This window comes from Eulemur rufifrons, chromosome 7 (genome assembly GCF_041146395.1).
Source record: "Eulemur rufifrons isolate Redbay chromosome 7, OSU_ERuf_1, whole genome shotgun sequence".
NCBI classification, from domain to species: domain Eukaryota; kingdom Metazoa; phylum Chordata; class Mammalia; order Primates; family Lemuridae; genus Eulemur; species Eulemur rufifrons.
Window position 1 is genome coordinate 283478435 of NC_090989.1, and position 61390 is coordinate 283539824.

The 61390-nt window shown below is 58.7% G+C and overlaps 1 protein-coding gene across 1 annotated transcript; it reads right to left on the minus strand.

The window, feature by feature from the left end:
• Window positions 1–24594: 24594 nt before the first annotated feature.
• On the minus strand, window positions 24595–51594 carry LOC138387655 (noelin). Its single transcript, XM_069474791.1, has 6 exons — window positions 51134–51594; window positions 48898–49047; window positions 44030–44185; window positions 41852–42071; window positions 34360–34466; window positions 24595–26271 (listed from the first exon to the last, which is right to left on the minus strand). The coding sequence occupies exons 1-6, from the start codon at window positions 51281–51283 to the stop codon at window positions 25597–25599; spliced, it is 1458 nt and encodes a 485-aa protein (XP_069330892.1). The 5' UTR covers window positions 51284–51594; the 3' UTR covers window positions 24595–25596.
• Window positions 51595–61390: the final 9796 nt, after the last annotated feature.

Here is a 61390-nt window from a genome sequence, read left to right on the forward strand (position 1 = left end):
CAAAAAGTCAGGAAGAAAAGGGAGGAAGGGAGGGAGGGGAAGAAGGAAGGGAAGGAGAAAGGGGGGAAGCAGTAAAATCTCTCTAACAGCGTAATTTGGGAGGAGGAGCTGTCATGACAACACTCCCACTCATCTCAAATCCTAAAATGGGCTGCAAAGAGGATTTGAGCTCTGCCCTATTAAGGAGCTCTTTCTAGAGTCTCCCCGTTTGAAAATGGAAACAAGGATAGGAGCCCAGGTCTCTCGGAGCCACCGCATGGCCGATGCATGTGTCTCTTCTCACCTGCCCCGCTCTTTGCAGACACCACTAATGGACTAGCGCACTCTCTCCCGTCTGGACTGGGCTCTGCCACTCAGGCCTTATCCACACAGAGTTCCAGGTCACTGCCACCATGGTGGCGGGGATGGGAAATTCTTGGCCTCTTGGACCTGAGACCTTGAGCCCGCTGCGGGGGTCAGCACCATGGACAGCTCCATCACGGGGACCCTCAGGTTTCAGGCGGCCTCGGGGTCTCCGCTGCTGTTGCCCCTTCAGAGGCCCAGCTGATACCGGAGGAGGCGAGTTCAGAGCTCTGCCTGGGGGTTGGAGAACTGCAGGAACCTTCCCAGGCCTCACGTGGTAGTGACAGCCAGGCTGCAAGACAGAGGTCAGAGAGGCAGCCCGTGGGGCAGGAAGTGCTGGATTTGCCGGGCAGCACTAGTGAAACCAGAGACCTTTCCAAAGCTTCTTACGACCTCAGCCCTACTTCTTTTAATCCAGTTTTCACTTCTCCAAGGCAGCCCGTGGAAGCCCAAAGTCGGGTTATTGTCAAGGAATCAATAGGTGCATATTTTTCCAAGTAGGTAAGTAAAGTCCCATCCAAAGCCCGAGGAGAAGATCAATTGTCCCTGGAGGTTCTGATGGCTGTGGGAGCCTCTGCAATGCCAGATTTATGCAACAAATAAATAACCACCAGCGATGACGTTAGCAATATGATGCCAGCCACAACTCGTCACGGCTATGGGACAGGCCCTGCGTCAAGTGCTGCACACGCATGACGTCACCGTCTACTCTCATGCCCTCCTTATGCTGTTGATGGAAACGTTCCAGAACATGAGTGGCTTCGTCACTGTGTCGCTAACAAGGGAGGAGCTTTGAGGAACTTAACAAGGCAGGCCTGGAACTGCTTCACCAGAAGGAAATGTCTGCATGTGAGCCGGACACGGACCCCGGTGGTCCGTGTTCTGTCCTGTACTGTGGGGATGAAGCTACCCTGTGGTAGGCACTGTGGTGTCCGCCCAATATCCACCCTCCTCCCTCCTTAGTTGCTGCTGTTTGTTTGCCGCCGCAGCATGCTTAGGGCTGGGTGTTTGCGTCTACATAGCCCAGAGGCCAGGGTTGCCCATGGACCCAGCTCTGGCCAAGGAGATGAAAGCAAAAGCCTACTGGGTGGGGCTCCTGGAAGCTCCTACTCTTCGCCCGTCTCCCTTCCTCCAGAGTAATGGGAACGAAGCCTGGGGTGATGCAGCCGTTTTGTGGCCATGAGGCTGAGTGTGGGAAGGTGAAGGAGCCTGGGACCCTGTTGTTATTGCACAGTTGCCACGGTGGTCCTGACTGTGCACCTCTGGACTTATGGCTCTGTGAAAAATAATCTGAATTTGGATGTCATCATGTTTAGGCTTCTGTGACATGCAGCTGACTTCTTTTTCTACCTGACCCCTCACAGCAGGAACCTTTAGTGCAAGAATACACTTGAACCACCCCTCTCGGTCCCGTGCATGACAAAGCCTGGGGAAATGATAGTTGGAACGGAACTGCTCCTCTTGACAACCGCTGGGGCCAGTTCTTTTTGTGGAAGGAAGGAAGGAAGGGTAAGAGACAGCCATGCTCAGCTCTGGGTGGCAGAATTTACTTTGGGACTTCGAGGGAACCCACTCCTCTTCACAGAGAAAAAGCAGACTCTGTTTTTGACCTTGAAGTTCATGACAAATATCCACATGTTGAACTTAGAACTACCTGTGTCAGGATCACCTGGGGAGGTTGAAACAGACTGCTGGGTCCTGCCTGACTCTCCTAATCAAAACTCCCGGAGGTAGAGGCGGGACTCCGCAGTCTCACCAAGCCCCACCCCTCCCCTAGGTGAGTCCTACCCCCTCCTCAGTCTAAGAGCCCCATGACCTGGTCCAGCCTCATTTCACACTTGGGAAACGTGGGTCCAGACTCCCCCTTAGCTGTGGGCGGCAAACCCGGCTCACAGCCCAGGTCCAGGACTTCTCCTGGCGTGGGATTCACTTGACCTTCCCAGGAAGAGGCCACTCGATTGGTCCTCTTCGCCATCGAGAACACTCAGCCCTAAACAAAGCCAGCAGTAAACTGCTGGAAAGAAAAGGCTGCCCCTGCGGTTCCAGGCAATGTGCAGCTGGGGACAGAGGCCCCTGTGTGTGGCCCGTCCATCTTCCCTCCCTGGGCCGCCACAGCTCCTAGAGCGGCAACCCCTGCCAGCTCCTTGACCTCACTCCACGCACCCCCCGTGCATCCTGTGTGTGCAGGTGTGTACCCGTGTGTGCACACAACTGCTCATGTGCAAGTGTGCATCTGTGTATATACACACATGTGTTTGCATGCTCATGCAAGCTCATGTGTGCATGTGTGTGAAACAGCACACTGGCTCCTCTCCAGGCCCTCTGCACATGCATGTGCGTACATGCATGTGTACATGCCTGTATGCATGCAGATGAGACAGCACACTAGCTCCTTTCCAGGCCCTCTGCACAGAAGCAGGGTGGTGAAGGCCAAATCGATTCAGGATATATTTCTATGGAGCAGTCAGCAATGTCATCCGCGGCCGGTTACTGCGTCTCTCTAGGCACTCAGCCCTGAGCTAGAAGTTTTATAGCCCTTGTCTCATGGAGGCCACACAAGAGCGGGGAGTGGCTGGCTCTGCCATCCCCACTTTACAGCAAAGGAGACAGAGGTTCACACTGGTCTTGCCCATGTCCCAGCTGGTGTGCAGAGGGGCAGTGATTGAACCCCCGATGCCCTCCTGTCCCTACAATCAGGGGATGGCCATGGCCTTGAGTATGAGCACCTCAACATGCCAGGCTCAGGGCTCCCCCCGTCCATGCATGTCCCCCAATCATCACAGCAACCTCACAGGCTCACTTGTTAGCCCATTTTACTGATTAGGAAACTGAGGCTCATTGAGGTGAGCTGACCGTCCCAGGCCACATGGCTGGACGCTGCAGAGCTGAGGCAGAGTCCTGGGTTTCTCGGGTCCAATTCTTTCCCTCCACCAGGCCGGCCACACTCCCCAGAGTTATGTGGCTGGGCCCCACCCTGCACGGGGCCCTGGGAACAAGGTGGTGACATGATATGGTCCCAGCACCGTGGAGTGGCTGTGGCAATCGTCATGAAGAGGGTGGGAAGGCTGGACTTGCAGAGGCAGGGGACAGAGGCAGGCTCTGAGGGAGGGACGGCACAGGCAGGCGTGGGGCAGGCGGGGGCCTGGGCAGGGGTGAGAGAGGCTGGGCGGCCCCAAGCTCCAGAAGGTCTCTTCAGTTGTGGTCCCAGCACTGGCCATGACACAGTGGCCATTGGGGTGCACTATCGTTGCTCCTGTGGCCTGCTTCTCAAGCCACCCACAGGAGCAGGGCACAGATGTGCTCAGGTCGGAGGTGAAGGGCAGAGTGGTCCGGTGGGAGTGTCAGGGTAAAGGAAATGGCAAGCTGAGGCCGGGCAGGCGTGATAGGTGAGTGGGGGGGTTTTGGGAAGACGGGGACAGAAGGGACTTGGGGAGGGCGGCCATAAGGCCCTGCTGATGACGGGCGTGCACGCCCCCTTCTCCCCGCCGGCACCTCTGGGAAGCCTTCCCACCACCGGCTGTCACGGAGGAAGCTGGGTGTGATCACACTCGAGGAACTGCTCCCTGAAACCCAGATGGAGGCCATCCGTGGCTTCCCAGGAGCCCCGCCTCCGAAGAACCACAGCACCGAGCTTCCCTGGGGAGACTCTTTATTAATTAACAGGCAATGAGCGCCTGCGCCCGGTCACTGCCCTGTGGTGTGTGGGGGGGGAGGGTCCCAGCTCCTGTCAGGGCCCTGCAAGTCCCGCAGGAGACGACACAGTGGCGTGGCCGAGCCGTGGCCTGGCTCCCGACACACCAGCAAGTAAGGCCTCGGCCGCCTCCTCCCCGGACTCCAACTCGAGGGGCAAACGCCAGACGGGAGGGCCGAGGTGGTGACGGGGAGAAGAGCCCACCCCACCTGGTCACAGGTAGACCAGCCCCTAGGCAGGGGGAGGGGACACATTAATGTGAAATCAATTTCTAACAGTTCAGTCAAATTTGGTGTTAAATCAATAATGTTTTTTACTTGGGACAAGACGTCCCACCTTCCAAGTTGAGGCTGTGGCTCTGGGCAAGGTGGGGAAGAGCGGGACTCGCTGTTACCTAAGAAAGGGGAAGTCCTACACTAGCCCGAGCCCCCGTCCAAGGCAGAAGGACATCCCCAACGAGTGCATTTTAAAGGGACAAAAATAAAGTTGTTTTCCCCATTACTCCCATGAGCCCTGTTTGTGCCGTGTCTGGGTTCTCCAGGCTGCAGGATTCCGCAGGCCTCCCACCCCACCCCGGCCCGCCGGGCTCCTGCCACAGTCTCCTCAGCGCCCCAGTGCCCGATACCCGCCCTCGGCTGCCCTGGCGCGGACGGCTGCCAGCCTGGTCCCCCTCCGGGCTTGCCCTCCCTCTGGCCTGCGGCGTCTGTCGATGAGCACGGGGCAAGCCTGGGTTCCCTCTCCAGTCTCCATGGCGCACCTCCCCTTCCAGCAGGCCCTGCTGGACTCCGAGCTGCTCTGGGCCCCTGGGGGCTGGGGGCACCTAGGGTTGCCCTGAAGGGGGAAGGGTCTTTCTTCCCAGTTTGCAGGCTGCCCTGTCCGGGAAGGCTTCCTGCATCTCGGCCTTCCTCCCCGTCCCCCGCCATCCTCACTCGTGCTGCAGGGGGAGGGAAGACGGCAGCACACGGCACAGCCCGCTGGGTGCCCGGTGTGCAGCCGGGGCAGCTGACCTCACCCCAGTCAGCTGCGCTTACCAGGAGCCAGCGTGGCCTCATAGGGCCACACTGGGGGAGGTGGACAATGTCCCCCACTTTGCTGAGGAGGTGGCCATGCTGAGTCCCCGAGCCTATGCACCTGTGCCAGGCAGACTGCAGCCTGGAGTCCCAGAGGAGCAGTTCACACCTGGGCTGGTTTAACTTCTCACCTTTGTCCCTCCTCTGGGGAATGAGGACAGCAGCCCCCACCTCGTGGGCACGTTCTGAAGACAAGGTGCGAACTGAGGTGGTGGGTTCTCAACAACGACCTCGTCGCTCTCCTTGCCACCCACTCCCAGGGCTGCCCCCAACACCTCGCCCTGCCTCCCACCATGCAGAGCCCCTGCCCTCCTCTGCCCGGCCAGAGGCCAGGTGGGCAGGTGAACACCTAAGGTGCCAGAGGGCCAGCTGGGGTGGGACCACTGGGAGCAGAGGAGGAGCCCGGGCACAGCACTGATTTACGGCCCTGCCTGTCCCAGGCTCCTGGCAGGTACCTGGGCACACCTGGCCAGGGAGGGTGCCGTGGATGGGGCTTCTCAGGTGAGCAGCCAGCTCCTCTTCCTCCTCTCTGACTACGAGAGGTGAATGTGTCTGTCCCCATTAATATTCGCAGGGGGAGCACGAGGGCTGCTGTAATTAAGCTGGTGTGTCTGGTTGCCATGGCGCTCCTGCCAGCTGGTGCCCGTCAGCCAGCAGAAGTGGGTCACACGCTCGCCTCCCCCTCGTTCCTGGACTTCTGTGAAGTGACGACGCCTCAGCCACTTCCGGAGCAGCCTGTTGCTGTAATGAGCCACCAGCCCGTGGGCGCTCTGTCCCCGGCTTGTCACCTCTGGGGGCCAATTTGTCCCTGGGCTCCAAGGCCTGCTTGCCATTCTGCAGGGGAGGACTGGGCACTCGCACACACAGTCATGGGAAGTCCTGCCGTACGTCTGACCTTCGTGCCTCCCTGTGCTGTCTGACGGGGGTCACGTGCGATGCACCCACTGGGGTCCCGTGCATCTTGCCGGTGGGTGAGGCTTGGTCCAGTCTGTAAACGTCCCCCGGCCGCGTCTCCCATGTGCCTGGGGCTGGGCACCCAGCGGGTCCCCCGCCCTCCACCCTGCCCAGGGCCCTACGGAGGAATCTGAGCACTTGCGGAGCATCTACCCGGGCCGGCCCGGAGCACACAGAGCAGGTAGACCCGCTGAAGTGGGCTGCACGGCCCCCCGGCAGCTGTGCACCCCCAGGGTCTGAATGTGACCTTACTTGGGAAGAGTCTGCAGAAGTAGTTAAGGATCTGGAGATGAGATCGTCCTCGACCAGGTGGGACCGAATCTCCCGGCAAGAGTCCTCATAAAAGCGGAGAAGGAGAGACGAGGAGAGCAGAGCCCGCATGACAGTGGAGGCAGAGGGAGGCGGACGTGGCCACAAGCCAAGGAGCCCGGGAGCCACGGGAGCTGGAAGAGCAGGAGGGGTCCCCCAGAGCCTCTGGAGGGAGTGGGGCCCTGGTGACCCTGGATTTCAGTCTTCCCGGCCCTGCAACTGCGAGGACAAACGTGTGTTGTTTTAAACCACCGAGTCTGTGATCCCTGGCTGTGGCGGCCACAGGAAATTGACACACACCCAGACACAGAACAGCGGGGCCCTCTCGGGGGCTCCCCGGCCCTGGAGGTGATCTGCAGGCAGAGGAAGGGGCAGCCGGAGCGCGGGAGGGGCGAGAGGTGCACTTGTGTGTCGTGTCTTCTGTGTTTCCCGGCAGCTCTGACCCCTGCAGGTTGAAATCGCTGGCCTGGGAATTCGGGAAGAATTCCGGGGCGCGGAGGCAGGGAAGGCCTGTGCCCCACATGGCCCTTGAAGGTGTGAGGAGTCCGAGGCCTCATGGCCCTGCCATGTCCTTCTCCTGGCTGTACCATCTTGGGGGACATTCAACAATGTCACAGGTTTATTGAAGGCCGGCGGGGACCAAACCGCCTGAGCACCAACAGTGCCTGGAAAAGCTCGGGTTCCAGTGGGGGAGGGGAAAGTCATGTAAGCGGGACAGCCGGGTAGGAGCCGGTGCTGTGTGGAGACCTGGGCAGGGCAGAGTAGGAAGGAGGCCGGGGAGAGCGGGGTCGGGGATACTCTCCTGGGGTGACATCAGCTGGGATCAGAGTGACAGGGAGGTCTGGAGAGCACATCCCAGGCAGGGGGCGTCCAGCTAGAACCCTAGGGCGGGAAAGAGCTTTGATGGACAGAAGCCCGCGAGGTGGACGGGCGTGGTGGCGGGGGCTGAAGCTGCCGGCTGCGCTGAGGAGGCGGGAGGTCGGCTGCGAGGGGCGGGGCCTCTGCGCTCTTGAGGAGCCAGGAGGGTGGCTGGGATGGAGTGATTTCGAGGAAGGTGGAATTAACAGAGGTCGGGCAACCTGGATGGGTCTGGAATGTGCTTTGGGAGCTGAGTCAACAACAGTTAACGTCCAGGTGGGTGTCGGATGAGGCAGACGGGACTCAGGGGCACCTTCTGGACTCTGGCCTGGGCATCTGGAGGAACCTGGTGGCCGGCCCGGAGTGAAGGGGGAGGCGTGGGGTGTCGGTGTGAGACCTCGCGGGTCCTGTCTGGACGCCCGACGGACCTTTCTACGAGGTGTCCACGCGCAGACGTCAAGTGGGCAGGTGAGGTGGAGTCTGGATGGGGAGAGGCTGGGGCTGCACATGACCTCCAGGTCCTTGGCGTGTAGAGGTGTTCGCCGCCACACGCCGGCAAGAACCCAGCCTGAGGGTGATCAGTAGCTGCAGGGCCTGTCTGTTCAGATTTTCCCCCCAGCCAGAGGGAGACGGGGTGGGCTGGAGGGCGTGTAGGTGGCAACTCCGGCTTAGAACAGCAGAGTCCCCCACTGAGAGCCCGCGGTCTGGGAAACACGCCAGCGGTTGCCAGAAGGCAGGCCCAGGAGGGGCCCTCGGCTGCCTCCCCGCAGTCCTGGCACAGTGTCCCCGGGGCCTGCCTCTGGGCCGGCCTGGAGTCTGGAGACCTGCTGTGGTTTTTCCATCCGGGCAGAAGGCGGGGAGGAGCCACGCCACCAGCCCTGCAGGCCTGGCAGCCCTCGGTGCTCTGGAGACAGGGAGTTGTATCAGCCTCGGGTCACACTCCGCCCCGAGTGTGCCCTGCACCCGCTGTTCTTGTCCTGGGGTCCCCAGCACAGGCGCTGCCCTCCCACCCTGCTCGCCAGCGAGGTTAGTCTTCTCACGTGTGACCTGGGCAGGCTGAGAGGGCCTGCAGAGCATCCTGGGGAAACAGAGACCTGTGGTTTCCAAATCAACGCCCAGCACACCCCGCCTGGGCTCGCAAGTGGGGGCAAGGCCGGCAGCCGTGCAAGGGGCCTCGTGCGTCTCCCTGCATTTCCTTCCTGGTCCCCAGGCAGGAAGCCTCCCCTGTGCTGAACAAAAGGGACTTTTATAGGCGCCTGAGCATGGATTTGGTGGAACAAAGAAACATCCAGCATATTCCAGTCACCGAGTGAGATTCATCCGACGCACTCCAGGTGCCCAAGTCCGTGCCGGACTCGGGGTGCAGAGGAAGTAGGACGGAACCCCGAGTCCCTACGTGGGGGGCTGAGGGAGCATCCACGTGATGCTCTGAACGTAATTTGGTGTCAGTCAAACCAGGACGAAGGGCGACATGGCAGGTCAGAAAGGGAGCGGGCAGGACAGTCAGCCTGGTGCGGGCTGAACTGTGTCCCCAAATCTGCATGTTGGAGTCCTGACCCCTGGAGCCTCAGAATGTGACCTTATTTGGAAATAGGGCTGTTGCACATGTACCCAGTCGAGACGAGGCCACTCGGAGGAGGGGGCCCTGACGCGACAGGACTGGGTCCCTGCAAGACGGGGAGCCTGGAGAGACGGACGTGTGCAGGGAGAGCCGCACGTGGAGATGCCGGAGGGGTCGGGTGCTGCTGCCACAAGCCGAGCAGGGACAGGAAGGCGGCCAGCACAGCCCCCGCAAGGGACCAACCCTGCAACACCCGGATCTTGGACTTTCGGTTCCAGGACTGTGAGAAAATAAATTCTTTTTTGTTCGTTGAAGTCCCAGTTTTTGGTACTTGGTGCGGCATTCCCAGCAAATGGATACAGAGCTGCTCACAAGGGAAGGGCCCTGAGCGGCTTAGAGGTTCTGACCGTGGACGTGTCCTGCACAACCCAGAGGACGTCACTTCCTCCTTCATGAATACGTGGGTGGAGCTGCTGTGATGGGCCAAGCCCCGTTTTCTACTCTGGGGAACTGGAACAAAACAACATTCCTCCCCAGAGCTTACGATCCGGTGAGCAGAGACAGCAAGTGAATAAGCAGGTTCTGTGTCTGGTGTGGAAATGAGCTGGGTGGAAGAATGAAGCAAGGCAAGGGGACAGAAAGGGCGGTGTCGTCTGGACAGGGGCCCGGAAGGGCTTTTCTCCCAGGGTGACGTGGGGCGCAGCCCTGGGAGTCAGCCTGCGCTGCGGCTCGGAGGAGAGTCTCGTGGTTCTTTCATCAGCTCACTCACCAATTCACATTTGACAGTGACCTATTCTGTTCCTACTAAACATTGGGGGCACTTTTTTAGGCCCTGAAGATGCATCAGCAAAAGTCTCAGCCGGAGGGGAGGGTGCAGACAGTGAGCAAGTGCATAGGTAAACGTCTGGAGTCCGTGCCGGGTGGTAGCAAGGCCGGTGAGCGGGGCCAGGGAGGGCCGGGAGCAAGCGATCCACTGAGTGGTCAGTGAGACCAGAGAGGTCTCACCAGAGAGGCTGCCACTCAACCACCCATCCGCCCGTCTGCCACCCCCGCATGTATGTACATCCCTCACACATACATCCATCTGTCTATCAATCTACCCATCCATCATCCCTCTGTCCATCCATCCATCCATCTATCATCCATCCATCCCTCCATCAATAGATCGATCCATCTATCCATCCGTTCATCCATCACATCAATGCATCCATCCATCAGTCCATCTGTGCCTCCCTCTATCCCCCCATTGTCCACCCATCTGTCCAGTAAACAGTGTTTCTGAGTCCTGTGCAGATGGTCCTGTGGGTGTGGAGGACACATCAGTGAGCAAGACAGAGCTGGTCCTGGAGCTGGATTCTGGTGGGAGAGGAGACAACGAAGCGATGAAACAATCACAAGTGGGAAGTCAGTGGCCCGGGACCATGTGGCGTCTAGCAGGGCGGCTTGATCACCAGCCCAGAACCCACTGGTCACTTGTCTGCCTCCATCCTGCAGACCAGGAGCTCCTGGAAGCCGGGGACCACGTTCTCTTCATCTCAGGACCCCTTCCCCGGCACCAGCCTTGCTGCCCCCCAGCCGGGCCCCCGGTGCACAGCTAATGTGCACAGCTGAGGCCTGGAAGGGGAACAAGATGGGGATGGACGGAGAAGCCAGGATGGGGAGGGGCATCCCGGCCGGGGGCTTCGGCCTGAGCAAAGGCAGGAGGGACAGGTAGTGTGCCCCCGTGTGCCCCCGTGTGCCCCTGTGTGCCGAGAGGTGGCTGCTGTGGGGAGAGGGGCTGGGCTGGGGTGGGGCCCGGCAGGCCTGGGCTTGCAGGCTGCAGGGGCAGGCAGTGAGAGCAAGCGCAGTGGGCACAGGGTGGGTGAAGGGGGTCCCCAGGCAGGACAAAGTGGGCAGAGAGGCACACAGGATGTCTCCGGGGAGAGAGGCCCCATCCCTCAGCAGTACCTGAGCGCCCTGGTGTCCCCATCGAAGCACAATAAGCTGCTCCCTTCCCAGAGACGCCGGCAGGTGCTTTACCTGCCTGGGGCCCCAGCCCCCTAGCTGACACTGGGCTTCTGAGAGGTGCCATATGCTGTACTCGTCTGTTCCCGAGATAAATGACCCCTGGTGACGGGACAGATATCCCCACGTGCCGCCTTCCTTTCCCTGCAGGAGCTGGGCCTGCTGAGCGGAGCAGGAGTGGGAGCGAGGGTGCGGCTGCTCTTAAGCCGCCATGGCAACTCCATTCCCGCACCCTCCCCATCTCTGACACCCCAACTTCCAGCTGGAATTGCCCTCAGTCCCTAAAACTCTTCCTGAGATGAAAGGGTAACTTACTGGAAGATCCATACCCATGGCGGGGGAAGGGTGGGAGTCACGTGTGTGTGACAACTCCCTCCTCCCCCGCCTGGCCACAGGCTCGTGCACCCACTTGCTGGGCCCTGCTCAGGGCATGAGCCTGTCCGACGATGAGCTAGGAGCCCTGACCGAGCGTGGGGCCTGGGAGGGCTGGGACAGGGAGAGCTGTTCGCTCTCATTCTCCCCCTTTCCCCACCCCCATTTCGGCGGGGTTCACGGTCCCCCAGTATAAGGACACATGTCTCAGCTCCCCAGCAGTAGTGGGAGTCGCGTGACTTGGAATTGCCCAGTGGAGCAAGCAGCAGTGTCGTATGAGAGACTCTAGGACCATCCTTACAAGGCAGCTGGAGAGTGCACCGCAACCCCTTTGTCTTTGTTCCGTCCTGCTGCCTGGAACAGAGATGTGATGGCTTCAGCTTCACCGCCACCCTGGGCCATGAAGACACAGGGCTCACACACCCGAGGGAGGGCAGAGTGGAGGCTGGCAAGCTCTGCGTCTTGGCAGCTGAGGGGCCGAACCAGCCCTGCTGACCACACCAAGCCCAATCCTCATGGAGGGAGTCTCTCCAGGGATGTGGCCCGGCACGGGAGACCTGGCAGATGAGGAAGGGTTGGGCGACTGGAGAGGAGACGGCGTGCTGGGGCATGGCTGAGCAAAGGCCTGGCATGGGCTGAGGATGGCCGGCGTGCGGGAAGAGGGGTGTGGAGGGAATGCGGCTGGGGGCTGTCGGCATATGGGGGGCAACGCACTCAGCGTCCTTGTGGTCCCGCCTGCCTCCCCCGTGCAACCCCACCCTCAGGAAAGCACCCCCTCCTGGGCCTCTGTACCTGCCTATAAGGTCAGCAGAAGTCCTGGAATGTCCCCCCACCCCAGAATGGAATAAGAGGTCCTGTCTCCTGGCGGGGGGGGGGGGGGGGAGCTTCAGACATCGCCAAAGAGAAGTCTTTGAGGTGGCAATGTCATCCTGCCCAAAACTGGCCAGGACCTGGGGAGCCCAGGGGTGAGACTGGGGTGGGGTCCCGGGTCCGGGTTCTCAGGGATGCTGAGAGTCAGTGCACCCTACGCCCGCCCCGTGGTGGTGCCGGGATCCCCGGGGGAAAATCAGACTCTGCACCTGCTTCCTGTGAGGCCGGCTCTGGGGGGCGCGGTTTCCGGGTGCAGAGGGGTCTCAGGGTCCCCAGTCACTGTGGCATTGCCACGGGCCCCTGCACGCACGGCTGGTGACCCAGGCCTAGGACTCTGCTCTCAGGAAAGGCTAAGAGGTCCTGCGGGATCAGGGTCTGGGTGGATTCTCGCCCCTCTCTGAGCCCCGTGCTGGTGAGTGGGGTGGGGGTGAGACCCCAGGACCTGACCCGACACAAGCTCAGGAGACCAGACTGTCCCACAGCCTCATCCTGTGTGGCGCGTGTCTGAGCGTGACTCACGTCCCCCTTAGGGGCAGGGATGAGTTTGATCCCCCTGTGTGTCCAGCCCCGCAACAGTTTTTCCCAGAACGGCTGCCAGCAAGTACTCATTCAGCGTCTGTTCAGTCAGGCGCCGTCCCCTTTGCAGAGACCCGGCTCTAACCATCCCTGCCTGCCTCGCCTGCAGGTGCCCGTCCTCCACCCCCACGCGGTCACTCAGCCGCCCCAACACACAGCTGCTGTGGCCGCTCCAGGTGTGTCTTCACGGCAGACTGTGGGCTCCGAGGGGCAGGGGCCACGCCTGCCTCCATCACTGCTTTAATGCAGCAAACACCAGCCCAGGGAGGCTCCCCAGACAGGAGAGGAGGCAGGTGACGGCCAGGAGTCCCAGAGGAGGGGGAGGCTTGACGCACAGCACAGGGTGGCCGAGCCTCTACCCCCTCCCTTCTCTGGGCCTCAGTGTCTACTGCAGAAGGGGGGCCTGTGACCCCCAAGACCGCTTTGGAAAGCTCTGCCAGGCCAGGATCTGGCCACTTCCCTTTGGGTGGCCGACAAGCCTGACAAGGTGCTTCCAGGTGCTCAAGAACGGGTTGGGGACAGCCCAGCGCCCGGGGCACCCTCCCCTGGTGACCCATGTTTATCCGAGAGCTTTGCGGAGCCCAGTGTCACAGGAGGTTTTTTCCACTGCCTGGTCCCGCTGCCAGCCTCTTCCTCCCAGCAGTAACTTAATTAGCTCTCTGTTTTCCAAACAGGCAGAGCGTGACTCAGCACTTTCTCGCAGGTCTAAATTTGTTCCAGCCCCAGGTGTCTTTCAGCCTGATCCTCCGGGAAATTAGCACGAGGGTTTGGAAAAGGGATTAGAGGGTGTTTTCCAGCAGCTCCTGGCTCCCAGCAGGGCCAGGGCGGGGCAGGTCCCTGTCCGCAGACCTTGCTCTGTTGGGCTCCAGGTCATCGATGGCCTGAGGTCCTGTTCTCACCCCTGCCTCTCTCCCTCCCTCTTGCCCCTGCACAGGCCTCATCTCCGTTGCTGGGAGTTAAAACACAAGGTCGCCATCGCACTATTGCTCCATCTCAGCCCAGACCAGAAAGCCCAAAAAGCCCCAGGAGCTCCGCTCTGGCTACTGGGGTGTCAAGGGCGGCCGCCCCTCCCTTCTCTCGGGGCTTCACCAAAGGGCAGCTGTGCCCTGGGGCTGCACCTCGCCCTCTGGGGGTGCAGCCCTCTCTGATTCACCTGCTCCCTTGTAGGGGTCGGAGGCCGTGAGCTCCCCCAGCCTCTTCCTCCCCTCTGGCCCTGCTCGGTCCCCCGTCTTCTGCCTGGCTCTGAGCCCCCACACCCGCTTTCAGAAGGACCCTCATGATCAGGTGGGGCCTGCCCAGATGATTCAAACAATCTCTTCTCTCCAATCCTCACGTTCACCTGTGCAGTCTCCCAACAGGTGAGGTGGTGTAGCCACAGGCCCTGGGGACTGGGGTGCAGGCTGGGGGCGGGAGGGGGGGCTGTTATTCTGTCTGTCACAGCGTCACAGGCCCTCTGTGACTCTGCCTGGGTGAGACCGGCCCGGCCCTGCACCGAGGGTCTCAGAATCAGGTCCCCCACCCCTGACCCAGGCTCCGAGTGGCCGAGCTCGGTGAGGTGCCAACCACTTGGCAACGTGGGGGCGCCGCTCCCACCCCTGGCTGCGAAGCGCGGCACGGGTGTGGCACAGATTGCACCGCAGCGAGGACGATCACTGCCTGCCTCTCCCGACGTCGTTAAGCATCTAAGTAACAGGCCAGGCAGCAGCAGGCCAGGGGGTCTGACGTCTGGGCCAACACCGAGATGAAGGGCCTGTCGCAGGCGCCAGGGGCCCCGCCCATCACCGCCCTGGTGGGGGGGGGTCTCGGCCCCCACTTCACTCCCTGGCTCTCCCCAGGGTCCCTGGCACCCCGGCCTGTCACCATCCAGGTCTGGCTGTGCCCCGCCCCACCTCCCCTCCCCAGGCTGTCACCCCTGTCCCTCCCTTGCCCTGGTTTGCTGTTTTAACACAGATTAAAAAAAGTGGAAGCCCACGTGGCTCCGGCCTGGCCGCGGCTGCAGAGGCCCCGCAAGCCAGCCACGGCCCCCCGCCACCTTCTGCTCAGCCCCGGCCTGGAGGGAAGACCCGGTTCTCGCTCTGGCTCAGCCTTTTCTGGTTTGAACTTAATGAGTCCCTTAATTTCGATTTTCTGGGTGGAAATCGGAGCATTGATGAAGGCAGCCTGCTTCAGGGTCTCACCCCGCCAGCCCCAGACCCAGCCTCTTAAAAGTGCCAGCGTGGGCTCCCCCTGCTTCAGGCCCTCACTGGCTGCCCACTGCCCACCTGGCAGGCCCAGAGGCTCGAAGCCCTGCGTCCTCGGCTGAGGGACCTGATGTCCACAGAGTGCTCCTGGCCGGGGCTGAGCAGTAGCACCCACGAGTGCCCCTGCAACAAGCTGGCTTGTATCCTGAAGAAAGTCGCTTACTCCCTGGATTCACACGTTTGCTCTGGATAGATTGGAGCTCAGAGAGGGTGAGTCACCTGCCCAGTGTCACCCAGCACCGCACCTTGGCCTTTCTGAAGCCAAAGGCAGCCTTTCCCAGGTGTGGCCCGAGAGGTAGCCAGAGATACATTTATTTTAATAACAGTGGCAGGGACTGGTCCCCTTCATCTCCCATTTCCTGCTTCCCCAGTAATCTGCAAATCACGTCTCCCAGCCTCCCTTGCGCCCAGGCTGGGGTCACGTGACTGGCTCTAGCCCGTGAAGTGCAGACGGAGCCTTCCCCTCTGCACAGACGCTGGCGGTCGGTCGCAGGTGGAGGTGCCAGGACCCCTGCAGCACCGCGTGGGAGAGGGGAGGGGAGGGGAGACCTGGAGGCGTGGAGCCACCGTGTCGGGGAAAACACAGCCTTCCTTCCAACCGTGGCTGGAGACACCGTCGCTAAAATGAGGCTACAGAATGGGAGGGGGACTGTCTTTCCAAAATTGTGAAGCAAATACCAGCACAGGTGGTCCGTGGAGATGGCAGGTGCCCAGAAGGTGGGTGGCTGCAACTGCAGTTTGAGAAGGGCAGAGCCAGCCCTGCTGCTTCCCCAGGAGAAGTAAGAGGCTTCCCAAACCCTGGGGCTCAGGCCAACATGGGCCCTTTATTACAGAAAGCCCAATCTCCCCTCCCAGGGCTTCTGTCCCCCTGCCTCCTGGCAGCCTGGGGACGTTTGGGCTGACTTCTCTGACAATTTAGAAGTCAACCATTTTATGTCCAGGAAGGGAGACGAGACTTCTCTGAAACTCATCTCCCTGATTTATACAGTCGGCGAATTCCACGCAGCTCGCTGCGGCCAGTGTTTTATGTCGCCCTTTTAGATGCGCAATCCATTTTACGACTTGTTTAAGGAAGAGACAGGAAAACGCATGCTTTTCCCCACGCAGGAAATCGACAAGCCCAGCATCTCCAATCAATAAAATCATATTCTGCTGACTTTGAGACGGAGGCTGAAATGTCATCCTGGGGGGTGTGCTCGAGTGGGGGGGGCTGGGCGGGGCGGCGGGAGCCGTGGAGGGCTCTCAGCCGCGCTGCTGATGTATTGAGAAAGGATCTGGTGCTGTGCGTGGACAGATGGTCCCCGGGCGGGGCCCACGCCTCTCGGAGCCCTGCTGGAGAAACTACCCGGCTCGCTGGCCGGTGCCCACTCCCTGGGGGCGAGCCGCAGCCTGGCCGATTGCCCACTCATGACACTCAGTGGGCAGAGGCTGCTGAGCAGCACTGATTTGCACCACGGGCTGGGCGGGAGGGGGTTTCCTCCCTCTGCTTGCATACCACCAGTAATGGGAAGCTCATCACTGCTGGAAGAGCGCATGGAGCTGGCACCGCCCCCTCGGTACATCCCACTGCAAGGCCGCTCTGGGCAAGTCTGCCCCACCCACCACCCCAGCTACCTCTGGCTCCTGCCGCCCAGACCTCAGGGCACACCTCACTGTCCCCAGCGGGGGTGGACGGAGCCGCTCCTCCTCGCTGCCCCTGAGCAGGGGCCTTGGGCGATTTCAAAATAAAGCAAGAGAGAAGAAGAGGGTCACAGCCGAATCCACCTCCCACGAAGGTCTCTGGTTTCGGGAGCTCGGGGCTTCCCGGGGGCTTCTCCACCTCCTGTGTCGTGACCGGACGCAGTTCTGAGGAGCAGGGGGTAGAAGAGAACCCATTTTGTGGCTCACAGAATGTCCCCAGGGACCTGGGGGGGGGAGGGCAAGAGCCAGAATCAGGCCACGTTCTGCCTTGAGGGAGGGTGAACAACCTCTTCGCAGTCCCAGCAGCTCTGCACACTGTGGGGGCCTCCAAGGAGCCCCGGAAATATTGTTAAATTGGAATGACAAATGGAAGGTGCTAGAAGCCAAGCGCTGACTGCCCCTAGATTTTGATTCGTATCTGAGGCCTGTTCCCAGCCTGCACAGTGCTCCTCCTCAACGCTTTCCTGGCCCTGGGTCACCTCCATCGTTCATTTACCAACACACATGTTCTGAGCGCCCCCCGAGAGCCGGGCTTGGATCCCATCTCCCAGGAGCCGCCCTCTGCAGGGCGGGACAGACACTTATGACCGGGTGACGGGCGCCTGTAGACCCAGTGCTCTGGGGGCCTGAGCTTACCCAGGTGGGGCAGCTGCCGGCCCGCGCACGTCCAGGGAGCAGCCAGGGCAGCTAGTCTATGGCTGTGGACCCCTCTTCCGCGTGTGGCCTCACGGTCCACGATGGAGCCACTGCCCTGGCTGGCAGGTGGGGGTGAGCAGGCCGAGCTGACCGTGGGCACAGCCAGGGGGCTGGACACGCCCACCTGCCTCCTAGAGGCCCCTGGTGACTCCCAGCCCTGGAGTAGCCATCTGAGAAATGGTGCTTGCTGGAACAATGACACGAGGTAATGAATTCAGGGTTCAGCCCAGAGCCGTAGCTGGTGCTCAGGGACAGCGAGCTGCCAGCCCACCTGCCCCTTCCCGCTGCGCCAGCATCCCCTCCCCTCCCCCAGCCCCACACCCGTGTCACCCCATCCCTCCCCTCCCCCAGCCCCACACCCGTGTCACCCCATCCCTCCCCTCCCCCAGCCCCACACCCGTGTCACCCCATCCCTCCCCTCCCTGCCCCACCCTGTGTCACCTCCTGAGCCCCACATCCATGTCACCCTGTCCCCTCCCCACACCTGTGTCACCTCCACGCCTGTTTGTTTTCCAAGGGTTGGCTCGGGTCCCTCTTGCCGTGGTCCCCAGGGGGGGCCATCACAGTGTTTCTCCAGACTTGAAACCCGCGCGGCCGGTGGTGCTGGAGTGGGAACTCACCACCTACGCCGGTGCCTGCAGACGCTCTCTGGGTGTTAACTTCGTGTGTTCCTTTTTGCTTCCTTTGTGGCAAATGACTCCCCTAGAAGCCCACACCAGCGAGGGGAGCGAGGCGAAGGGGTGTGAGAATGGATGTCTCTCACCCAGAAATCGCCCCTCAGGTTACTTTCAGCCTGTGTTTACGAACTGTTCAGGGCTGGACGAGGCTGCCTAAATTTAACTGTTATTTTATTGTAATTTTATGGGCGAAATTACCTGCTGGTGCCATATTTGAGAATTGGAGTCTCAGGAACATCTTCTGGAGTGTCTGTCTCTTTGCTGGACTAGAGCCCCAGAGGCTGGTGTGTGGCTGGAAGCTTGGGCGTGCAGCTCTCTGCTCCCTGAGCGTCTGCAGAGCTGGGCTGCGGGGGCCGCCCTCGGGCCGCTCGCTCACCGGCCTCGCGCGCTGACAGCCGTCCACGAGGAAGGGCGGGGGAGCTTGTCTGGCTGTCGTTTGCTTCTGCACCTCAGCTCAGCTGCAAGATCTGCAGGCCAGGCCAGGAGCCACGGAGCTGCAGTAAAAGTTTAATTGAATCTCTCCTTTCCTGGCCCTTGCTGAGTTAACGTCAGCTGCTCGGAATGACCTGATGCAGCCACTGTTTTTCTTCTTTATTGTGGCCTGCCACCGCCAATTTAGCAGGGACAACAGGGGCCAGCCTAAGCGGGGCAAACAGCCGGGAGCTGACGGGGGAGCCTGTCCCGCTAATGACAGGGGCGAGGCGGCGGGCAGCGAGGGAGTCGGTGGTGCTGGTGACAGACAGGTGCACCTTTGAGTCCCCACTGCTCTGGGGACAGCCACGGGGCTATGCGGGAGGCGCTGGCCAAGGGTGGTGCTTTTCAGGGACCCGGGAGAGCCATTGAAGCCATTAATGTCCTTGCAGCAAGAAGCTTTTTAGGGGGTGTGGTGAGGGGTCCTCCAGGAATGAGAATTCAATAAGCAAAACTGAAACGTGGAACATGCAGCGACATCGTTCTTGGCGACCTTACTTCCAAGCCTTAGCGGGAAGGAAGAGATCAATAAGGAAATTACCGCTTTTTCACGGAGTCGGCGGCTGAACCGCCAATGTGGCCTCGGCCCCTCCCAGGGCCCAGCCTCGGGAAGGAACAGAACAGCCCCCAGAGGGAGCAGGCGTGTCCCCAGCAATTCTGAAAATTTTGGCCAATTAGAAGACAGTTTGGGGACATCGCACTGATTTCTCCAAACACGGCTCTCCAGCAAGAGCCCGAGGCCGGGTATCAGGGGACGTGGATTCCGTCTCAGGCCGCCACTCCCGGCTGCGCCGACTTGGGCAGGGGGTAACTAGTCTCACTGGGCCGCCAGGTGTCTGCTTGTCAGTGGGGACAGCAGCCCCTTAGAGCAGAGTGAAGGGCTGCGGGAGCCTCTGCGAGGACAGCTTCACAGGGCTGGGGAGGGAGGAGTGAGGGGACAAAGGGTCTTTTTCCTCGAGGCCAGGAGAGCCCAGCATTAAAGCGTTTTTCAGGTAGAGCCGGCAAGTGACGCCGTGGTCATTCGGCTGGATGCCTGGTGCCTTCACCAGCTGGGCGGAGCTGTCCCGACAGCCATGGCTGCCACCTCCATGAGTGGGGACCGACTTCCACACTCCCCAGCACCTGTCCCACGAGGGCAACAGTGGTATTCCGGGTGTCGGTTGGGGAAACTGAGGCCTGGATGGGGCCGTGTGTGGTGGAGGCCAGGCCTGGGTGACTCATGACCCAGGTCTGCCCTCGATGGCTGTGACCGCGGTGGACTCCTGCCAGGCTGGAAGGCTGAGGACACAGGACGAGGCCAGGAGAGCAGAGTCTCCCCGGAAACAGGCCGGGCGCAACTGCTGCTCCCGCTGTGCCAGGGCGGAGAGCAACCTTGAGGGAGCCAAGTGAGTTTCCAAGGCCGCTTGCTGCCCTGCAGCTGCCACGCTTGTGGTGGGCGCTTGGCATCCTCCCGTGTGCACACACGTGTGTGCCTGTGCTTGTGTGTACGTGCAGAGGTGGGGCAGCAGGACAGAGGGCTCACGGAGGAAACCTTCCACTCCCATCTGCCGGGCTCCCAGCAAGGGCAGCCGGACAGACGCTGGCCCTGTGGCTCAGCCATCCTCGGCCGGGGCCGCCTCCCGCCGCTGCCCTACCCTGCACCCGGCAGTGACTCACCAGTGCAGATCCTGGCTGGGCACACCGTTCTGGCGCCTTCCGCTGCCTGCCGTGTGATGAACAAGCAGCCAGTGACTCACCAGCCGGAGGACATGCCGTGTGTGCCACGGGCCAGCCGAGGGCGGGAGAGAGCAGAGCCCAGAGCTCGGCCCAGGCTCACGCCGGCCCTGCCCCTCAGCCGGGCTCCGGGCTGCTGCTTAACCTCCCCGTGTCTAGTTCTGCACAGAGGAGATTAGGCGACACCAGGAGAGTAAGGAACTTCCCGAAACACCCTGCAGAGGACAAGACCTCACCTTGCCTGAGAATCCCGGCAGCCTCTGGAATGAGGCCCTTGGTTTAGAGCAGCAGAGAACTGTCTCAGAGAGACACACCGGCGGAGACCACTGAAGGACAGACCCCCTCGGATCTCGTAGCTACTCCTGGGCAAGACTCCCCAGGGGGGTTCGGACAGCGCAGTAGTCAGCGTTTACAGATCTCTACAAAGCAAAGCAGTGAGCACTTCCATCGCGGAGACCGTGAATACCCACCTACGGGAGAAGCACCTGCCTGGGGCAGCATCGGCACAGACCGGAGTCCCAGGATCCGGCAAGGGAAGTTGGGCCACTTAATAAACAGCGCTGGGGTTGCTGGGCAGCCTTTGGGAAAACACAAAGCCGGCTCCACACTTCACGCTGCTAAACCCCAAAGGCACGGCCAGTCCGAAGGCTGCGCGGTGCCCGGGAAGCACGGGTGGATTCCTTACGCCTGGGAGTAGGGACCCGTCCTCATTACCACAGGGAGCCAGGTGCATTGCAAGAATGATTGGTAATTTCAACTACAGTGAAACAAATAAAAAACCTGACACACAACCAAAAATCAAGAGATGAATGACGAGCCAGGCGATATTTGCAAGTTACCGCACAGAACCACACGGGGCAAACCTTCCACACATACAAAGAGCCCCTAAAATCTGAGAAAGGGTAGACCAACAACCGAATGGAAAAATGGGCAAAAGATGTGGACTGAAAGTTCACAGAAAGCATCGCCGCAGAATGGCCCATTTGGTCCCCCCGCTGCCCTAGGTGGTGCTGTCCCCATCCCCTTCTGCCCTAGACGACAGTGTTCTCCTCCCCCTCCTGCAGGCCAGAGGGCGGAGTCAGAGGCTGACTTTGCGGCAGGACCTGCACGTGGCTGGACGAAGGTCCGACCCGCACCCGCCTCTCCCAGTCCCGGCTCAGCCCCTGGGAGCCGCTTGCCGGGAACTCACCTCCCCATGGGCATCATCACCTGTGTGCCGTCCCACGTCTCAGGCTCGGGTCACCCCTGAGTGTCAGGAAACACTCTAGATCCTTCTCTGTTTTGGCCCATGGAGCTCCTCCGGCCGAGCTGCCCGGACAGGCCTCTCGGAGCCTGAGTTGTCCATCTTAGGATGGGAGGGGCAGTGTGACATCTGAGGGACATGGGGAATGGCTTCCAGGTGTTTTCTATGCCTAAGCTGCCACTTGTCACCTTCAAAGGGAATTAGTTGAAATGATTCAATAAAAAACAAAATTTTCACACTTGGTGATTTTATAGACTACGAATCAATAGCCCTTGGTTTTTCTGGGTGGAGAGTCCCTCAGGCTGAGACGATGACCCCGTCTGTGCTCAGGACATCCTCAATGTCACCTGGCTTGCTGGCCATTGGCTGCTCCAGCATGTTCAGCTATTCAAAATAACATTGCCTTTCATTTCCTGGTCCCTTCCAAGGACAGAGCTTCCTACCAGTTGTCCACCCTGAGCCTCCCAGGAGCCCAGAGCCGAGCTGTCTCCTTCCTGCTCCGTGCAGAGCATGGAGCCTTCGTGAGTTCCACACGAGCGTCCTGTGGCTCTGAAGGGGCCAGAAGGAAAGAAATCCTGTGCAAATTCGGAGAACACCAGGCCCAGCTGCACACAGAACTGGCGTCTCGTGCTCTGGTTTTATTTACTTATTTATTTTTGAGACAGAGTCTCTGTTGCCCCGGCTAGAGTGCCATAGCGTCAGCCTGGCTCACAGCAACCTCAAACTTCTGGGCTCGAGCGATCCTCCTGCCTCAGCCTAGGGTAGCTGGGACCACAGGCATGCGCGACCATGCCTGGCTAGTTTTTTTCTATATATATTTTTAGTTGTCCAGATCATTTCTTTCTATTTTTAGTAGAGACGGGGTCTCGCTCTTGCTCAGGCTGGGTGCTCTGGTCTTTGGGTGCCGCACAGAACCGCCAGAGTTTGATTCCAGGCCAAAGTTTTATTAAAGAAAATTCATTCACAGATGTTCTGCCGTCAGCCAATATATTCAGTTATTGGAATCTGAGGGATGTAACGGCAGGCTGGTTACTTATTTGTTCTCAGGGTGGAACAATTTTTCTTGTATATTTAATGTCCTGGAGGAATATTCTCCCCAGCAAGGACTCGCCTGAGACAGCAAATCCATCCTGGACCTGTGAGGTCATCATTTTGTCTTCTGGTGACTCATAGACTAGGTATTTGTGCATTTGCTCTTTACTGTGTCATTACAGGGAAATCACACAGAAATCAGCCCATGACGGCAGCTGTGATTACAGAACGATTCCCGCCCGATCGCGCTTGGGCAGGTTTCCATCACATCAGAAATGAAGTCGGCAGCCGCACAGACCGAGCTGCGGCTTTATTGAAACTCAGGGCTTTTGTATTAATAACCAGCTCTCTGTCTCGCAGGAGGGATTTGGTACGCTGTCTCACTCCAGGATAATTTGTAAACATAAAAGTATGACACGCCTTCCACTTCTAAAAGTTTTTATTGGACTCCCCTCCTGCAGGTTGCATGAGTGAGTGCCACCTTGCTCAGGGACACTTCCTGCTAATGAGGCTCTAATTAGGGATTAGGCATTTCCACACCCCACTCCTCCCGTCCCGAGTGTCACCTTCAGTGGATGCTCTGAGCTCCCTGGCAGAAGAAACGTAGGTGCTGTCGACAAGAAGACACAAGAGAGGGTTTTCTTTTTTCTCGAGTTTAGAAAGTCACCTGTTTTGGACACCAAAAATCGCCCCCCCCAAATCCCAAAGAATACATCATGCCGACTGCAAGGGAATCACAGATGCTGGGAAGAAGGGACCGACAGGGGACAGGGTCAGGGGGCACCGAGGGCCCAGAGGAGGGCAGGACGAGGGAGGAATTCTCCTTGGAGGTGGGAAGGAGTCGCTCCCGACACATGCTGGCCCTGGAGCGGGTGAGGACTGGCCCACCCAGCCCCCTGCAGAGATGTGGCCCCAGCGGCTGGGGGAGGAGGGGACCTGGGGCCAGACGTCTGTCCCGTGAATGGTCGATGGCCGTGCGGATTGGGAGTCAGGCCCATCGTTCAACAATTCCCCAGCACATCTCGAGAGACGCCTTGTACCCTCTCTCCCACTCGGTGGTTTAGGGCTCACTTTTGCCCTATTTATCATTCCAGATTTTCCCAACTGTTGTGCAGGGCCAGGTAACAAGGGTGGCGACTGTGACCAAGCTGGACATGGGCCCCAAATGCCCCCATCTGCCTCCCTCCCTGACCGCTCCCTGTGCCAGCAGCCCCAGCTCCCGTGTGGGTACAGCAGCCAGTGTCGTGCACTCTCAGACATCCTCAGACTCTGGGCTCCTCAACATACCAAGCATCGCAGACGACCAAGTGCCATCAACAGCCCTGCCTGGGTACCAGCCCCCGTCCTTCCAGGAGTGACGACGGAAGCTCGGGGGCTGGTCAGCTCTGGGTTGAGCAGGTGCCGGCGGGGCCAGGCTCCCCGGGCCGCCTGACTTTCCCAGTGCCCCTTGTCACTGCCCTGCCATCCTCCTGCTGTGGGGTGACAGCTGCCCCAGCAGGGGTTGGGGAGTGAGAGTGGGGGACTCCCACACCCCGAATCGCAGAACCCAGACAAGCAGCCCTCTTCTGCCAAGCCAGGGCCAGGATCATTGTCCCGGGCAGGGACTCACTCTGACATTGCTCTTTCCTGGCCGGCAGGAACCCCAGAGCACTCCAGAAAGGCCCTGGACGTTGAGATGGGGCTGGTCCTGCTGAGACCTCAGGGCCTGCTTAGGGGCAGGGGCCCCACGGGGCTTCCGAGGACCTTGCCGGGCGGCCTGGGCTCCTCGGGGTTGCCAAGGCCTGCACGTGGCCCACCGTCTCCAAGGCCACAGGACCTGGGTCCCAGAGAGGGCCGGCTGCAGCCCCCGCTGAGCGAACTGGGGGGTTCACCTCACTGACTCTTCAGCAAGGTCTCTGCTGGCACCCCCAGCGCGTCAGGGCGTCTAAAGTGGGTGCTGCCCCAGACCCCTTCCGGCTGTGTCCGTGGGGCCAGGGTGGGGGTGGGATCCCAGTGCACCCTCAAGTGGGAGTGGCACCCCAGAGTCACCTGGGGGAGGGGACCCAGGCTGATTCTCCAGGTTCTGACATTTACGGCGACGGTGGTCCGAGATCCAACGGCGAATGCGTCCTCTGCCGTTCTCCGAAAGGAAGGACCTTTCTTCCCTTTCTGAAATGACCCCCAACTCTGGAATACAGCCGCAAGGACCTGCAATTCTTGATCGTTTTTAAGCCCTCAGAAATGACAAGTGAGGCAAAAACATCTCCTAATGTTTTTATTGTTCCTTAGATAACTGGATAGTACAAAGTTTTCCTCTGTTTGTTTTTTTTTTTTTTTACTTAAAAAATGTACTTTCCTCACAGTTACCCTCGTGACATTCCCTTCCCCTTGGAAACCGAGGTTTCCCTAGACAAGCCCTTCTTATCTGCGGTTACATGATTGAGATAGTTTAACAAGAAGAGAATAATTCCTTTGATTATTATCAACATGAACTTGACTATGTCTCTATAAGGGTGAACACTGATTTTTTTTTTCTTTTGAGGAACAAAAACCATCCACTTATTAATCCAAACTACGGCATTGCATTTACAACATTCATTGCATAAACCGAACACACACAGTTACCACCTCAAGGAACTAACGGACAGACACTGCACAATATATCTACGGGGTACGCGGTACGCGAGTTCAGACGACGTGGGCACAGCAACTTCGTTCCGCACACTCTGACCTTCGCGTCAGCGAGCACTAGACACGGGTCCTTGCACTACTTGGGGTCGTGGCACAGTTAATCTAAGAGACAACAACACGGTCAGGAAACAGCACTGCGATGGGGTGCGCTAAACTAGCCGCCGCCAAGCACGGCCCCGGGGCTCTCAAGGACACAGGACGATCACATCCCTCGGAGCTGACTCAACTTCCGGGAATGTCCATGCGGCCCTAACAGCGGGTGTTCTCGGGCGAGAGGGGCCAACAGTCACCGCCTTGCTTCTTTAGTATGTTGTTTGACCAGGGGGCGGGGGAGGGGGGCCAGGCGCCTCGGGCTGCAGTTCCAGCTGCAAATACAGGGGTTTCTTCCCAAGCCTGTTGCCCGCCGGCTGCAAGGGGAGAAACTCGGAGGTAATGCCATCCCTCGGTGTCAGAATCCGCACTGCTGATGATTTTTCAGAATTAGTGTTGTCAGTATCTTTTTGGCAGCTGTTTCACAGGGGTTTCCTTTAGGTGAGCACTGGGACTCTAGGCCTCGGGCAGAGGCAACTACAACTCGTCGGAGCGGATGACGTGGAAGAGGGTCACGTTGTAGAGGATCTGATGGCCGTTGTTCCAGGCGTACAGGGCGCGGTCCTTGGGGTTGTAGTCCAACATGGAGATGTGCGAGTATTTGTTCTGGAAGGGAATGTCAATGTACTCGTAGGTGGAGGCGTTGGTCTGGTACGCGTAGTGCACCTTGGTGCCCCCCGAGTAGCCGTTGGTGACGTAGAGCGTCCCGCAGATGATGAAGGCCTCTCCGGCGCTGCGCTTGGGGTAGCTCGTGTTCCAGGTCTGCAGGATCTGCAGGGAGACGGGGTCCAGCTTGCTGATCACGATGTTGCCGGCGTTCTGGTTGGTGGCGTAGACGGCCCACAGCCCGTTCTCGTCCACCATGAGGTCGATGTCCGAGTGGCCGCCCCAGGCGTAGTGGTACATGTTGTTGTAGCCGGCGTAGTCCAGGCTGCGCGTCTTCAGGATGGTCTCCGTCCTCAGGTCGAACCTGATGATGATGTGACTCTGGAACTTGTTGAAGTAGATGGAGCCGTTGTAGACCACCTGCCCTGTGCCCGACCACGGGTGGGGGAGGCGGTGGGAGGTGAAATTGTCCGTGTTCATAAAGTCAACCATGGACTTGTACTCGCGGACGAAGCGGTTGTTGTGGTAGCCGTCCATGTACCACACCTGTGGAGAGAGCAGACGTGGTCAGCGTCCCCGAAGGAGCACGGGGTGGGCTCCTCCCAGGAGAGATCTGTTCTCCGACTTGAAATCGACTGTCACCAGGAAAGGAGTTGACAGAACCAGGAAAGAATAATTCAGACCAAAGGGTACCAGGTCCTCCCTCCAAACCCACAGTGCACTTGTCCAAGGGGACAGGGCTACTTTGCCACCCAAGAAAGAGGCATTCGGTTTAAAGAAAGGATGTGGGGGGAAGGCGGATGTGGGAACAGACCACATGGGCCACCGTAGCCTCACTACGTGTATGGGCTGCGGCCGCCCGGTGCGAGCCGTGTAAGTGGGTGGCCCCCCACAGCGAGCCCCCTGCTTGGGCTGCCACCAGGCCGTGACGCAGGAGCTGCGTCTGTCCACTGCTGCGTCCCACGGCAGGTGCTCACACACGGGGAGGGGAGGAACCCTGTTAGGGCATGGACCCCGACCCCCTCAAGATGGCATTGGAAAGGGCACAGCCACCTGGGCCCTGGACCGGGGCAGCCTGTAGTGACGACTGGCTCTCAAGGTCGCAGGGAAGGGCCATCTCCCGTATGCCAACAGGGCACGGCGTGAGGCCGCCGTGTCCTGCCAGGCCATCCCTGCGGCAGGATGGAGTCATCCCAACTGCCGGGCGGAACGTCATTGGTCTGGCATTTGGGATGCTGTGCGTGTCATCACTCCCTGTCACACCTGATCCGGGGGAAGCACTGCTCTGAAAAGAACCTGGGCCTGGAAAAAGGCCCTGGCTGTGTGAGTCAACCTGGGTAACAGGGCCAGTGGCCCAAGCTTGGGGTCACAGAGGAAGAGACTTCCGATGGTCGCCTAAATGCCCGTTGACTTGGGAACCGTCTAGACTTTGCACAAAATGCTCTAGGCAGTTTCAACCAATATGGGAGCAAATTAGAACGCGCTGCGGCTAGGCGGAGGGCAGTCTGGCAGGCTACTGGGCCCGTGCGTCTGTCTGACGGTGAGACAGCCGCTTTACCCAGCCAGGGCTCGGCCGCCGCGCGGGGGATTAAGGGGCAGAAGCTTTCAGACTTGGCATTACACATGCGTTAGAACATTCAAAAAAACTCATGCCCTTGTTCCTGAGATATCCATTTAGGTACTTAGAGGCAGATGTGCTTTTTGTTTTTAATGAGATTTACTTTTTAACTGGGTCTCATTTGAGGCTGTTATTATCCTTAGCCTCCCACGGACCAGCCCTCAATGACGTGGGTCACGGATTAGGACGGGGGACGGGACTGGGGAGCCAGGGCCATGCGCCGAAACCTCCGAGATCGCACTGCCGGACAGCCGCCCTCCCGCCGCCTCCTCTTGGCCGTCTGCTCAGACAGGGAGCTCTTGGCTGCTTTCGAGACCGGGCTCCAATGACATTCCTCTCGGAACCCCCTCCCGCCCCACCTGCCAAGGAACCGCCCCTCCTGCCTCAGTACAGAGAACACTTTCCAGTACGTTCGCACATCAGCCTCCCAGGAGTGAGCCCTGGACAGCGGGGACCCAGCCTGACCCGTCCCTGTACCCCCAGGGTCCAGCGCCTCCTTCCTGGGGGCAGAACTGGGTGGCGATGGCATCAGTGACTGAGGATTTTTAAATGGCCTTTCCTTCCGGTACACGGACAAACTGGACACAGGACACAGCACGTTCTAAACTGTCATCAAGGATGGGAGCGAAAATCGACACGAGGTGCTCAGTGTGTAACAGCCGGCTCTCGGGCCTGGCGCTGGGGCCTGGCGGCGGGGCCTGGCGCTGGGGCAGGATGCCTGGCTGTTGGCCGGTTTCCCTGCTGTCAGTGCTCCCACCACGGCTGAGCTAGTTACCAGGGAGAAACCGCTCTACGCAAAGACAGGCACATGATCCAATGGGCCTCGAATAAGGAGCCCTGTGTTTCTCGAGGGCAGCCCTGCCTCTGAGTTCACACCCTCTGACCTTCTCGCCTGAAATGCCTTTTCTCCCCCTGTATCCCAGCCCCAAGGCTCAGATCAAATCCTCTCACTGCCTACTAGTCTTGTCTCTGGGGAGGTGGCCCCAAAGACAGAGTGACTTTCGGGGAGATCTGGCCCTCCTGCTTCCTGGAAGGACCGACTGTTCTTTCCAGCAAGACCCAAGGGCACCCAGCGAAAGGCCAAGAGCAGAGCCGGGTGCGCAGATGCCTGGGGGCTTGTGTGCCTTTGCCCAGGGCATTCGCTGTGCCAGATGCTGGCAGCATCTCTTACCTGCAATTCTCCTATGAGCCCATGCACCAGGGGAGCTGGTGTTGCCCCGTTTTCAGGCTAGAAATCTCAGGCCAGGGAGGGTTGGTGACTCTGCAGTTGACAGAGCCAGGAGGTGACTCCAAACCCTGTGCTTGAAAGCATTGCTCTGACCAGGGGTGATCTGCCCCAGGTAACGGTCACGTCTGGGGCAGCTGGGGTTGTCATGACCTGGGAGGGGGGGTGTGCTGCTGGCATCTGGTGGGCAGAGGCCAGGGATGCTGCCACACGCCCTACAATGCACAGGACAGCCCCCGCAGCAGGACTGCTCCTGCCCCAAGTGTCAACGGGGTGATGCTGAAAAGCCCTGGCCTAGAAGCTCTGCCGTCCACTCCACAGACTCGCTGGGTACATGGCCCGTGTCCCTGAGCCCACTGTCCTCTTTGCTCCCTGCTTCCCAGGAGGGCAAAGCCTCTGCGCCATGCCCGGCCCGCAGCCCCGCAGCAGGCCAGCAACCCACGCTGGGTGCGGGGTACGGCCTGGTCGAGGGAAGCTCTTTCCAGTTTCCTCCTTTTCCTGCCTCGAGTCCCCCGGGTGCAACTGGGCTGTGGATGTGGGGTTTGAAGGCTCAGCCTGGAGGCCGCAGACTCGAGTGGTGTCTCTGTAGGTGGGGACAATGGAGCACCTGCCTGAAGGTTTTGGTGGCTCCTGCATAAGAGGACGCTTCTCTCCCAGGCCTGGGCTGCACTCGGAAGGAAGCACACCCGTTCCTCTTTTGGCCCCAGCAGCCTTGAGGGAAGAACATGTATACGTTCCAGCCCGATGCAGGGACCGGCCCCAGCAGAAGCAGACTCATGTGCAGGAAAACGTCCACTGTTCCCGCTCGGCCTCAGCTTCCCTCCACAGAACGGGGGTGGGGCTGGGGGCTTGGATGACACACCCTGGGGCGCTTCACCTGCCTCCTGGTGGGAGGTTCAGCGGCCACATTTGCTGCTTTCAAAGCGGGCTGCTCGCCACGCAGACACGGCTGACCCACGTCCGGGACCCGGCTCACACCACCCACTCCTGGGTTATGCCATCAGCTTCCTAACCAGCCCCCGCAGCTCTGCTGCAGCCTGTGTGAACCTTCTGGAACCCCAGTCCAGCCTGTCACTCCCCTACATAGACCCTTCCCAATTCCACAGTCCACACTCTGCCACCAGCATAGTCCGCAATCCCCTGATGCTCCCAGATCACACCTCTGTGCCCTGCCCCCAGCTCTCGCTCCCCCTTGGGAGGCACTTCCTAAGCCCCTGCCCCCCAGGGCAGGTAGGTGTCAACCCCTGTAATGGACTGAAGCGTGGCCCCCAAAAGAGAAGTCCAAGTCCTGCAAATGGGACCTTATCTGGAGAAAAGGTCTTTGCAGATATGATTAAGGATCTCAAGAAAAGATCATCCTAGATAAGGGTGGGCCCTAAATCCAGTGACAAGTCCTTAAGAGAGACAGCAGAAGAGACAGATGCAGGGACAAGGCCACAGGAAGACAGAGGCAGAGACTGGAATGACGTGGCCACAAGACGAGGTACACCTGGAGCCTCCAGAGGTCATGCAGCCCCGCACGCACCTGGGCGCCGGGCCCTGGCCCCGAGGACTAGGGGACACTAAATTCCTGCTGTTTCGAGCCCTCTGGTCTGCAGGGATCTGTTTCTGCTGCCACAGGACATGAATACAGCCCTTAGACTTCCACACCCACACGTCCCCCTCACTGTCATTGGTCTGTGTCCCCCATTGGACCCTGAGCCTGGAGGGGACGGCCTCCTAACCATCACTGTGACCCAGCGTCCAGCCCGCTCGGCCCAGCGCGTGCCCGGAGATCTGGTGGATGGAGGATCCTCTGGGCTTTCCGGCCTCAGAGGCTCCCCCGAGGCCAGGGGCACCGCCACAGCCTGCCCGCTCCAGGGGGCGAGGCTTCTTCCAAACACAGCGCTGAACGCGGCTTCCCTGCAGGAAGAACCGGTCTGCCCTCACCTCGCCTGCGTCCCAGTGGCATATGGCCGAGTTTGCTGAGAACACAGGAGTTTCCGGGTTGTCCCGAGTATTTTCATCTGCCTCTCCGTGAAGAGGGTCATCTCAGTTCGGGCAGAACCGGGTGGCGGGCATCGCCTTGGCCTTGCATCTGGCACCGCCTCACGGAGCGCATGTGACGCAGCGCGGAGGTGCGAAGCGGCTGCTATTTAAAGGGCCTGTGCCTAGTAACTCGGGCCTGAGTCTGCTCCTCCCGCGCTGGGCGGGCGTCTGCCGGGCGTCCTCCTGGTAGAATTGCTAACACCAGGGAGCCGGGCTGCTGGCAGAGATGCTCTAAAGGGAGGCGTTGGATGAACGGGTGGAGAGAGGGAGGTGGGAGGTGCTGGCAGTCGTGGCAGAGGTGCCACTGGGGGGCGAAGGTCGAGGGGGAGCAGAGAGAGCAGCGGCCCCAAGAACAGCCCACTCTGCAGAGACACTGAAAGGGGCGTCTGTGTTTACTGAGCCGGGCCGAGCCCTGGCCGCATCCACATGGTCTAGTGCATTTTGGATAATTTCACCTTCAGGACAAGGGATCCTGTAGGATCCTTATGAAATATCTGGATGGTTTTGACACGGTTTAGATGACGGGAAAGGACTTTTTATTAAACACTAGGATGAGCTCACTGCTGTTTGTAAAATGACTGTGTTTTAGTGCTTACGCCAGCCTCTGAACATGAACTTCCTGGGGTTGGCAAGAGGGGAACGCTGGTCCCTCCTGGGGTCTGATGTGAGCTGGCCCGAGACATCAGCGGCCCATAAGAAGGGGAGCAGGTGTTGGGCTGCAGAGGGTGGTCCACAGTCAGAGTGGGCTGCAAGCCTCTGAGTCGGGGAACAGGGTCCCAGAGCTCACACGGTCTCAGGGGGGTGGGGACACAGCCCAGCAGGGGACATGTGCATCCGGTCTAGAGCTTGGCCAGCCCCCACAAAGCCCTTCTGCCCCCCAACACTGATGGAATGGGCCAGGCCAGGCCTGGAAACTGCGGGAAAGAAGGACGGAGGGGCTGTGGGGCCCGGGGCCATGGACAGCTCGTGGGCAGCGCCCCGCTGAGAGGCACGGTGGGGGCTCCAGTGCTCAGCGCACTGCTGGGCACACAGTTGGTGCTCAATAAGTGAACTGAGGAAGGTCTGACACAAAGCCATCCCCAGTTAACCTAGTTCTAACAGCTCAGTGCAGAGAAAGCAAGAGCCTGAACGCAGGCTAGGCCGGTGCCCCCAGCATCACGTGAGCGCAGGGAGCCTGCAGGTGCCCGAGACAGGCTCCACTCAGGTCCCCCTGCAGCTCTCCCCTCGCCGCGCCACACCCCCTGCGCACGCCCTCCACGGCAGCCTGCACTGGCGCTGATGCTGACTTTGTTTTTTTGGAGCGAGTTATTGGTCTCCTGCGTGCGTGTGATCAAAATTGAATGGGAGATTGGAAAAGATCAAAACAAAACAAAACAATCCATTGCTGTGCAGATCAATGGCAGGACCCAGGGATGTGTGTTTATCGCGCTGGGAGTCAGAATGGCCACAGCCCATGTGCTCAGAGCAGGCACCCTGGGCCCCCTCTGCTCCCTTCCCCAGAGCCGCGAGCTCTGCACGCAGGCCTGCCTCCCCCACCTAGGCACGCTCCGCCCGCCGCCAGCGCCTCCTTTCCTGGAGGGCGATCTAGTCATCAAGCGGAAAATGCTGTCTAATTATCAAAGGCATCCATCAGCAGCCCGACAGCTTCGAGAACCCACACCCTCGCCATACTGTGCAAAGCAAACAGCCGGGCTTCCAGGAGCCCCGGATCCTCGGTATCTGGGGAAAAGATAATCTGACGAGTGCTCCCTACGACACAGGGACTCCATATCAGTGCGGAGGCCAAGAGGCGGAGCTGCAGCGTTAGCTAGGGACAGAATGCTCCCCGCATGGCTGTCCTCTCGTCCTCTGCGGCAGAGAGGCGCTTGGTTCCTGCCCACAGATCTTGACGCTGCCTGCGTGGGTGTGTGGGGTGGTTTTCCTGCCCTGTGTGGTGGGGTGGACAAGATTTCGGGGGGCGGGGAAGGTGGTATCTGGAGACTGAGCTTGGAGTGTCAGCGCCCACCATAGCCGCGGCCCAGCCTCCCCTGCATAGACCTGTGCACCAGGGTGAGGGCACTGTCCCTCATCACACATCGACACAGCGGCGATGACATCAATCTCAATGCCAGAGGATCCCTGGAAGGATCAAACCAGGAGGGGCGCGCAGTGTGGCTGCACGGTGGCCCTGCCGTTTCTGAGGGGAATGGAGTTAGCATACACAATGAGATGCGCACAGTGCCTGGCACGAAGGACCTGCTCTCTGCGTGAAGGCTGTCCCCATCCTGTTTTTGTTTCTGTGCTGTGATTACTATAATCCTCACCAACATCTGCAGCAAGAGCAAGATCCTAACCGAACTCCAGACTGAGGTGGGCTTTTCCAAGCGGGATGTGGAACCAAAGAACAGCAAGTAGCAGCCAATTAAATTGTTAGAAAACTTCCCAGCATTAGCGGACACGATTCATAAAACAGGACAGAAACAACCTTCTGCCCAGCAAATATCCACCCCTAATGGCACTCCAGGCCAGAGGTCCAGCCAGCCCTCCAGCCAGGGAGAGGGTCTGGGCGCCGCTGGCCCACAGGTAGGTGGGAGATGGGAGCTTCCCCCAGAGGTCGGTGGACCCAGGCAAGTGCAACAGGCTCTAGAAAGCCCCCGGTCCCTGCCCCCACTGCCCACCCTCCCAGAAGGAGGGAGTGTGCCGGAAGCATGGCACCACGTCACGCTTTGATAGGAGCGATCACGTGGAAATGCCCGGGGTGGGGAAGGGGGAGCCCAAAGGGTCAGAAACCTGGGGTAGGGAGAGAGCAGGATCTGTCGTTTCCATGAAAAATGCCCCAGATAAAGCTCAGAGGGTCTCAGATCTTCAGGTCCTTTTCTTAATCAGCTCCAGGGGAGGGTTTTTTAAGTGCTTATTTTCTAGGTGTCCTGCAAACCCCTGGAGGAGAGGGGACCGGGTGGGAAACACCCCAGACCGCAGGGCGGCCCACATCGTGGTCACGTTTGCAAATTGCCAAAGGACAGTGAAGTCCAGACGGCGTCTCCTCCTTCCCCAGCAGCCTTGGAGCCTGTCCCTGTGGAGGAAGCCACGGACCGGTGCTGTCCTAGGCATGGGGTCTGGGGTCCAGGGACGGAGGGGCCAGGTGCCACGCACTCTCAGGCAGCCCCCCTCACCCCCATTCCTCAAAGGGGCTCAAATAATGAAACCCAGGCTCCAGATCAAGGCAAACGTGGTGCTTGTTTCTCTCCTTTTCTGAGGTTTTACCCGGGGGGAAAAGCCTAGAAAAAAGAACATGGCCTCTTTCCTAAATCAAAAAGGAACACGAGTTCCTATCAGCCATGAAAGGAATGGCAAATGAAATACAAATGAGATGTCATTAAAACAAGAAAGGCCTAATGGGTTCTCTTCCTAAAGCAGAGGCAGGGACGGGGGAGTCTGGCGGGAGAGAGACAGACCCGGGTCTTGCCCGGCCCGGCCCACCAGGCAGAGCAGGCCGGGGGAGGGGTCCTGCAGGGGTCTGCAGGCCCCACCATTCGCCGCCGTCATCCTCACACCTCTGGGTTAGCACAGGGGCCTCAGCAAGGGGCCGGGCCCCTCTGCAAAGTCCTCCCAGGAACAGCGCCCTGGGGCCAATAAGCTCTGCCCAGGACACAGCTCGGAGGGGTCTGCCCGCCAGGTGGGCGCAGCTGGTGTAGGTGCGAGAACACGGGGTCACAGGCCAGGGCCCCAGGCCCCCCGGAGCACCTCACCCAAATGACCCCGTTATGAGATAAGGGACACTCACCCGGTTATCACCTTCTGGGGCCAGAGGGTCAGTCATCCAGGACCCGAACCTTGAGCCGGAGGTCTTGACAGTCACGGGGTCACTTATGCCAGTCAGCTTCCCACAAGCTGGAAGAGAGCACACACGCGTCAGCGGGGAGTGTGAGGGCCCCGGCCCCAGGGGCGCTTCCTCCTCTCACCCTCTGGGTCCGTGAATCAGCTGCCCTGCCTTGTTTTCAGACATCACCCTGCGTCCAGCCCAGAGAAGCCAGCCCGTCCTCCAACAGAGCAGTGGAGACCAGGACAGCAGGGAAGAGCCACGTGTGGCCATCCAGGGCTGCACCCCTCCTGGAAGACCCTGCCCGAGGGGCCTGGGGATGGGAGTAGCAGGGTGGCACCTTTGGGAGGGGGCTCAGCCTCAAGGCTTAGTTTTCTCCTCTGGGCAATGGGCACGGCAGCAGCCCACCCCCGAAGGCATTAGAAGACTAGCACGTCCCATCAGGCCGAGCAGAGTTAGGCTCAGTGTGAGGCTGCCCCAAGGCAGGATTCACCCCAAAGCCCAGGCCTTCAGCTTCATTTCAGGAAGCTCCTGTGCGTGGCCTCTGTCCCTTAGAACTGACCCAGGAGAAAGGCCGCAGCTGCCTTCCTGCTCGGAGAGCCTGTGCGCTTTTCCCTGCACAAGTGAGACGGTCTCTTCCGCCTGGAGGAGGAGCCCCGGGCCGGGGGCTGGGATTCGGGGCCCCAGGCCGGGTGGGATCTTAGATGTGACCTCAGCAGCCCTCCCGTCTCACAGAGGGCAGCAAAGACAGTGAGGGACGTGCTCAGGGCCACCCGTCATCTGGGCAGGGCTGAGGCTGGAGCCCCCCACAGCGCCGTGGGCCGGGCACCCACCACAGCCGGAAGCGGGCGTGTGCACAGCTGTGTAACTCTCCCTGAACACGTGAATCCAGCTGACCTCTGACCTCTGCAGGGCAAAACGCTCCTGATTCTCAGAAACCCGAGGTGGCTCCCCTGTGGGATGGCCGATCAGGGGCCTCCTCGCCTCTGCAGTCTGCGGGCACCCTAAGGTGGGGCCCATTAGCCTAGGTACACAGCGGTCTGCAAAGTTCAGAGAAGATCCAGGTGCTTAGGGAGATCGCCAGTGACTTCACCTGGGGACCACGGCTGAGCCAGGATGATCCCGCGAAGCACGAAGGCGCAGCCCGGCCTGCTCCCACCCTCTCCCCAGACCAGCCGCAGTGAGCGTGCCCACGGGCAGCATCACGCCAGACTGGAACGATGACACCTCCTGGCCCCGGCCCAGAGCCCTGGCGCCTCCCTTCCCCGTCGGCAGGAGGACGTGGACCTGGGCAACGGAGGCTTTGAGGGATTAAGACCCCACTGCAAGCAGGAGAAGACCAGGTTTGCACCCAAATTCCCATCAAGCCCTCCAAGGCCCCAGCTCCAGCGCGGCCGCCTCCACCCAGATTGGAAAAAGAAATGCCACAAGCACTTTCTCCCCCCACCCCTTCTCCATGTTTACGTCTCCTGTCCCCACGTTCAGGAGGAACGTGAGAAATTATGTGCTTTGCCACATAAACATCGTCCCCTCACGGCTCGAGGCTTCCCGGCAGCAGGGCCAGCGGAGACAGGCGGCCGGGTCGCTGCTGGACTCTGAGCAAGTTTGCCAGGCCCCGACCACGCCCCACCTGGGGGAGCAGAGGCGGAGGACACTATGACAGAGAGGAGGTGGCCAAGCTGAGCCAGCGTCTATGGCGACCGGAAGTAAGACTGGGAGTAAGAAAAGGAGGTGGGTCTGGGAAACCTCGCGGAGATTCCTTTCCCAGGACAGCCCAGACCAGCCTCCCAGCGCCCTGCCTCTCGGGATGGGAGCTTCGACTGGGGGACAGGGAGCAGGGCCCAGGCCGACCCCACCCGCCCTCCAGCTGAGCCCTCCTTTGCCCCCAGCAGCTGTCCTCCTGTCCTCGCTGCCATCCAGAGGCCAGCGTCCACTGAGACAGCACCTCGCCCCTGTGATTGCCCGTGGAAGGTCTCCCTGCCACGGTGGCTCTGCTAGTGGCCTGGAAGGAGGAGCCAGAGGAGACATCACCCCAAAGGGTGTCACGGTTTGGGAGCCTCAGGGCAAGGCCCGCTGGCTTCTCCCCACAGCACGTGCGGAGTCCGGCCACTGCCCCGTTTCCCCAACACTCAGCCCGGGGATGTGTCCAGGGACAAATGGAGGAAAGGCTCATCTCAGCAAATCCTCCCAAGTCTGCGGCTCCACCACCTTTCCCAGAGGAGGGGACAGCGAGGACATGGCTGCCTGTCCTGGGGAGGCTCTGCAATCCTCTCCCGGTCTGTAAACAGGGACAGTGATAACAGTGCCCCTCAGAGGGCCGTGGGGAGCGAGCGTCTGACCGGTGGAGCGCTTCCGAAACAGCGCTCCTCCGAGGTCAGGGCCGAGCGTCACCGTGGGTCCAGGCTGCACGTGGGCAGGCGTGAGGGCCTCATCCCCGGGGAAGGCCAGGCCAGGGGCCGCCTGTTTCCGTCCACTTCGTCCTGCCCACCCTGGACCTGGACCTTCCGGCCGCCCGGGGAGACAGGCAGCCGTCCGAGGTGTGACCTCCGCGGGGAAGCTCTCCAGCAGGGCTGGGGGCGTCCTGCTCCCTCACCCAAGTGCACCTCAGCTCCGGGGCTCAGCGTCACCCTCACCACTGGCTCTCTCCGGTGCCAAAGTCCCCCCTTGAAGTGAGCCTAAAAATCTGGACTCAGAGAGGGCAGGGCGTGGCTGGCTGCAGGTACAGGTCCCAGGGCCCTCGGGGAGGAGGCTGCCCGCCCTCCTGACGCAGGCAGTTATTTTTGGTTCTCCGTCCAGACCGGTTCTGCCAAGACCTCGGGAGCTGACAGGATCTAAAAAAGCCCACGGCAGAGCTCGGCAGAATCTTGGCACATCCAGCTCAGGAACGTGTCCCTCTCCAGTCACGAGTGCTCAGGATGCATGCACAAGGGGGGACGGGAGGGGCGGGGGAGAGGGCTGGCCGGGCTTCCCGAGCCCTTGGAGGTGCAGGAAGCACCGGCGCGGGCTCCATTCAGAGGAAGCTGAGCAGGGAGGGACAGCACGCCCAGCCGGGAGGGCCTGGCTGCCCTGAGGGCCCTGGACAGGTCTCAGGAGGCAGGGCCAAAGCTGGGAGCTTGGCCGAGCCGACGCCCCTGTGCGTGGAGCAATCTGCCTCTTGTCACTCCTAGGAGAAGGCCGCATGTGAACAGCAGCCTGGTGACCTCACGGAACAGGCCCAGGGGAGGTGCCCACCAAGGGACTCAGGCCAAGAGACAGAGGGATCTCTGGGCAAACTCGGAAACCAGGCGAAGAGGGCTGACTGCCCCTGGCCTGCCACCCAGCCACTGGGCTCATCTTCCGTGGGCCCGGCTTTCATCCCCTGAAGCCTGGGAGCCTTAAGCTGGAAGGAGTTTGCAAAGCGGGAGCTCGGACAAATGAACGTCCAAGACGCAGACGAAATAAGCGGGAAACCAAGCAGCCCCCCGACTGGCCTCACACTCAGACCCGGAGCCGGGTGGGGGCAGTGCAGGCGTGTTCACCTCCTTATGTGGGCGGGGGCAGGGCAGTCCCGACAACTCCGGGGAGGGGGAGCCCACCGAGGAAGGCCTGGCCCTGCCTGGACCCCACTGAAGTCAGTGCTTCTGAACATTTCAGCCTGGAGCCCGTTTCTTCCCCCGCCACCCTGGTGGCTCCTTCTGACCGAGACATCCCTGGCAAGGACTGACCTCTCTCAGCCCTGACCACGTGCACCAGCCGTGCGCTGCTCTGCCAGCACTCTGGCCGGTGGCTCACTGTCTAGCTCCACCCAGGGCCCTGGGCAGGACAGCGCCAGTCTCGCTGCCTGACATCGCAAGGGCCGGGGAACAAGGAGACTTCAGACTCGTCTCCCAGGAGACAGAGTGTAGGACAGTGCCAGAGGAAGCCCCATGCCCTGACGTCCCCAAACTGGGACAGGAACTGTCATGGACCTTCACCAGTGGGGACACTGGGGCGGGCCCAGCTCCCAGCAGCTGGCGGGGGACGCTGCAGGTGGAGCCAGCAGGCTTTGTAAGATGTGTTCTCAGTGGGGCAAAAAGACCCCCATTGACTCTGCAGCCCCCGCTCCACCTGCGCTTACGAGTGTCTGGGGGCTTCCTTCCCACCTTTTTAAAGAAAAGAAACTAAGGAAGCCTCTAGCATCGGAGCTCCAGCATGGTGTGACTAGAAGTCCTAAAACTCAGCTCGCCCCTCGCTTACAGACAGGACCACTGAGGCCTGAAGCTGCAGGTGCGCCGGGGCGAGGAGCGCTCTGCGCTGGGTCTTACGCTGCTGGCTGCTCTCAGCTTAGCTGCTGGGGAGACGGCCTCGTGCCCCAGCTCAGGGGACGACGGGGACCGGGTCCCTGGGCAGCACTGCCTCTCCCCTTGCCTGGCAACAAGCCCTGCTCCAGGGAACCCCGAGCAGCTGCCTCTCTCCCCGAGAATGCCTGACAGATGCTGGCTCAACCTCCAGCTCTAGAGATGAGAGTTTCAGATGTGGATTTCTGGCTGGGCCATTAGGGAAAATAGTCCTACGGAGAGAGAGATCTTGGAAAAGGGCGTGGAAAGCTGAGGGAACCCTGGTCCTTGTTCTGTTTGTTTGCTTGTTTCTATGTATGTTCTGGGGTCAGGAATTGTTAGCAACAGTGGCTTGAAGAGAAGGTAGCAGCACAGAGAGGAGGAATTCAGATGACTTTTGGGGAGCTGCAGGGAGCCCCCATCCTCCTCCAGGAAGAGAGCTGAGACCCTGTTCACCAGGCCAAGGAGTCCACAGCCAGACTTCACACCAGCAGGTGTGGCAGGCACGCCAAGGAGCCACTGAGTCAAGGGGCGAGGAAGGAAACTGCCAGCTACTGGGGACACTACGTCTCGTCCTGGGGAGCAGAAATCCTGTCCCCCCAGGACGGCCAGCAGAGTGTGCTGGCTCCACAGGACACAGCAACTTCCCAGCAAGGACCAGGTTGCTAGGATGGTCTTGAGATGGGCGTCTATTTGCAGGGCTAAAATGAAGCTACATTAAGCAGCTACAGGATATTGATTTGGTCCTTAAGTTATGGAGCTTGAGCGAACGCCTCAGAAGAGGGCGGAGAGAGAGCACCAGCTGCTAAAGCTACACGTGTGTCTGTCAACCACCTACGGATCAATCAACCATGTATCTGGCTACTTATCCATTAATCAATCAGCTATGATCCACGCCCCCCTCCACCTCTCTATGCACCCACCTCCCTGCCTGCCACCACCTCCTCTGTGCCAGGCACAGTGCGCAGCCTGGGGCATGAATGACTTCCGTGAATTGTCATTCCGTGAACTGCCCCGGAGCCCGGGGATGTCCTGCACCACTTCACAGACGAGGAGGCCACTGACACTAGAGAAGATGGACGCCCTGGGACAGTCGCACGGCTACCGAGTGGCACTTGCTACTTTGCAAAGCTGCCCCCCAGACCGGGGCGCCCACGGTGCTGTGCTGGGCTGCACGCAGATCCCGGCCCGGCTGCAGACGCTCTGCCTGCGCGGCCCCTCCGAGGGCAGGATTAAGTGCAGAGGTGAGACCTGGCAGCTGCACCCCAAGGGTGGGGGAACATGGCCTCTGGGGGCCCATTTACCCTCCTCTCTCGTTACTCCCAAATCAATAGTGTTTAGCCCACGGGTGGCCACGTGAAAGGCTCGAGACCCGAAGCCCTAAGGGAAACTCGCCCGCTACTGAATACAGGCCGCGCACAGATGGGTGGGGGGAGCTCGCCTGGGAGGGGCGCGCCCTCCGGCATTCGCGACTTTCTACTCCACGTTTTTGTTTTGGCCCTCTGATTCTCTGGTTGGCAAATGGGGAGGCTTTCTCTGAGGTTCTCTCTGGCAGACCCATTCTGTACACCAGGGAGGAAGACACGGCTTATGGGGAAATAAAAAAACAGCAAACGTAACCCCAGCCCTGGATGTTTCAGAGGCTGAGGGACCCCCCACGTGGCCGGGAGAGAGGGACAATGGTGGACTCAGGGTCACTGTGGGCGGAAACCTGAAGGCTGTGCCCAACGGAAACACTCACTTAGCCCCATGACCACCAATGCAGCCCTACAAACGTCCACACCAACTCCTAGGAAGGCCAAATGGCGAGAGATGGTGGAGACCACGAGGCCCAGATGCTTCCTGGGGCTGAGGCCACCCGGCCCCTGCCACCTGGGGCAGTCTGAGGCCACCCGGCCCCTGCACTCCGGGGCTCGGGCACCACGGAGCACAAAGCTGAGAGGACGCAGCGGCAACCCCCGCCGGCACAGCCAGTGCGCGCAGCGAAACGCACTCACTCGCAGACTCCCAGCATACCCCTGTCTCGGCCCAGCACCGGGACGTCAGACTTTGCGCCTTTTCTGAGGATGCTGGGACAGCACTTACGAACCATCTAGAAGCGGGAACCTGCTAATAAGGGAGAGGGTTGGGCTGACTCTAATTTCCTTCCCCTTGGATCTCTCTCTTTCACCTACCAACACTGGAGAGCTTTTAAGGTATTTGTTCCTTTTGGGCGTTTTAAGTTTATAACAAGGCACTCGGAGAGAGTGTGTGTGTGTGTGTCTAGAAAGGGGAATAAAAAGGGAATCAAGTGAGAACATCAGGAAAAGCCCAAGGAAAATTTCTTTGTAAGGGAAATTACCCTAAAAGGCACTCTAAGTATACAACATGAAAATTAACCACCTTTGTGCTAAGAAAAGTTGGTGAGGACGGATGGTTAATATGCATTAAGAAAACCTAAGAATGGGATTTGAAATGCGCTCTTTAAAAGGGGGCGCAGACACGAACGTGTTGAGATTTGTTGAAGTAATTAGCTAGAAAGTGGATAAGGGGAGGGTAATCCATCAGGCATGGGAATCCGAACAGGTCACCCCGCACCAGGGGTCCTTCTCGGGAAACATAAAGCTGCGTAAAGGAGCTAATTTGCTCATGGGCTTCCTCCCTCCCAGGCTGTTAGGAGGGGCTCCCTCAGTTGCCGTGAATGGCAAATCTCCTACTGTGATGCGACTGCTCTTTTATTTTTTATTCAAACTATGCAGGATTCAGTATTTCAAGGAGATTCATCAGCCCTCGTTCTCAACCTGGAGGAATCCGGGATGTACATTTCCAGGCCTACTAAACTTGTGTCTTAAACGCTCACACACGCACACACACACATACACACACCCATCCACCAGATGGTATGCAACATCTATCACCCTGTTTTTGTCCAGATGTGCATCTCGGTGGGGTCTGGGAACCAGCTTTTGTGCCGCACCTGGCTCTGAACAGTGCCCTAGGATGGCTGCTGCCTACACGCCTCCTTCAGTTTCTCTCCAGGTGGCCCTACCCAGGAGCCCTAAGCCAGCCATCACCTCGCTGAAGCCAGGCAGGCGCTGTCCACTTCAGCACCGCTCCCTAAGCCTGTGTGTGTACCGCAGGTGGGCAGTGCAGCGCCACGTCCCGCAGGGTTCTGGGCCTACCTAGTTTTTGCATGCATGCACGGAGCCTTTCTTCAAGATTGGACACTCTGCTCTGAAGTTCATCGTAGTCATAGGCGCCAATTTCCTCTTGCAGCTCGTTAAGCACTGACGTCAGATTCTGGACCTCCTCTTTAAACTGCAATACCAATTTGGCATCGGCCTTGTACTCTTCCAACACAGGGATCAAAGGCCTAAGTTCATCCATTTTCGCTTTTATCGCCTGCAAGGTTAAAATAAGCTGGTTCAGTGCGATGCATGCAAGAACTCTAACACCCTGCCTTGGCCTGGCTTCTCCCTAGGTGAGGGAAAACGTACATCCTCCTGCTTTATTTATAGAGTTATTTATTCTGGTCCAAATGAGTTAGAAGAGCATATTAAACAGTCCTCAGAACACCAACATATTTGGGAAAGGTCTTTATTGTCAGTTTAGAATGCAACATCTTAAGGTTACATGCTTTGAGTCACATACACGAAGTTTTTTTTTCTTTCTTTTTCAAAAAATGCATTGACAAGTGTTCAAACTATTCATGAAATGCATCTACAGTCGCATGCAAAGGAGGATCCTGGTTGTGTTCAAGGTTCCTTAGTGATATGGTGCTAAGTATTGGAAAATAATAGTAAAAATGCATGGTGCAAAAAGCTCTCTGGCTCTCTTTCAGGGTTACATGGGAGTGGACTGCCTCTTCAGTCACTGCAGCATTGAAAAAACGCTTTTAAGTTAGCCCTGCAAGCAAGAAAATGAAATACTGTTGAAGAACTAGCTCACTAGCCTGCCTTCAATAGACAGATGTTAGCAAACAAATATTTGCATGGTCGCTTACAAAACATCACACTTTAATGCTGGAGTTGGTCAAAGCAAACTGCCCTAACAGTTATTTAGGTTCCCTCACAATGATGTCTGTTGGAATTTTGGAATGAAATTAAAGCATGGTCAAAGGCAAGGGCTTGCTTCTCTTCCCCAAGAGCCACAGTGCCCCAAATTTTGGAACTCGGAGAGATGCCTGTGTGGACAACACCCGCAAAGAATGAGCTACCTCGCGCTTGTTGGAGACACCCCATCCTTAGAGGAGTCTGTCGGCCACAGAGGAGGGGATGCTGGCCTGTCAAGGAGAGACACAAGCCCTTTCTGGTCAGACAGGTCAAAATCTCTCTCCAGGATAATTCCTGCTGGCGGGTCAGAAGCAAGGACAAGATGTCTACCTGCTTCCAACAAGAGCAGTCGGCTCAGTTCGCCTTCATAGGATCAGGCCTGCTATTATTTTATTTATAATGCAGATTTACAGCTTCATTAGCTTGCCATTTCGTCTATTTAATGTATTGTTTTTAAAAGAGAATTAGTTCTTGCTTCATGCAGGGAGCACATCAAAGAAAAACATTAGCATAAAAGGGACAGGCAGACAGCATATCGGCCACTTCTGTCAAGCGAGGCTGTGTAACTTGACCTAGTCATTTACATCGGGGCTAGATTTCTAATTAAAATGCATGTATACCTTAATTAAGGTGACATATAATTGCTCAATCTAATAGTTTTGAAACTGAGTCAGCTGTAGGTGTATATGTACATATTTGTACACATGTACATATAATTTTAGGTCAAACAAACTCAGGGTTCAGTGCCCAGAGTTACCTGGAGGAGCGGAACACTTGCCATGGGGGGAAAAGCTGTTGGTGTCTTCTCTTTTCTCCCTGCAAGTCTACAGCGAGCCTTGTCGTAGCTAGACTAGGTCAGGTGTGAAAAATTGCCCTGAGAAATCCCTGCTCAGAAATGGCTCTAATCAATTAAGCTAATCCTTGGCTAATGTGATTTACCTGCAGCAGCTGTGGAATGACAAGGGCCAATAATGACGTCCCTTCCCAGCTAATATTCGGCTTGGCTAGAGAGGCGCAGGTCTGGGTCCCCTGGCTTCCAAGCCGGATTGGCGGGGGATTGGGGAGCCAGTGCGTGCTGAGACTGCTGCCCAGGCCTGCCTCTTTCAGGGTGTCTTTTGCCAAACTGGGGCCAGGGTGGGTTGCCACTCTACTTCCAGGCAGCCATCCTCTGCAAGGCACAGAGCAACCCTCACTTGTGCTCCTCCTGGCCCCAAATCACTATTTCTACAGGGAAAGGGAAAGCAGGAAGGGAAAACAAGCCCAGCTGAGGAGAAGGAGGAGGAGGAGGAGGAGGGGGAGGGTACATACCTTGAACTGCCTGGCCAGGTGTTGCTTATGGCTCTCCTCCACCTGCTTGAACTTGGACTCCAGGCCTTTCATTTGGTTCTCCATCTTCTCCACGTACTGCAAGTCTCTCTGAGTCCGCCTGTCCAAGACCTCTATGGATTGAGACATGTTTTGCACCTGTCAAAAGGGCAACAGGTTCAAGGAAAGAGCTGCGGAAGGTGCCAGGCGATCTTACTTGCCTGCCCACACCTGACACTGACCTTTCCCACACAGCCGACCTGCTGGGAACCAGAAGTGGCCATGCATTATTTACTAGTTAATCGCCAGCATCCGGTAACTCCCCAAACAGAGCAAATTGGTTCAGCAAACATTCCCTGTGCCATCTTTCAGAACGTGCTCTCAGAGTCAGGCGTGCAGGTTGAGGAACCCCACCGGGAGCACCTCCAGGCACAGGACTTTGGGTGACGGATATTTTCCTCTTTTTTGCGGGGGGGGGGGCATTGTTTCTAGTCTCTTAATATTGCAGGAGAAAGTCAGTTTGGCAAGCATAAACACCAACACAGAGGAGCAGCAGCCTTAGGCTGCCCCACCCCCAGCTGTAACCTCTCCTTCCCCCTAAATCTCATTGAGTGCCTTGCTGAGAAGTCTGATTGCTTAAGTGCAGGAGGGAGGAACGAGGGAGCCGCTCTCCCTGACTCTGCACCAAGCTTTCTTCCCCCCATCTCGTGAGCCATCCATCACGCCCCGCAGTATCATAGGTAGATGACTGCTCTGCAAACACGCACGTTGCCGGCGTGGAGTCAGGAATCAATCACCCAGCAAATGAAGAATCGCTGTTTTACATCTTTACAGGCAGCTCTGAATTGAGTCTGGCCTCAAGATGGAACTTTAATATTCAACAGGATTCCAGAGAGCTTAAAAGAAAAACAGTTTTAGTGCAGCCACCTGCCAGTGCGTTTTATTTTCATGAAACTGGCTCGCGCTTGTGCGCAGACGCACGCGGGGACCGGGCGGGCGGAGAGCAGGGGAGGGTTGCCGCAGTGGTGTCAGGTCATTTTCTCAGAATCTAATCCAATTACCCGGGAGGAAGATACCTCCGTGACAGAAAATCTTCATTTCTGATTTTTTGCTGAATTTGAAAATACTCTCCCTTCTAGGAACAAAATCATTTGGGTCTGAGGCTCAGCTGTGCCTGGGCTGTAGTGTGATTTCCACCTCTTACTGTGCACCCTCCAGCCCCGCGGATAAATGAAATAAGAAAAGAGAGAGCCACCCAAAGCCTTCTCAGTGAGAGCAACACCAGAACTGCTAATCTCGGCACTTAACAATGCACGGGGGGTTGTCTTGTTATTTGAAAGTAACATGCACAAATTTATTTTAAAATTTCAAGTTTGCAACACACAACGTGGAATGACGTTGACGCTCTCTGATTCCTTTCTTTAGACATTCTACTGCCTTTTGTCTCCCTCCACCCCTCACCTGTCTTATTCTGTCACTTTGAATAACTGCAGCACTTTTTTCAAGACAAGTTGCAAAGTTTGGTACAATTCATCCTCCAAAGCCCAGACTAAACACCACCTCCTTCAGGGAGGCTTCCCTGACGGGCTGGGCTGTGAGTGGCTACCTGCTATTTGGAAACACCGCCCTGTGGGCACAGCACCTGCACAGGAGTGAGCCACACAGCTGTCTCAGCTACTATACTTTTTTGGACAGAAAACCCCCTGGAGGGAGGGGCCTGGGCGTCAGCACATCTGTAGCGGCTGCACAAAGCCCAGTATAGCCAGTGCACAGAGAGGAGCAGAGGGCTGACACGTGACCAGGAGAAGGGGCTGGGCCCAGGCTGGCTTTGGTCAGGAGACCACACACAGTATGTTGGGCCTTTTATTCCCCAGAGAAGGAATGCTTTTAACAAGATTTGGAGATTAGACTTCAAATGTAAAAAACAAATTTTAAAGATGCCAAGCTATTCAGCCTCCTTAAAACAAAACACTTACTCTCCTACAGCTCTCCTAACCCTGACTGCACGCTCTGCTTTCTGGCCAGTTGTGGGGCACAGGAAACGCAGCCTCTGCCTGACAGTCGGGCGGGGTGGGGGCGGTTTGCCACCACCCGCCGGTCCTCCACCCTCCGCAGCCACAGCCCACAGCCCCTCCTCTGGGCACGTGCAATCTCCTGCCAGCAGGATGTGTCCCTGAGAAGCCAAATGGCAAGCTCAAGGTCACAGAGCTACTGAATGACAGTTCACCCATGTCCTCCCCACTGAGGCCGCTGGGACAGCGGCATCAGCCACAGCAGCAGGCACACCTGGCCTCCAGGGGACACCTGCTCGATACTCTCTACCGAGCACTTCAAGGCACAGGCGCCGTGCTGAGCCCGCCATGCTGTTTTTATCTCCCTGATTTCGGCAAAACCCCACAAGGTGGACATTATTTTGGGTCCCATTTTACACACACAGAGACTGAGGCTGGGAGAAGTTAAGCCACGTGCTCCCTGTTACACGGCCAGGTCAGCCAGGTCAAGGCCGGATGGACTCCAAAGCCTATGTATGCTCTCGAGCTCAGAGCCAAGTGCCGCTTCAGAGAGAACAGAGCCTGGGCCCCCACCTGTCCCTGTCCCTGCAGGCTCTGGCTGCGCGTCAGAACCGTGGTGGCACTTGCAAGGCAGGTCGACGCCCAGGCCCTACATGACAACTCTAGGCCAATGAAAATTGGAGCGTCTGGGGGGGGCGGTCCTAGGACTCAGCACCTCTGCAGTCTCACCAGGTGGGCTTTCGGGTGAAGCCAGGCTGGGGAAACCCTGAACTTGGTGGAATGCGCCATTGTGACCAACCCCATCAGCAGGGCACGTGCTTTGCCACTGCCGGAACATCTGCTGCTTCTGTCCCCAAGAGCGATGACCTCCTCCCCGCCACACACACACACACACACACACACACACACACGCACACAGGTGACAGAAGAAAAGAGAAGGGAAAGAAAGGAGGGGACAGCCCTGCCCCTCCTTAATATTCAGCATGCATTAGGGAGTGCAACTCTCTTTCCCAGCAAACGGCTCGGGCCCTCTGAAAATAGAGCGCCCGCTATGGTATCAAATGAGGCTTTAAATTTTTAAGCAGTAATGCTGTGGCACGCACAGGCAGGAAGGAAAGTTCTGAGGCCTGCATTCCCAGGGGCGCGTAGAGCTTTCTGGAATCCATTTCCCAACTACCATCCCTCCCACCGAGTGCCGCCTCCCCAGGCTCAGTCCTATTCTTCTCTGTCCCGACCTTCCCCACTCCGGCCGCCACGCGCCGCCTCCCTCCTCGGTGGTTCTGAATAATTCAAGGCTCAATTAGGTTTTGGTCTAGTTTGGTGTTAATAAATGTTTATGGAATCTGTTAAGTGCATTTTACTTTAATTCTTTTAAAATGATTTACTCAGGTGGCTAAAGATGGCAGAAAAAGTCACGCTCTGTTCCTTCAAGGTGAGGGTGCTCTACGGACCAGGCCACGATGCTTCCTTGCTGCCCCAGGAAACAAGAGTGCCATGTCCGTTCGGGCCCTGGGGCACAGAAACAGGCAGGAACTTGGAGTCCTCAGAGCCCGGCTCAGCTCCAGAACCTCTAGCCCACCTCGCCCTTGACAGCTGAGGAAACAGAGTCCAGGAAAGGGGACCTGCTTTGCCCAGAATTGCATAAGCCTCTGTGGTGGCAGTGGGTTCCAACTGAAGAATGCTGACCCCAGCTGGCGCGATGCTGTCCCCCCACCCAGTTGCTCCCACCTGCCCGGTGTAGCAACAGCCCTGTCTGTCCTCACAACATAGGGCCTGTCCCCGAGTCACAGAAGCCCCCCACCCCACGCAGACCTCATCTCATACTCTTAAGCTAGCAAACTCATTTTGGAAAGTCCAAGGCCAAACTGTGGGAAAAGACTGGCTATACTGGGGTCAGGTGTGGTGTGACTCCACTCTCTCAGGGTGGGAAGGGTCCCTGCCCATGGGGGCTACATATAAATGCCCCTTTCTCTGGGGAAGGGGATGGGTGGAACAGAAGGGCCCACTCATTTCTCCTTCTTCCCTTAGTAACTCCCAGGGGACCCCCAGCACTTAGATTAACTGCACAATATGGGTCCTTGGGGTGGAACGTGCCAGAAGGCTGGTGGGCTGCACCGGTCAGGAGGAGGCACCCTGACCCAAGTGAGGACTGGGGGAGGCCAAATCAGGTGGTGAGCTCACCACGTGGGCTGGAGTGCCAGCTCCCCTGCTAACTGGCTGTTTGGCTTGGAACAAGTCAGTCCACCCCTTGGGACACAAATTTCCCTTTCTTGGAATGGAGTGAAAACCCCCACCAACTTGACATGCGTCTTGTAAAGATTAAGTGAAATCACGGATTCAAACTGTGCATGCAAACTGCACACTGCTGTTCCCAGGGGCGTTATGAAGACGGCAGTGTGCCTGCTTCACACCAGGAAGGCATCCGTGGTGGCGAACGCCTGTCCAGCCACCAGCCAGGTCCAACCACATAAAATCCAAATGGCCACGCATTCCCAGGTCCAAAGGAGTCCTCCCAGGTAGCTGCTCAGCAACAGCTCTGACCCTCTGGGCTACAGGTTAAGAGCATCACCCAGACGGATGGCGGTATGGGACAGGAGCCCAGCACCCCACCTCCTATGCCCACATGACTCCTCTGTGGAGCCTGCAGTCACCAGAAGGTGGTCTATCTATCTCCCCTGGGCCACCCTTGGGAGTCTCATCCACCCACCCACCCATCCATCTTCCACTCATTCATTCATTCGCAAATATTTCAAGTGGGGCGTGCCAAGAAAGAGCTGGGATGGCCCCCGCAGGCCAGCCAAGCCTTGGTGCTGGCATGGGCACACACACGTGCACGGGCACACACCCACGCAGACTCACCTTCTCCAGTAGCTGCCTCAGCTGTTTTGTGCGTGCATCCCGTGAACACATGGTCTGCTGGGGGGCGACCACTGTGCAGATACACCGGCCTTCGCTGTCCTGGGCAGAACTGTACACCTGCCAGCTCTCCTCAGGGTTGGTGGGCAACACCTGGAGCGGCGCAGGTGCGGGCAGGCGGAGGGAGGGAGAGAAAGAGAGACCATCAGGTGGTGCAACCGAGATAACGGCCAGGGAGATTGTCTACATCCAACCCCAGGGAGAAGGCACAAGGAAATGGTCCAAAGACATGCTCTGACGCAGAGGAAAGAAAGGGGTCCCTGACTACAAAGAGACAGAGGTCTCCCGTTAGGGTGCCCAGGGCCAGAAGGAAGTCAAAGAGGTGTGACTCTTTAAATTTCTTTAAATTCAAGTGCAACCCAAGGGGCGTTTGGAGTTTTGGCATCTGACCAAATTGGTATGTGGGGAGTGGGAGGGACAGCCAGGGGCCACAGCTGGGTGGAAGCCAGCGGCTGGTGCCTCACAGCAGGCACTGATTCAGAAATAAGGGCTCTTCCCCTTAAGGCAAATGGGTGGCTGGCGCAGCTGAGCCTCACTCTGCTGTCCCTCCCCTGACACTTAGAGATGAAGCAACCGCTGTAACAGCCCCAGACCCAGCGGCCTATGAGCTGGGAGCTGCAATGACCACGAGCCACACAACCTTCCTGCTGGCTGCCTGGCACAGACTGCCCCGAGAAAACACTGGGCTTCCAAGTCCATTCGGGCTCCCACCCACAAGCCATTTGGTGGTTGTCACCCAATTGCTGGTGACATGTTCTGCAGGGGTCACCCTCAACCTCAGTTCCTGAGGTTTGCCCAAAAACCACTAAGAAACCACAGAGCTGTGTGTGGCTGGTTCCACCTTTCCACCCAGCTCAGGTAGTCCTGCCTGCCAGGTACACAGGGCGGGCGCCAAGCCCTCAATCCTCTCTGAGCATACACCCCACACCGTGCCGCTGCCCCCCACAGCCTGCCTGCTGTTTCCAAGCACATTCCTCTCCAGTGGCAGCAGGTCACCTCCCTGCTATTTTTAGCATGGGGACAGGGAGGAGAAGTTGGGCGGAGAGAATCTATAGTATTGGTATATTTAATTTCATTCATTTCCAACCCCAGATGCTCAGGACCTAGAGGCAGGGAACAAAGTCATCATGGAGGAAGTACTGTGCAGTTCCTGAAACAGCAGGGGAGGTGGCCCTAGGAAGGGTCTTAGGAGGGGGTCACAGCATGGAGACCTCCTTAAGGGCACTGAGCCTTTGGCAGCAGAAAGAGAGAGCGACGGGGATGGTGTCCTTCACCTCTCCTTTCAGCTCCGGGGAAGTGGTCTGGGGCGGGGGAACCTCCCCAGTGGCTGCCCTTTTCCCAATGCGGGACCCTTAGGGCGCGGCCCTCAGGGTGGGTGGCTTCAGCTCAGCCTCCTCTTCAGCCATCTAAATTAGCTCTGCCAGGAGCGGCCCTGGCCACCGCTCCCCTCCCCCTCGGCTTGAGAAGGGGAAGAAGCGATTGATTTCAGTTTCCGAGGCTGGGAGAAAGGGGTGCGGAGAAAGGGGTGCGCAGAAGGCAAAGGCAGGGGGCAAGCAAGGCATGGCTCCCGGGGGCGGGCCCAGCCCCGTGCACCCTCCTCCAAGGGGACCCCGACAAACCCGGGCTATGGCAATGGGGAGGGAAGGGAGGGCGCCTCGGGACTTCGGGAACGCCAGTGAAGGCACGGCTCCGGACCCCACCCGACCGGGGCCCCACTCCGGCGAGTCCGGCCTGGTTTTAAAGTAGGGCGGGCTCAGAGTCCTGGCTGGACCGAGCCCAGGCTGGGGTCCAGCGGCGGCTCCACCCCTTACTTGCTGAGTGACCTTGGACAAGTCCCCAAGTCCCCAGCCTCAGTTTCCTAACCTTTACAAGGAGGGGCTTATCAGTGAATGCGGGCTCCAAGCCCCTGAGCCCCTGGGCAGGCTTTCCCAGCCCCGCGGCGGCGACGGGACGGGGCCAAGGAAGCGTCGCCCCAGGGGCGCAGTGGCGGGGAAACGGCCTGGGCTGGGGGCGTGGGGAGCAGGGTCCGAGGGCCGGCTCGCGCCCCCTGCCCTTGCCCTGCGCCCGGCTCCCAGCCGCCTGCCAGGGCTCCTCGGTCCCGCGCGGCGGACGCCGGCCCTGAGCTCGCGCGGAGGAAGGAGGAGGGGGCCGCGCAAAGGAGGGCGGCGGGCGCACTTACGCCAGTGCTGCGGTCGAGCGTCCCGCCGCTGGCCGCCGAGAGCTTGGTGGTGTTGAGGCCCACCAGAGAGGGCAGCGTCTGGGACATCCAGTTGGTGATCATGGCCATGGTGCTCAGCACAACCCCGATCTTGAGCAGCGGCACCGACATCGCGCCTCGAGTCGCCTCCAGCGCCCGCGCCGAGCTGGCACCGGCTCCCGCGCCCGGGCAGCCTTCAGGCGGCGGGCACCGCGGCGGGCAGGGGCGCCCGGCTGTGTTCCCGCGCCCCCTCCGCCCGCCGCCGACCGCCCGCCGCCGCCGCCGCCCCGCGCGCCCCGGCCATCGCCGCGCCGCCCCCGGGCGCCAAGAAGGGTGGGCGCCGCCCGACCGTGTCCCCAACGCCCCGCGCCGCCGACCCGCGCCCCGCGCCCGCCGCGTCCCTTCGCGTCCGCCGCCGCCGCCGGGAAGGGCCGCCCGGCTCTGAGCGCTGCGCGGGCTGCGCGCGGGGGCCGCGGCCGGGAGGCGGAGACACGGCCGGGCGGCGGCCGACGCAATCAGCCCAAGAAATGGGTGGATTTTTCCTCGCTCCGGCTCCCCGCCGCCCCCTGGCTGCTGGTAGCGAGGTCTGCAAACCCGGTCCGCCGAGGAGTTGGGATGGGGTGACCCGGGGAGAGACAAACCACCGGCCCCGGATCATAAAACACCCAGCTGGGCGCACTGCCCTCCATCCCGGACTGCCCCGCCCTCACGATCGCACCCGTCTCAGATCCGCCCCCGGGGACCCGCTGTGGGCGAGGGCTGCCCGCAGAGGCTGCCCTCTAACCTTCCGCGCGGGGCTCCCAGCCAGCCCGGGCCGCCCGCTGAAGCTCAGCCGGGAGGGGGGCTCTGGGCGGCTCCGAAAGTAGGTAGCCCCGGGCCCCGCAGGGGTCTCCAGCGCCAGCTGGGTGGAGGGCTTCGCGCAAAGGGGAAGGCACTCCTGCGAACCGGGCAGGCAGCCGCGGTGCCCCGAGGCCTGGGGCAGAAGGGCGCCAACGGGGCATTCCCCGCACCCACCTGGATGCGCGGTTGCAGGGGAGTGTGGCGAGGACCTGGGGTCTGGGGTTGAGGGGCTTGGGCTGGGGGTGTCCCACTGGCTCCCTGGGTCCCTCGCAGGGCTGGAGCCCAAGTCGCGGTGCCCAGGCCCCAGGGCAGGGCGGGCTGGCACGAGCTGCCCTCTTCCCAGCCCTCCTCGGCCAGGACTTGGGCGTGTAGGTCTCACCGCGCGCACAGGCCCCACCGGGTCAAGCGCTTTAATTGGGCTTTCGAATTTGCGGAAGGCTCCTAATCGGAGATGAAAGCCGCTTCCTCCAGGCCTTCCATTAAGCTCTCCCAGCCATTTGGGAAGGAAAGAATCCCCGGATCACTCACTGCACTCTTTCTGCCTGGGTGAAAATTAATCTCCCTTCCTGGATGGGCTTTGAAAGACAGGGAGCCTCTCCGGCACCTGCCTAAGAAGAACGCCACTTTCCTGGGCGTTTCTGTCTCTGTGCGCGGTCCCTATGCGCAGAGAGGCCTCCAGTCACCGCCTGGCCCCAGCGCTGGGGTGAGGCCCGCTGGCCAAGGGGCCCCCGCGTTTTCCCGACGGGGCGCGCAGTCAGTGGCCGGGCAGGGGCAGGTTGGGCGCCAGCACAGCCCAACTGTTGGGGAAGGGCGCCATCTCCCAGTGCAGGCTGGCACTGCAGGCTCGGCTCGCAGAACCGCCGAGCCCGGGCAGCACCTGGCCGCCGGTTCCGGTCTCCACCTCCCTTCTCTTGCCACGCATATTCAACACGGAGTGGGGGCCACAAGCCTCGCCTGCCTGCCCAAATCCCTCACACCCGCTTCCCACGACAGAAAGACAAGGAACGCTTATTTTGTTGGAACGATTTCCGATCCAACCCAATCCAATCCAAAACACTCTCAGGTCCTCTCAGAAGCCACAGATAATTTAAACACCCACTATGTGCAAGATGTGGGGTACAGTGTGCTATAAATCCCAGAACAGAAGCAACACCAACACGATGATGACATTCCCAGGCACTTCCCGCAGCTGGGCACTGTGCCTGAACCCAAACTCCCCTAGACCCAACCGGAGATGCCCTTGCCAGAGAGGCCTTGCCAGAAACGTTGCCTACAGGTGCGGCTCTGTGAGACCTCACACCAATTCATCAGCCTCCCTGAGCCTCAGTCCCCCATCTGCAAAATGGGTTTAATAATAGCACCTTTCCCCTCCAGGGCATTATGTGGATTAAATGACTGGGTGCAGGAACAAGCCTGGCACCTGATGGGGTGATGCGCATTGTCACCGACTTTGCAGAAGACAAAACAGGTGCAGTGAGTACCTCAGCTAAGTGACTTGGGCAGAAACGCATGACAGAGCTTGGATTCAAAATGAGATTTGATGTCCCCAGAAACCTCTGCCACCTCCCTCTAGAGCTGCCATTGGCTGCAGGCCATCAGTAAGAGGTGCTGTTGGTGCAGATGTGCAAATGTGGAAGAGGTATTGTTGGATATAAAAATAACTCCCAGCAACGGGAGCTACATTCTAGGAAGGGTACGTTCCAGATGGGTAAATAAAAAGAATGATAATAATTTAAAAACTCTCCTTTCTGAAGTAATGGGCCTTGCTACTTGAAAAAAAGAAAATAAAATAAACTCTCCTGACCTTGAAGAACTTACAATTTGACCTTACGTCAGTGATGTCGCACAGGATTTGGAATTGGTGCTCTGAATTTGGAGAGCACCGACTTGGCTGGGCTTCTGAATGGAGGACGTGGGATCCAGGTAGCTTGCAGTACGGAAGCTGCGTGCGGCTCAGCAGAACCGCTGGAGCCAGTGAGGCCCAGGGACCGAAGAGCCAGCTTCCATCCCACTGGCCCAGGGACTCTCTCCACCTCTCTTGGGGACAGGCAGCTAAGGCATGGCCTGGAGAGCTGAACCCCCTCCCGTATTTCTCCTGAATTCACGTCCTGTCGTGCAGCCAGAGGGTGTATGGTTCCCCAAGGCACGGCTGAGAAGCATTCTTTTAAAAATGTGGTTTCGGGTGACTCACATTGAACTTGCTAAAAAATGTGAATCAGCCTTTGTTATTCCTAAGATCTCTGGGAACTAAGGTCAAAGGATTTTTAGAGTAATGGAAGGAAAAGATGATCCCCCCCCACCTTTAAATCCTAGCCGTTATCTTTAATGCTTATAGAGAACTGAATAGATATACAGTTCTCACCCCCGTGGAATGTATGGCTAGAACAGGATGTGCAGGGGACACAGCACTGGCTTCCAGCTTCAAGCCTGCACCCTCGCTGCTCTGACGTGCAACTGTGCTGTACTGACCTGCACCTGTGCTGCTCTGACCTGCAACTGTGTTGCACTAAGCTGCGCCTGTGCTGTTCTACTGTGCTGGGAGGTTCTAGTTAAGTCACTTCCAACTCTTCTAATCTCAAACCGAAGTCCTATCCAGTTTCTGAAATCTGTGGTTCGGAGGGAGTGACTACTGTCTTTAATGCTTCTGAGAGGGGCATCACATCAGAGAGGAGGAGTGTAATGTGATTTGGAAGGCTGCATGGCATTCCAAAAGCAAGTCATGGATTGCTGAAGAATGAAGGTATTTGGATTAAGGGATCTATGGCATCGGCACATCCATAGTGTTCCTAAAGAGGAATTTAAATCCCAATTTCCACACGACTTCTCTTGAAGCAAAGGCGCATTTATACTTGCCGCTCTGAATGATCATAATAACACTGACGGAGCCGGCGCCGCGCCCCACACCACACTGGGGATTAGCCATGCATGATGTCGCTTAATCCTCACCGAAGCCCAGGGGCGGTGCTGCTGTCGACGCCACTTTACAGATGAGGACGCTCGGGCTTAGAAAGGTAACAAGGTCTGTCCAAGGTCAAATGGTGAGAGCTTCCAGAGCCAAGCCCAAAACATGGCAGCACCCCGTCTCTCAGATGTGGTGGCCACCATCGAGTCTCGTGAATCCCAGAAGTGACATGGTCTGCAAGGCCACAGAAGCCCTGGCCACCTGCACAGTTCCCTGGGCACAGAGGCCCACCGGAAGACATTTCTGCCAGAGCATTCCTGGGCCCTTGGCCACCCAGTCTGTGGGATGTCCTGTCCCGCCTGCAGCGCCAGGTCACCTGCCACGCCACGTTAGACTGGCCTGGTCTCTGTCCTCACGCCAGCCCCTTATAGGCCCCGACCCCGATGGGCTTTGCACAGATTCATCAGCGCACGTGAAAACAAGAACACCAGCCTCCACAGCCCTGGCGCTCACGGCTCTGAGAATGAGGGCTGGTGTTATGTAACCCTGAGGGATGCTCCTGCCTAAAACTCTGTCGTCCCCACCAGAGACAGACACTCACGGCATGTTAGAGAACCACCTCGGGAAGCCCTACAACAGCCACGCCGGGAGCTGGGAGGTGCCTCTAGCTGCCGCCGCCTCACGATCAGAACCGCAAGGCCACAGGGCCCCAAGCCAGGAGTGGCGCGTGGAGAGAAGCAGGTCTCTGGGTAACTCCCTGATGCTCCCTGGCAAGGGGACATCCCAAAGGACAAAGTGCTGATGCCCCTTTGCTGTTTAAAAATATACATATTGTCCTCCAGCTATTTTCAAATAGCTCGAGGGGGCAAGGAGAGAGAGAGAGGAGAGAGAAGGAGAGAGAGAAAGAGTTGGGGAGAAGAGAGATCTCCCACGTGGAGCCCCCTGCTCCGCCACCCTGATGTGCCTCTTTCCTTCTCGGAGCTGAGAAAGGACCTGGTCTTGAGCAGGGCAGCCTGCGAGGAGCCAACCCCAAGCACCCTCTCCCAGCAGCCGCGGAAGACCACCGTGGGCAGTCAGTGCCAAATGTCCCCATCATTCTGCCTCCTCCATGGCCTCTGGGCTCACAAACTGGTGAGGGCATCGTTGCTCCTCACTCCCTTTCCGTGAGAAGGTTTTGTCCTGGCCTGGCTCCCGGCCAGGGCATGGGGTTTGTCAGCACAGCTAGCAAGGGCAGGCCAGCCCAGGACCTGGCTTCCTCCGAGGGCTGGTCCTTCTCTTCAAGGCCCCCAGTGACCTGGAGCCACTTCCCCCTAGGGAGAGCACCCCGCTGTCCCATGGCTGTCACGAGGGACAGTTTTTCCCATCCAGGCACAATCTGCCTGTTTCTGGCTGTCAGTCCTACTGCTCTGTCCATCCAGGGAGCTGACTGCCCATGGCCCTGCCCACACTGGATGCTGCACACCCCCTCCGCTCCCTCTTCTGGCAAGTTCCATGCAGCTCCCACGGATGCTGCCTCAGACTGGCTCTCGGCCAGACCGTGGAAGCCACAGCTCCCTGTTCTCTTGGTTGCCCAGTAGAAATAGGGTCCGGCTCTGAGAGTGGGACAGGGACAAGATAACTCAGCAGACACGTGCCCCTCTGGACTGAACTCGTGGTTTTCAGGGGCCCCACGAGCATCCATTTCCTGCTGTCCGGGGGAGGGGACTCGCCACAGCTAACTGTGAAGGACAGTCCAGCTTCTGTGGAATAAGCAACTGGTCCCGACATGAATGAAAAGATGGCGCCATCATGCAAGCATCCGCGGGTCAGCCCCAGCGTCTGGCTGGGTAGTAGCAGAGGACGCAGCGTCTGCGTAGGGCTGCGTTCTGGAGACTAAGTTACCTGCCTCGGAGGACGCTCGGCCTCCACAAGGGGGGCTCCCCGGCACACACGCCCCGCCCTCTGCTCAGCTGGGACTCGGCCTCAGAAACCTCCTTAGCGACCGCTAACAAACATTGGTGCTGTCTCTGAAGTCTCCTGTTTTATGATCCTTCATGTTGCTTATGGAATAGGAGACCCAGCTCCTTCCACACCCTCCCCCCCGTCGCCTCGCATGCTGACTCAGCCTGGGAATCAATGGGGCAGGACGCTGAGGCCGGGAGGCCCCGGGAACGGGAGCTCGTGTGCATGCGTGTGCGTGGGCATGCTGGGGGAGGCAGGGGCACAGGGACTCACATACCTGAAGGCCGCATTGTGGACAAATGGCTGGCTCCCCGTTTCTCTGAGTCCGGCTGTGCTGTCTGAATACGACACCCTGGGGGTGCACTGAGTAAAGCTATTTATGACACACCTGTGTTCTCTCTTTGACCCTCAGATGCTCAAAGCGTCACCTGAAGCACCTTTCAGAACCACCCTGAGAGCCATTCTGTGAACAGAGAAATCTCCGCTGGGAGCTTTAAAGCCCCGAGGGCAACTTGCAGCCCTGCTAAAACTACGGGATGGGCCGGGGTTGCTTCAGGTGACCACCCGGGTAAGCGCCGTTAACCTGCTGACCGGACTGGGGCTGGGATCTCTGCCCTGGACCCCTCAGTCTCCATTCTGCGTATTTACTCACTCTCTGAGCGGACTTTAGATGTCACTGAACTGTAATGAGGAGCACGCAGGCTGCGTCCCTACTGCCGGGCGTCTTTGTGGAGCAAGCTTGCAGGTAAGCCCACGCGTCTTAAACAGCATCTGAGGCCAAAGGAGCCACGTCAGCAGCTGTGACCCAGGCCGCGGCCATGAGCTTTAACGTCGCGCAGAAGAAGAGGGAAGAGAAACCCTCCCCCAAGGAGCAGCCACACACGAAGGCGGATCACACATGTTCTCGGCACATTCTCTTCACGTTGGCCACACTGTCTTCCCCGGAATTGTGCAAAATGTGCCAAATGCAACAAAGGATGTCGCTAGAGCCACAGGCATTTAGAGAGTTAGCGCAAGGCAACCTGAGCTCAGTACATACGTCCTGGTTCTTCTGGGATCTCAAGTCACCAAGCAAATGCTGGGACACGCCCTGTGTAGCCCCTCACACGACGCCGCCTGGGAGAAGCAAGGTGAGGAGCCCCAGCAGGCACCTGCAGACACCCGCCACCTCCCAGGGCTGCAGGGACCTGCCCAGAGTCACTGATCCATGGTGGTGGGGGGAGACTGAGGCCCGGCCCCCATCCCACACCCCTTCTTTCCCACCTGCTGCCGCCCCTTTGAAAGCCAATCTTCCAGGCCAGCGGCGGCAGAGCATTTGGCCACAGTTAGACAAACACAGCTAAGTGGCTCTCCAGGAAGCCCTGCAGAGGTTGGCAACGGGCACGACCGCACCAGGCCCTTCCGTTTTACTGGTGCTTGGCGACATTGAGCTGCTTTCTGCTTTCTTTTTATTTTCTCTCTGTCTTAACAAGTACCTGAACTCAGGTTTCCCGAGTGTCAGGCAGTCCTAGGACTGCACCTGGGGTCATCACTAATTTGCTGGGTCACGGGGCAGATGGTGTCGCCACCCAAGCCTCAGTGTCTTGTGGCAAGAGTGAGGACAGTGGCCTGGGGCTCTGGGACTATGAGGCTCCTGGCACGGAGTTTGACACACAGCAACACTCAAAGAATATTAGCCCTCGTTATTGGTGACATCCCCGGGACCTTCACTCCAGGCAGTTAAAGAGATACTCATTTTGGCTGTTTTCTCCTCCCCTCCCCTCGGTCCTACCGCAATGCCAGCGGGGCAGCCTGACAACTGCAAGTGGCTCCGCCCGTGCAGTGACCTCACAGCACTGGTTTCTGAGCGTGAACAGCTCTGGTGGCCCATCGTTCAGGGCTGAGAATTGGCCGCTGTCCCCGTCAGCCCGGCTCACAGTTGCCATGTATCTAATTCAGTTTAGCTAGTAATTAGTTTTGTATTACTTTACACGGTGATGTTAATACTGATTACAGGGCTGATAACTTTAGTAATAAATACGACTGGAGGCAGAAAATTACCTTCTTTTGATTGGGGAACGTTGAAGTCAGTGGGATGAGAAGCAAATTGCTTCAGGAGATGCAGCAGCTGCCTCCTGCGCAGGATTTACAGCCAGTGCCCCCGTGTCTTGGAGCCTCCCCACCAGCGAGGCCGGCCCGGGGAGCACGGAGCTCCTTTCCCCGGGAACAGCCTTTGTGCGTCCAGAGGAGTCACTGGCCCCAGAGGCAGTGGTTGACTTCAGTGCAAACACCGAGAACATTTCCTGCATCCTGAAATCACTAGGAAAATCCCACCACCCCCTTCTGCAGACGCCCTCTCCCTCCAGCACGTCCAAGGCAGATGCGGGCCCTAAAGCTGGCGGCAGGGGAGCTGGCAGGTAGACAGGGCAGCTGAGTGGGACCACCAGGCCCAAGCCCAGGCTGGAGCACGTCACAACATTCAGCCTTTTTTTCTCATCCCGTTTGTCCAGGGGAGAGACTTAGGTCTTCTGCTCTAGAACGAGCAGAATGTGAGGATGAGAGAATAGACTGGGAGTGACGGGCCCCACGGGGGCTCTGAGAGGCTCCGTCAGTGTCACCTCCCCTGTTGTCTCCACAAGCCCTGTCCACACCTGGCACCAGCACACACCTCCCCAAACACCTTCCAGGGCTAGTCGTGTCCCTGTGCAGGTGCCTAGACAGCAAACAGCTCACACAACTCTGAGACCAAGCATACAGTAGTCACTCAATAAAGCCTGAAGGCGAACAGGAACCTCAGTAAGAGTTGGCACTCAAGTCTGTGTTCATTTATAGCTTGAACCGCCATCGAGGTATGCAGGACGTCACATCATCGAGACAGGCCATGCCCAGCCTAGGGTGTGAGTTGCTGGTGAGAAGAGCTCCACTTCAGTCTTAAAATGAATCAAATACCCTCAACAAACATGTGCTGAGCATTGGGTATGAGGGTCAAGGTTTCCCGGCCCTCCTTCCTGCCGCAGCCTGTGTGCAGCCCCCACTCCTGTCCTCTTTGCCTGGGTTCACTAGCGGACCAAGATGCAACCTTGGCCCCAGATCGAACATCACTCCTTCTCCAAGGCTTTCTCCAGCCCCGAGACAGAACTCACTCCCCCTCTCCCGCCCAGAGCACGTGGTGCACGCAGCTCCTGCACCACAGAAACAAACAATCACGGCAGAGCCTCAGGTCTTCCCACAAAGCACGCTCACCCCAGATGCCCGACCGCAAGGGTTTGGACCATTCAGCACCATAAGCCCAGATCTGACTGAGTTAAATCCAACCAGTTGGTAGCCAAGCATGGCTTGTTCGAGGAGCTGATGAGTGAGCAAATGAAAGGATAGGATTGGGGGTTTGCAGTAGGGAGATATCTTAGAGAATCATCTACATTAATCCTCCTTGCTTCACAGAGAGGGAAGCTCAGGCTCAGAGAGGTTAAGCGCCTTTCTCAAAGTCACCCAGCCAGTGCCTGGTGGGATCAGGGGAAGAGTAAGACAACTGGGTTCAAGGTCATTTCTGCAGAGCTTCTGAGCTCCTTTCACACCATTGCGTACAAGGGACAAGATTCTCTCTGAAGGGGAGGCTGAGGTGGGCTGGAGCCCCTGCCCTGCCCCAGCCCCTCAGGGCTGAGAGATCAACCCCTCAGCTTCCTGGTCAGGAAGTTTGATAGATGCCACTGCACCCTGCTTCTCAAAAGGCACGACATGCCAGCATCTTACTGCAAACCACAAAGCAAGACCAGGTAAAATGTCTTTCTGGCTGAGGAAAAAGTTCATCTGGCCCCACAGCCTTGCACGTAGTAGGCCATCAATCAACGGCTGGCACTGGACTGAGTGTTTCATCGTAAGCAAGCTGTCAGGAGAACAGATGGCCTTGCCATGTGCTCCACTCCCCCCGCCTGTCTGCCTGAGTCCTGCAAGCAGCATTTACTGAGTGCAGGTAAAAGCCACACGTTTCCAACTTGTTCCCATTTGATGCATGCTAATCTAGAAACAGTGGCCCTGGAACGGTGTGACCACGTCCCTTGGAGGGCCTAGAAGCAAGAGTGTGGCTGTGGGGAGCCATTTACCTGCAATGGTTGTGGGAGACAGACCCAGACAGCTCAATCACCCTTCCTGCAGCCCAAGGGTGTTGCTTCATTCATTCACAAATGCGAGCGCATTGCTCAAGGCACCAGGCAAGGAATCACTCTGGGATACAGAAAGCAAGATTCCTGGGTCTGGACGTCCGGAACAGCTTCATATTCAGAGTAGCCCAGTCCTGCACCCACACCTACTCCCGATCCCAGGCTCCGCCTTAGAGGTCTGGCTTCCCGGCTAAAGGTGAGAGTCGCCTGGCTCAGCTCCAGTGGGGCCCACACAAGTGGACCAGGGTAGCCGGGACCTCAGGAGCTGGTCGCCAAGCCAGCCACCCTCTGACCCCTTCATAGACTCAAAAAGCCTGAAGCGATTTTAACGAGTGAGACTTTCCTCCAAAATTCCACCACAACTGGGGATAATCAGCCTCCAACACGAAATTCTGAAAGCATGATTTCCAGAGGCTGGCC

Bases quoted from the DNA above. Each gene is read 5' to 3' on its own strand.
- LOC138387655 (XM_069474791.1), bottom strand. From the start codon at position 51,283: ATGTCGGTGCCGCTGCTCAAGATCGGGGTTGTGCTGAGCACCATGGCC. The intron at 34,467-41,851 runs GTAGGCCCAGAA...GCTCTCTTCCAG, and splicing joins TGCATGCATGCAAAAACTAG to CTTGTGGGAAGCTGACTGGC. The intron at 26,272-34,359 runs GTGAGTGTCCCT...CTCTCTCCACAG, and splicing joins CCCCAGAAGGTGATAACCGG to GTGTGGTACATGGACGGCTA.